Here is a 72089-nt window from a genome sequence, read left to right as displayed (position 1 = left end):
ATGTAGAAAATAGTCCAAATAAAGAAAAACCCTGGAATGAGTAACTTTGTCCAAACTTTTGACTGGTACTGTTTATATATATATATACAAATGTGTCTGTTTTGTCTATTTAAGTGTTGACAGACAGAAGACACCACGTTTATGCTGGAAAAGGCAACGCATTTAAATTGATAATGTTCTGAAATGGAAGATGTTTTCTGTTGGTTGTGAGCAAACTTGTCCAATAAAAATATAGGATATATTTGTGGTCTTAAGGGGGAAGGTGTTACAGGCTTTAGTTTTTTCATGTATATTCCAAGGTTGTACGTTAGCACGTGGGGCGCACCACTTGTTGTCACCTCTTTAGTCAGTATGGGTTACACCTGTGCTGGCTTGTCATCTATTTAGTCAGAATGTGTTTCACCTTTAGTTGGCTCTCCCTATTTGATTTCTAGACAAACAATCCTTATTCTATTTTCGATTTTGCTCCACTTATTGGTTTACTTTCTGTCTTTAAGTTTGGTGTGGGTTTTAATTCTGTTTGCCTGTTCTTGGGTAAATTTAGTGGGGGCTCATGGTGGGTGTATTTTAGGCCCCAGTTGTTTTTGCTAGTCAACTTTCAGTGGACACTCCTACGAGTGTCTTCCAGAACCCCTCCTAAAACCCCATCTGTTTCGTTTTGGTTACTGACTCTTTGTTAGTTTCCCCTTCTCTTCGAGTGACATTATTAGTTTTTCTTGCTTGGGAACATAACATTAGTCTAAAGTTATTATCAGGCTAGTCTAAAGGTAGTCTCAGGTTAGTCAGACGTTAGTTTTAAGCTATCATCAGGTTAGTCTCATGTTAGTCTCAGGTTAGTCTCATGTTAGTAAAAAGTTAGTCTAAAGTTAGTCTAACATTAGTCTCAGGTTAGTCTCAAGTCATTATCAGGTCAGTCTCAGTTTAGTCGAATGTTAGTCTCAAGTTAGTCCCAGGTTAGTCTCATGTTAGTCCCAGGTTAGTCTCAAGTTAGTCCAAAGTTAATCTAAGGTTAGTCTCAGGTTAGTCTAAAGTTATCAGGTTAGTCAAAAGTTATTATCAGGTTAGTCTCAGGTTAGTCTAAAGTTAATATCAGGTTAGTCTCAGGTTAGTCTAAAGTTATTATCAGGTTAGTCTCAGGTTAGTTTAAAGTTGTTAGCAGGTAAGTCTAAAGTTAAGGATGTAATAGAATGAGAAATAAGAGTGATATCTCACAGTGAGAGGATGTTGGTGAGGATCAATCTGTGAGAAGTAGCATGTAACCTTTAGCCTCGCAAGCAGCCTGATTTTGCGAGCTTACATGAATGTTCGCTGAATGGATAATGGGAATCAGTCGGGTAATTATGAGGCTACGTCACCTTAGGCAACATATTGAGATGTAGCTGGGTGGCTAGTTTCTTAGAACTCTGTTTAATTGTGTGCAATGGTGCTGCTCCCTAGTGGTATAAACAGTCACATACCGTTAATGCTTATAGTAGGGCAACTGTTCATAAAAGATCAGCATAAATTATTCGTCTGTGGTTTGTCATCAATCATTCTTACTCTTTTTATATCCAATCTCTCTTGTGGATTTTAACTTTTTATGGTTCGTTTTTTGTGGTTATGAAGGGGTATGTGCCATCTTCCAGAATTGCAAAATAGTTTAGCAGGAGAAGTAACTTGAATGTTTATGCAATGTCTAGGTTCTTGTTTTTCAAGAAATGAGGGCAAACTCAGCACTTCCTGATAGTAAAAATAAAAGGTTTACTTCTCCGAAATTGTTATATATGAAAGAATATTTTGGGTAGGTATGCATGGAAAACATACCCTTTACCATGAGTGGCTATGGAGTCAAAGAAATGTATAGTAGCCTACCTGATAGAATGACTTTGCAGGGAATATATGATACTACAACAACTAACTATTATGAACTGGTATCAGGAATTCATAGAAGGTAGGAAATGAATTTGAACCTTTTTATTTGATTACATACTTACAGTACATTTCCATGTATTGGTAAAATGTTCTTACACTCAAGTCAAGACCAAAAATACAGTAATTGTTTTGTTACATTATTACAAGCACTTTTAATAGGGAAAATATGTTGCTACAATTCATAATAATATACCTACAGTACCAGTCACAAGGTTGGACACACCTACTTATTCAAGGGTTTTTCTTTATTTTTACTATTTTCTACATTGTAGAATAATAGTGAAGACATCAAAACTATGAAATAACACACATGGAATCATGTAGTAACCAAAAAAGTGTTAAACAAATCAAGTTTTTGAAATGTTCCTGATTGACTGACCTTCATGTCTTAAAGTAATGATGGACTGTCATTTCTCTTTGCTTATTTGAGCTGTTCTTGACATAATATGGACTTGGTCTTTTACAAAATAGGGCTATCTTCTGTGTACCACCCCTACCTTTTCACAACACAACTGATTGGCTCAAACAAACAAAAAAAGAAATTCCACAAATTAACTTTTAACAAGGCACACTTGGTTGAGAGAATGCCAAGATTGTGCAAAGCTGTCACCAAGGCAAAGTTTGGCTACTTTGAAGAATCTGAAATATAAACACTTTTTTGGTTACTACATGATTCCATATGTGTTATTTCATAGTTTTGATGTCATCACTATTATTCTACAATGTAGAAAATAGTACAAATAAAGAAAAACCCTTGAATGAGTAGGTGTGTCCAAACTTTTGACTCTCATCCCCTTGGAACGAGCCCAACCAAAACGAATCTCCAAAACAGCAAAACGTGCTCAAAATAAATTGTGAGCCAAGGCTACACACTGGCTAAACACAAAACACAAAAGTTATTGACTGCCCACCATAAAATAAAAACGTTTTCGCAGTAACTATGTCTTGTGTTACTTAGGCATATTGAAACGTTGATCTCAGTTCAGTAAAACTGGTGTTGAGAACTTTGTGAGTATTGGAAACAAATGAAACTGCATATGTAAGTGGCTCCATTCTCCAATCATTTTTAAAGAGATGCATTAAGCAGTGGCTCACGAAGCAGTATTCATGGCAGGCTTCACCAAAAAACTTACCAAGAAAAAAACATAAAATCATTTCCTTTCATCTGTTTCATCATTTTCTTTCAAGTCGCAAGAGGCTGAATGTGTCCCTCCAGAGAAAGCATCCGAGTGAGCCAAACAGCGCCCCTCTGCCTCTGTATGTGTAGCCCATCTATCTGATGCTGTCTGGTGAAAAAGAGTATGACATTGTTGCCGCCCGTAGCATTGAATGCAAGGGAATACAGCAAGCATTTGGCCTCCCTTGATAAAAATTCAAATGAAATAATAACCAATCGGCGGTGAGCTAAACTGAGTGAGCTCAACTGTGAATGGTCCTGGCGCACCAAAGAAAAAGTGTCAAGGGAAGCCAGCTTGGATTTGCTTCACACAAATAACATCCTCAAAAGCAAAACGTCATTGACAGAAACAACTTGAATTGTTGCATCACATTGAGTCATTGTTAGGCTAGCGAGCAAACATTTTAGCCAGGTAGCCTAGGACAACTAAAACTAAAAGCGTGTACTGTATGACAGAGTCATAGACCGTTTCCTCAACATGGAAGAGAGGAGGATGGCGTTGGCGTTTCTCTACAAGTAGGGTGAGACATGTTTTTTTCTAGTTGCACAAACAGAGGACAGCGGTTGCTCTCTGGTTTTGTGATGAAAAAAAGGTGTGGTTGAAATAATTCTTCCACTGTATCTTCTTATTGTCTCGGCCTTAGACCTATATATCACGGTGTCAAGGCATATGAACTAACAGGTTATAGAGCAAATAATGCAATTATCACAACACATAGGTTGTAATATGGCTTTTTTTCCCCTGACTCGGGTTCCCTAGGGATTTTACCCACGCATCGCTACTGGCATTAAGTTGTCACAGTCCGATCAGAGTTTGTAAAATATCTTGATCTGTGTAAATATAAAAGTTAAATGCGTAGAATAATGTCTGGGTTTATGGTCATTTTCTGTACATAAAATGTTGAAGGCATACACGCTTACTTCCTTTTAAAACTGTTGTTGCTTACTGGAACTTGACTTTGTACTTCGTAAAAAAGGTACTATATGACACTAAAACCATGTTCTCTACAATGAGAGTCAAGACATTTGGATAATTTGGTGTGTCTAGTGCATCCAACTCTTGGCTATGACTGGCAGACAGTCACCTATGAATGTATAGTAATGGAGGATGGCCTGATGTGCTCTCAGCAGAACTGGTAGTTGTTATTCCTCATCAGGGGCTTTTCCTCTTCTTCATGGTTCAGTGTCTGATCACAATCCTCACTAATCTTAGTTTGGTCACTCTGCTCTCCTGCCTCCTGCTGTGGCGTCTTGTCCTGCACATTCCTGTAGGTCTGGCAGAAGAAAGGATACTTTCTGTCAAATTAAAAATGTTGATGTCCCCAAACCATTTTATCCACCAAATTATATTATTCTTACTGTAAATACATTTTAGGAGTACAGAAAATCCTGATTTAGGAAATAATAAGAAGTTAGCAGAATGCTAAGAGAGAGACTGTAAATGTAAAATGTAAAAAGACTACAGTGGGTCACTTGAGTCCATCTGACCTGGTCTGGCTGGTCAGGCAGTAGACTCTGGATAAGCTGGCCAATGGTACTGAAGGTTGGACGCACTGTTGGTTCCATGTTCCAACACATCTTCATGATGGTGTATCTGAGGAGAACTCTCAGTTTCAGATACTGCTGCAGCTTGTCAGGTTACATCATCTCTTTTCGCCGATCTTGAAGTATAATACTCACATCTCTGGAGGGGCAAAGTCCGGCTGTGACATGTGGCATCCATCTTTGATCATCTTGTAAAACCGGGTGTCCACCACAATATTAGGGTATGGGCTCTTACCTAGAAATAACAACAAAACATTTATTAAAAAAAATATATATATATTTTATCAGATACTTTGATTCGACATAAGACATTATTTTTGTCATCACGTGCCAGAGTGACCTAGCCTGATCCCAGATCTGTTTGTGCTTTTGCCGACTTCAATTTCATTGGCAAGCGAACAGACAGACTGGCACCCATGCTAAGTGTCAGAGTGACCCACCCAGAGAGAAGACCTCCCACAGCAGTATCCCATAGGACCAGACATCACTCTGCACTGTGTACACACAGTCAAAGATGCTCTCGGGGGCCATCCACTTCACTGGCAGACGGGCCTGGGAAGGAACATAGTTCACAATCATTGGAGAATCCGAGCTTCCTAAACTAAAGTGATTTCTTTATTCCTTTATATTGTTTTATTAACTCACATTTCCTTTCACCACATAGTTGGAGTCATTCTCGATGTCTCGAGCGAGCCCAAAGTCGCAGATCTTAGCCACGTGGCCATCGGTCAACAGGACGTTCCTAGCGGCCACGTCCCTGTGAATGCACTGCAAAGACAACATTGGTTTCACTCATATAATCATGTGTCAATCTGCATGTTACACTACATGAGTTGACTTTAAATTACAATTACATTTTTCTGTTACATTTTTGGATGCAAGGAAGTCCATTCCCTGAGCCACCTGATAGGAGACCCTCAACAAGTCTTCTATGTCCAGCGACCAGGTGTCTGTCTCTGGATCCTCACATAAAGAACCTATGACGAAGAGAGAGACTATATGAGACTTAACAGTGTATATTACCACCCTTCAATCCATAACCTAGCAGAGAGATAGAGAGAAAGATCGAGGAAGAGTGTATAACGCCCTTCCACTCCACAACCCTCTCTGTGTTACTGCAGTGTGTAGACGGATGTTAATTACCCATAGGGCCGTATTTGGGCCTCTGCGCTGGATGCATGGCCTGGTAGTTGTCTGAGCTGGAGCAGGAGATCCCACTGTCACTGCAGACACATAAAGGACTGAGAGGTTACACTACGGTCTACACTGGACAGGTACACTGAGTGGACAAAACATTAAGAACACCTGCTCTTACCATGACATAGACTGACCAGGTGAATCCAGGTGAAAGCTATGATCCCTTAGTGATGTCACTTCTTAAATATACTTACATCAGTGTAGATGAAGGGGAGGAGACAGGTTAAAGAAGGATTTTTAAGCCTTGAGACATTGCCATTGACATTGTGTATGTGTGCCATTCAGGCGATGAAGTGCCTTTGAACAATGTGTGGTAATAGGTGCCAGGTGCACCGGTTTGTGTCAAGAACTGCAACGCTGCTGTGTTTTTCACACTCAACAGTTTCCGATGTGAATCAAGAATGATCCACCACCCGAAGGACATCCAGTCAACTTAACACAACTGTGAGAAGCATTGGAGTCAACATGGACCAGCATCCCTGTGGAACGCTTTCAACACATTGTAGAGTCCATGCCCTGACAAATTGAGGCTGTTCTGGTGTTTCTAATGTTTTGTACACTCAGTGTATTCTGTGTAGAAATGAAAATGTACGGTCAGTGATAACGTAGAGACCATGACGTGCGTCAAGAGGCATGAATGCCTTGTTAGTATAGAATGTAGATTTTGATACGGCACCACAGAGAGCAATGCATAAAATGAGGGCAGAGGAGGTCCCTGGCTAGAAGAATGCATAGCTTTGTCACCTGGTTGACGGTATATAAAACATGTGTGGAGACTGAAACTTGTGCCTCACATCTATTTCTCATTTCTCGTTTTGGTGCACTTTCACTAACCCAGAAACCATGTCTCTGGTGGGAGAATGGAGAAAGGAGAGTGAGTTGAGACGAGAGGCATGCTAGTGATCGTTCAGCCCACCTCCTGACACGAGACTCCTGGCTAGATGTGTTCTTGTAGTGATCACTATCCCCTGGAACCTCTGGAACCCCTGGTCCACTCAGGATGGAGTCCAGGAACAGCTTGGCCTTGCTACGCAGGAAGTTCAGCAGGTCGCCATGGCTACAGTACTCTGTGATCATCAGCATTGGGCCTGTGGTCGAACACAACAATGAGATGACCGATTTGGTTAACCAATGAAACTCACCCTACAAGTCATGTTACCTTCTTCTATGGAAATGCAAGTACAGAAAAGAGTTTGTCCCACCTCCTTGAGTACACGCCCCCAACAGGTTAACAATGTTGTCATGACATCCCAGGTGACTGAGGATCTTCAGTTCTGACATCAGAGCTTCTCTCTCCTCTGAGTGGGCGCTTGCTGCTGAGGAGGAGGAGGAGGAGTAACTCTTTCATTATTGCATATACTGAGATAGTGCTTCATCTATGATGGGAACTACTTTCATGCCAGCATGTATCCAATAGCAGTTATGTATTGTACAATCATTTTGACTTCCTTCTGTAAATGAAAAGCAATGCTGTAGGGTTAAAGATGTTTAGGGACAGTATGAGGATGCTAACTCACGCTTGAGCATCTTTACTGCCACACGGGTGGTCCTGTTGTCATCGGTCCCCAGACCATAGGCAGTGGCCTCCACAACTTTCCCAAAAGCCCCTGCTCCCAGAATCTGGCCTGGAACACAGAGTATTCAGTCAGTCATTACTGTTTCATGACCTGATCTCTGTTTTAACCCCCAAAACGACAATAAATCATACCAAGCCTCAGCTTATCACGAGGGAACTCCCACTTCTTGTTATACGGAAGTTGTGTAGGGTCAATAAAGGTGTAGTTATTCCCATCATTGGCCTCGATGATCTTCCACCGGACTTCATATTTGGGTTTCTATGAGAGAAAACATATGTTGTGTAATGGTCTAACTGCAAATGTATTTGGGCAGTGAAAGCCAATGAACGAGTCAGTAAATGCAGCTCACCTGCTTGTATTTGTACAGAACGATGACAAGCAGTAGGAACAGAAGGGCTGCTGTGCTGGTGGCTCCAATGAGAGTGGGGGTGAACAGCTCGGACATTACAAATGTTGGAGTGGCAGCAAGAACATCTAAAACATAGCAAACAACACAGTACATTTGGATGCCCTTGAAGTCAGCTCATGACATTATTCAATACTGAACAGGGAAATGAGAAATAACACTACCGGTGGCTGTTTCAGTACTAGTCATAGTAAGAGCCCACCGGTGCCATGTGAGAATCTCACTAAACGTTTGTTTGTGCAGTATACTATATAGCTGTAATGGTCGTCTTACGCGATACGAAGGTGACCCGATTTTTGCCAGCAAAGTTAAAGGTGACACACTCCACTGTGACCTCCTCAGTTGAGGGACTGAGGGTCAGCTCACTCTGCACCTCCATGGTGCTGGTGAAGAGAGGGTGCACCTCCACGGTGTCATTGTCCGCATCACACCTGACAACAGAGGAACGTCAAGATGAGCACAGACAGTAGGCCTGTTTCATTTCAGAGTGAAACAGCTCTCTGCATATTTTGCTGTGCAAAGCTCTTGGCTGAATGTTATCCAGTTAGAGAACCTACAATCAATCAAATTGAGTATATAAAGCCCTTTTCTACAGCATCAGTTTTTACACCTACGTGCTTTGTATTCCTGGGCACTGGTACCAGAGGATTGTGGGAGCTGGGTATCCAGAGGAGGTGCAGGTCAGGGTGGTAGAATTCTTCAGTCTGAGCATGGCACTGGGTTTCTCTACTCAGTCAGAGAGGACAGACAGCATCACACTGTGTAAGTCATCATCACGTCACTCTCACGGTACACGGCACAGTTTTGCTCCATATTTTCTCGCTAGTTTGATAGTCGGTGTGACCGGTCACATTGGAATAAGATATCTTACGGTAGACTTGGATATTGAAGGTGATGGAGCTGTTGAGGCGCGTGCTCCTGGTGTGGAGGGTGTACTGGCCCCTCTCCTCAGACCTGACTCTGTGTAGCAGCAGGCTGCTCTCGTACCTACAGGATGACAGGACAGGATCAAATAACAGCACCGGATCCTGTATTTATTCAGCATCTTTTACAAATGATGTGGTATACACATTCAGAAGCAGGGTAATTATTGGGAAAATAATGACCTGTAATTGTCTTGGGCGGTCCATGTGTCGCCATGAGTGGAGATGTTGTGACTGTGAGACATGGGCACGTCCCACCAATGCTCCTTGATTTGGGGATAGGCCTCGATCAGAATGCTTATCTCAAGGTTCTCCCCTTCTTTCACATTGACTAAGGAGCCATTTTGGTATAGATTGGGTGACAGGCGGGGTATGAACCTAATGTAAGGCTCGTCTGAAGAAGGGAGAAAGACAGAGAGAGAACATTTAAAGATAACATTATTTTGATCACAAACTTCAACAAAACTTAACATTTTAAATTATCACACCACAATTTCCTTTGAGGATGCTAAGCTGAGTTTCACTTTTAAAACAGGTTTCCATGTTTGGTGTTTGTGGAGATCAACACTATCTTTGTACTATCATCCTGATCTCGCGGGCTTACGTAAATATGATCCCATGTAGCGAAACATATTAGATGTTAGCCAAACATATTAATTGTTAGCCAAACATATTAAATGTTAGCCAAACATATTAGATGTTAGCCAAACATATTAGATGTTAGCCAAACATATTAGATGCTAGCCAAACATATTAGATGCTAGCCAAACATATTAGATGCTAGCCAAACATATTAGATGCTAGTCAAACATATTAGATGCTAGTCAAACATATTAGATGTTAGCCAAACATATTAATTGTTAGCCAAACATATTAATTGTTAGCCAAACATATTAAATGTTAGCCAAACATATTAGATGTTAGCCAAACATATTAAATGTTAGCCAAACATACTAGATGTTAGCCAAACATATTAGATGCTAGCCAAACATATTAGATGCTAGCCAAACATATTAGATGCTAGCCAAACATATTAGATGCTAGCCAAACATATTAGATGCTAGCCAAACATATTAGATGCTAGTCAAACATATTAGATGTTAGCCAAACATATTAATTGTTAGCCAAACATATTAAATGTTAGCCAAACATATTAGATGTTAGCCAAACATATTAAATGTTAGCCAAACATACTAGATGTTAGCCAAACATATTAGATGTTAGCCAAACATATTAGATGCTAGCCAAACATATTAGATGCTAGCCAAACATATTAGATGCTAGCCAAACATATTAGATGCTAGCCAAACATATTAGATGGTAGCCAAACATATTAGATGGTAGCCAAACATATTAGATGGTAGCCAAACATATTAGATGGTAGATCAACACTCCCTTTCCCTAATGCTTACCTACGACCTGCAGGTAGGTGGTGGATGTGTTGGCCCCAGCCTCATTCATGGCTGTACAGGTGAAGTTTCCTGTGTCAGACATGGTCACAGCCGGGATAGTCACAGTACTGGTGATGTGGACCTGCTTGTCCTGCATTACTTTTTGTAAGAAGTTCAATGCCTGTATATATATAAACAACACCAACATATCAGTTCAGATCTTCAGACCGATACTGGATCATACAAGCTAATAGGAAACATATATGATTTAATGATAGAAATTGAGGACAGGTTACTGTTTAACTTACTTTGAGGGAGGAGTGTTTCCAGGTGATGTTGTAGAAGTGGTTAGGGTTACTGGTGATGCAGGGGATGAGGAGCTCCTCTCCAACAATACTAACATACCCATCTACCTCAATTAACACAGACGGTGGCCAACGCAACCCTGGAACATACACATAGAAGTAGATGTGTTTAGATGCTTTGGGACTAATAACCTCAATGCAATGTCCAACAAATACAAAATGCACAGACATCTACTTCATCTTACTTTGAACGACATTGATGTTGATGTCTTTGGAGCGTGTTGTGACCCCATTGATCTTTGCGCTGCAGATGTAGTTTGCACTGTGGCTGGTCAGAAGGTGTCTGATGAGGATCCCTCTCCTGGGATTGACAGTGTAGTTCATGTCGGGGGGTGTTGGGTCTCCGTTGGCCATACGGAGGGACAGGTCTGTGGCACTGGGGTCTGTCAGCTGACAGAGGAGAAGATCCCCGCCCTCCTTAACATCTCTCATGTTGCGGGGGGTTACCAGAACATTAATGGGATCTATAAGGAACATAACAGGTTGAGCAATGTTGACTTAACTTGTGACATATTAGCTGATAAACATACAATGTTGTGTGTGGCTTTGGCAGCTGGACAGATAATAATAATGATAACTTAACATTTCTAGAGCGCATTTCCCACTCTCAACGTCCATAAAAGATGTCATGTCATGAAAACACTTACCTTTCACATAGATGTGGACCTCTGAGAACAGGTCTGGTTGGTTGTCATACACACACTTGTATGTGCCAGTGTAGTCTGCTGTAAGGTGCCTGGTGGAAATCATACTCCCCTGTTTAGTGTTCCTCTTTTTGAACGCTGTGGTAGACCAGGTGGCTGTGCTGTCCCCCTCACAGGTCAAGGTGAACGACGTTCCTAAATGCAAAGTCTTCTCAGCCTCCCACAGCAACACAGAGTTCAGCTTGATCACTGGAGGACTTCGCTCTGTCAACAAACCAATCACAGAACCAGGAATAAACTATCAAGATTAACAATCCCTCACATGTCCATCACATGTCCCTCACATGTCCATCAAATGTTCCTCACATGTCCATCACATGTCCCTCACATGTCTATCACATGTCCCTCACATGTTTCCTCACATGCCCATCACATGTCCTTCACATGTTTCCTTACATGTTTCCTCACATGTCCCTCACATGTTTCATGGAATATAGACATAGACTACGGTAATAATAGATTTCAATGAATTATCACATTTGTAACTCTAAAACCTATCTTCTCAGGGATGAACATGTTCAAGTGGATGCCCCACTGATTTGTATTTATTCCGTTTATATATTTGATCTTCAACTTCAATCATTACATGTTTTAAATATGTGAACATTTGTTCAGAGATCTCTCCATTTGACACATTTGTAGGGAGATTGAATGCGCCGTGGACAGCTTGTTGTACAGATTGTTGTTTTTCAGGGTGGTGGTTGAAAATGTTTTGAACATTTTAAAGACCTCCATTGAAAAATATAACACTGATCCATCTTTGCATCAGGAGTAATAGTCAGATGGAATTGAGTCATCAGCAGTAAATGCAGAGCCGGACAGATAGAACAGGATCTACCTTGGACAGAAGAGGAAGAACAATTTAAAGCTACAATATTTAACTGTTTGGGGCGACCCCACCAAATTCATAAAGAAATATGAGTTATAGATCTCTCATTCCTATTAAAGGCCAGCATAAGAAACATTATATCATTTCTAGGTGCTCTATTTCTATGCCTCCCATTCTTAAGTTTAGTTTTTACGTCTTTTACTTTCTCGTTTGTACACCATCTTCAAACCGCTGAAATTACAATATTTTTGGTTATTGAAAAGATATTTCACTGCATTTTGGATTGTACCAAGATTCTCTACATTGTTTGTTTTGTCACATTAACTGAAATTAGGCAAATTATTAGAATTTTAGCAACCAGGAAATGGCGGCGCATCACAAGGAAGACTTGTAAAATAAATGTTATTTTGAATCTGTTTATTTGGTTTTTAAGCGATTCAGACAGTGATGCTATACATTGGTAATCAATCATTTATGTTATAATCCAAAACAGTAGAAAATAAACAAATCAGATAATGTGATTTAGTACTGGGATATCAGACTGTGATTGGTTCATAAGTTAATTGTTAAATCCATACAAGCAAATTGACTTTATCAATGCATTCTCTATTGTATGCCTTATTGAACAAATTTGGTTTAGTAGCAGGTTATTGCCCACAATCTGAAACTGGATTGAACTGCTGCTTAGTTTGTTATGAAGCTTATTCATCCTGATTGGACAGCCTGTCTCATGCATGTTAAGATCTGAGCATCTCATTGGCTGGCAGCGTTGGGTTTCTTGGCCAGGTCCTGGAGGTGGGTGGAGATGCGGGACACCTGCAGCAGCAGAGCCTGGTGGTTCTCCACCAGAAGACTCTGGTGTCTGCCCAGGTTCTGCAGGTTATTCAGGTGCTGAGCTCCCTGGTCCTTCATGGCTTTCAGCAGGTTGATGACCTCCCTCTGGCCGCTGGACACCTCTCGGTGCTCCTGGACCAGCTGAGACAGCGCCTTGACCACCTCTCCTTTCCAGCTAGCAGCTTCTTGCTGGTCCTGGGTATGTTGGGAGAGTAACTGTTTCAGCCCATCCACTCCACAGCAGAGAGACGTAGGGGCTACCACCGTGTCTGGGGGAGCCTGACTGAACTCTGGGTTGGCTGGGAGGAAGACTGGTTTAAGGTCCCCCATGGTCATGCCAACTGGTTCGCTGGCAGGGGGTACTTTGTCACCTGAAAGAGGGTGAAAACACATTGTCTCATTGTTGAGTGATGAGTGAAGAATTCCCATTTTAATACAAAGCAACAAACCTGCAAGAAAAATACATTTTAATTGACTGTACAACACAGTATTTCACTTGTATTGTATTAAATACTAAAATGGACATCAAATAATCCACTTACTTTGAATCAGTGAAGCGCATCGTCTTGAATTTCTCCTCTGTCAGGCATGATGCCAATACTTCAGTACCAAAGTTATGTCATTTGCTGTTACTGACATATAATTTTATCATATGGTGAATTATGAGTTATTTCAATTTCAATGCCTTAGGTATCATCCATAGAAAGGTGGTAATAAAAATAATTTTCTTGGTATACATCAATGTCACCAGAGATAATTATTTTTGCAATAAAAGCTTTTCTGTCTATTTCATATTTGAGTGTTTTTTTCAGGGAGAAAGGGGAAATGAGAGTGTTCCTGAGAAGGGTTTAAGCATGTGTCTTTTTGTGTGTGGATTTTTTTAAACGAAACCCCCGATAGCGTCTAGCTCCAGGAAACACATTGTGCTCGGGACTTGCTGGACGGATCCAGGTCTCGGGGGGCCTGTTTCCCAATCCCACTCTCACTTCTGCTTTTTCTGGGGAGGCGGCGGAGTGGGGGGAACCACCAGGAGCTGGACATGTTCTGTTAGCTCTGTGTCTACCCCCCACCCCCTGTGACCCCCCTGTCCCCCCTGCTCTCAGATGCCAGAAGCCACAAAGCTAAACACCTGCTCTCACTGCAACAGTCTTCACTATGACATTTTATCCATTTGAATCCAAATTCTGTTACATCCATGGTTACATTTTTTGGAGAAAAAAAAAGATGAATTGTCATAAAAATGTAATTAAGATTAAATCGCATGTATCTAATGTGTTAAATATTTTAGACAAATGTATTTGACTGTTATGATGGCAATTCTATCCATGCAAAATACAAAAAAAGTTGGTCCTTTTTTTAAACAAAACAACTCATGAACATAATATGATACATTTGTCTGAATATTTACAGCACCATGAGATTTAAATGAGGTCTCGTTGGTTTAAAAAAATCATGACACATCCTCTGAACAATATTCAGAGAACAAAGGAGCTGATTTTAAACCACTTCCTACAGTCTCACATTGATTAATGTGCTTACCTTGGGCTGTGCAGAGCATGATGCCCAGGAAAAGGGCTAGGAAGAGCATATTCTGTCCCTCTCACTGTCTGTTGGTCTCTGTCTATATGTCTGTCCTCTGGGTAGTCTGTCTGCTCTACTCAAGGGTTGTTAAGGAACTGGTTGACTGGGGTGGCTTGTCAGTCCTGATATCATTACAACTTCCCCTAACTCACCTCCCACAGTGCTTACAGCCAGTACATATTAAAGTAGTTTGGGTGTTCTGAATTCTTTTGATGGATGAGTCGTTGTCTATTAGTAAAGTATATCAATGTTTATACAACGTATTTACAGACGGCCAGTTAAATTAGACATGAGTGGAAATAAGAGTACCGGTAAACATTTTTATGACATGTATTTTAAATAGAAAAAAGCAAAATTCCACTAAAACACCTTGCAGTAAGTACATTTGCTGTGTAGCAATGTAGGCATCTCAATTAATTTATGGAGTTAATTAAAAATAGATATGTGTACTTTTTTTTTTCTTCCCCCATCTAAGAAGCTTAGATATCGACAGCATTCTTCAGCTTATTCAGAATCATCCCTCTACTGCGTGTCATTCCATTTTACTATTACGTAGGATACCGAGCGGAACAGGGAAAACAACGGGTTGCCCGGTTACAGTATTGCCAAGTGCATATATACCTTTGTTATGTAGGTACAGTACAAACGATATACGATTTATACAATACAGAGAGCACAAATTGAAAGAGGACACAATTCTGAACAACAAAGGCACTTCATTTGATATTAAAAGACATATGAAAACTCATTTAAACATCATGAAAACTATGTCATTTAATACATCTCAAGAAATTGCATGTGAAGTATCAAATGCCCTTTTAATGTGTTTGAGTTGACACTCAAGGACACTAGCCATAGACCTTTCAGTACAGAGCTGAAAGTTCAAAAGTATTCTGTACAAGACAATGCTCTAGCCAGGCAAACAGATTAGGCACAACAAAGATATATTGTACTATTTATGAAACAAATGAATGCTGACATTTACAATCAGTGTGTTTAGTATGCTACTGAAACCTGATGGAACAGCCCTGACCAACAAATAGCATGAGAACCTTTGGATTGGGTAGACCTGCTTCTAGTTTTGTTGCACCTTGTGGAATGTGTGGAATGATCTAGAATACACTTTCAAATGGGAGGAACTGGTGCCTCTAGGTTGTTAGGGGACCTTTTCACTGAAGAATGTGTCTGTTTATGATTGTGTTTGCTTCACGTGTATTGTTGTGTATAATAACGTCTATTTTAATGTGTATATGAATGTGACGTTTAAGGTGCATATTGTATTTTGATGTGTATTGTTGTGCTGAACAGGGCTCATCTGTTAAATAGACCTTGGTCTCAGCATCGACTCCCTGTCAAAATAAACGTTAAATAAAAATGTAGTGCTTAATGTTTTTAATCAATTATTCAAAACTTAATTTAGATTTAAATTGGTAAGGCATTTGATAAGAATGTGAGGGGCAAATATAAGAGGCACATTACTGCAAACTTACAGATGTAGGATCTTAATTTGACCCAGTTTGCTTCAGCAGGAAAATAATCCTGCAGTAACAGGAAATGTGAATTATTATGTGGATTATAATTAATGTACATTTTTGTAAGGGTTGATACATTTTTGTATGGGAAAATCAAGTCTGAAATTTGAAGTGGAAAATAAATAAAATAATACATAAAAATAAAATAAACCTCAAATACACTACAAGTTCTCCTGCAACAGGGTGATCAAATTAAGATCCTACATCTGTACATTCTATATAAATTTCTATTCTCTCTTCAAATATACTTTTCTTTACAATTTGACAACTTCAATAAGATAAAAATTGCATATAATATGACAATTTCCATTGACATTCATCAAACTGCTGATGCTGTTTTTGTAAATCATAAAATGAAAAGGGAAAAAAGTATCTTTTTACATTTTTTTTTATTTTACCCTTATTTTACCAGGTAATTTGACTGACACATTCTCATTTACAGCAATGACCTGGGGAATAGTTACTGAGGAAAGCAGGTATATATCACTAATATACAAAAATAATGACGAGAAGAAATAATAACCAGATCATGTTTCCTAAAAGGGCCTGCAACATTTGTGTTTAACTAACACACATTGTCATGTGCAACATTGTTCTGTATAATAGACTCCTCTAACATCAGCTCCCTAATGAGGCTACAGGAAATTCTCCTCCACTTAAGGGATGCATGGAGACTGGGGGAGCTCGTCTTCTTGTGTGAGGGCAGATACTGTCACGTTCCTGACCTTACTTCCTTTGTTTAGTCTTTGTTTAGTTGGTCAGGACGTGAGCTGGGTGGGCATTCTATGTTTTGTGTTTCTATGTTGGGTTTGTTGTTTGGCCTAATATGGTTCTCAATCAGAGGCAGGTGTTTGTCATTGTCTCTGATTGGGAACCATATTAAGGTAGCCTGTTTGCACTGTTGGTTTGTGGGTGATTGTTTCTGTTTTTGTGTTCTGCACCAGATAGGACTGTTTTCGGTTTTCACATTTATTGTTTTGTAGCTTGTAGTGTTCACGTTATTATTCTTTATTAAACATGTTGAACACCAGCCGCGCTGTGTTTTGGTCCTCTCCTTCATCCCAGGAAGAAAGCCGTTACAGATACAGCTGAAGACGGAAGTTTACATACACCTTAGCCAAATACATTTAAACTCAGTTTTTCACAATTCCTGACATTTAATCCAAGTAAAAATTCCCTGTATTAGGTCAGTTAGGATCACCACTTTATTTTAAGAATGTGAAATGTCAGAATAATAGTAGAGAGAATGATTTATTTCAGCTTTTATTTCTTTCATCACATTCCCAGTGGGTCAGAAGTTTACATACACTCAATTCGTTTTTGGTAGCATTGCCTTTAAATTGTTTAACTTGGGTCAAACGTTTCAGGTAACCTTCCACAAGCTTCCCACAATAAATTGGGTGAATTTTGCCCCATTCCTCCTGACAGAGCTGGTGTAACTGAGTCAGGTTTGTAGGCCTTCTTGCTCGCACATGCTTTTTCAGATCTTCTTATACATTTTCCATAGGATTGAGATCAGGGCTTTGTGATGGCCATTCCATTACCTTGACTTTGTTGTTCTTAAGCCATTTTACCACAACTTTGGAAGTATGCTTGGGGTCATTGTCCATTTGAAAGACCCATTTGCGACCAAGCTTTAACTTCCTGACTGATGCCTTGAGATGTTGCTTCAATATATCCACAATTGTCCTCCCTCATGATGCCATCTATTTTGTGAAGTGCACCAGGCCCTCCTGCAGCAAAGCACCCCCGCAACATGATGCTGCCACCACCGTGCTTCACGGTTGGGATGGTGTTCTTCGGCTTGCAAGCATCCCCCTTTTTCCTCCAAACATAACGATGGTCATTATGGCCAAACAGTTCTATTTTTGTTTCATCAGACCAGAAGACATTTTTCCAAAAAGTACGATCTTTGTCCCCATGTGCAGTTGCAAACCTTAGTCTGTTTTTTTTGGGCGGTTTAGAGCAGTGGCTTCTCCCTTGCTGAGCGGCCTTTCAGGTTATGTCAATATAGGACTCGTTTTACTGTGGATATAGATGCTTTTGTACCTGTTTCCTCCAGCATCTTCACAAGGTCCTTTGCTGTTGTTCTGTGACTGATTTGCGCTTTTCGCACCAAAGTACATTAATCTCTAGGAGACAGAACGCGTCTCCTTTCTGAGCAGTATGACGGCTGCGTGGTCTCATGGTGTTTATACTTGCGTACTGTTGTTTGAACGTGGTACCTTCAGGTGTTTGGAAACTGCTCCCAAGGATGAACCAGACTTGTGGAGGTCTACAATTTTTTTTCTGAGGTCTTAGCTGATTTCTTTTGATTTTCCCATGACGTCAAGCAAAGAGGCACTGAGTTTGAAGGTAGGCCTTGAAATACATCCACAAATTATGTCAATTTGCCCATCAGAAGCTTCTAAAGCCATGCCATCATTTTCTGGAATTTTCCAAGCTGTTTAAAGGCACAGTCAACTTAGTGTATGTAAACTTCAGACCCACTGGAATTGTGATACAGTGAATTATAAGTGAAATAATCTGTCTGTAAATGTCACAGCCGTTTAAAGGAGTGGACCAAGGTGCAGCGCGATTGGAATACATCTTTTAATTCAACGACGAACACTTAACAAACTAACAAAATAACAAACTAACAAACGAAACGTGAAGCCAACATAGTGCTCACAGGCAACTAAACATGGACAACTACCCACACAGACAGGTGGGAAAAAGGCAACCTAAGTATGGTTCTCAATCAGAGGCAACGATAGACAGCTGTCCCTGATTGAGAACCACACCCGGCCCAACACATAGAAATGCAAAATCATAGAACATACAACATAGAATGCCCACCCAAATCACACCCTAACCAAACCAAAATAGAGACATAAAAAGCTCTCTACTGTCAGGGCGTGACAGTAAACAATTATTGGAAAAATTACTTGTGTCATGCACAAAGTAGATGTCCTAACCGACTTGTCAAAACTATAGTTTGTTAACAAGTAATTTGTGGTGTGGTTGAAAAACGAGTTTTAATGACTCAAACCTATGTGTATGTAAACTTCTGACTTAAACTGTACCTCTTCCTCTGTGCAGCCTACTGGCTCTTCTAGGAAGGTTTCTGGCTCAACTAGGGAGGCTGTATCAGTATTATTATGGTCAGTCATGCTAATAATGGAAGGTATAAAAAAACAGTGGTTTTACTTTATTACGGCTTTATTACTGTCAGAGGAAAATAATAAAACGGTGTTATTGTAAGCCTGAGTGTCACTGACCAATTATTGATAACAATAAGCAAGAAACAAAAACCCAACATCCAAAAAGCTTTGAAGGAAAGCTGCCATGACATGAGGCAGTGCAGAATTGGGCAATCGTCAAATGCTGCCCCTGACTCACACAGTCACACTTCCTGTGGAAAACTGGCAGCCACAGGGTTTACAGATTAGACACACACTCTGTGGAGAGAACGTCCTATGTTACCTTGATGTACTCTGTGTGGCGGTGTCCAGCACCTCACCTCCTCCTGCTTCTGCCTCTATGACTACATGGATATCTGGGATGTCGATGATGTATTCAGTCTGGGAGGGGCCAGCCTCCTCCCAGGTCTCTCCTGTCTTCTGCCCTCCTAGATCCCCTGAGGAGACTGGTTCCCTGCTGGTCTAGGTTTGGTTTTGACTACAGCTGGGTGGTCGCTCTTCGGGAAAGCTCTCATTCACCTGGGTGTATTTCTGGGACGGTTTGGAAATTATTTGTATTTACTAATTGTAGATATACATGAGAAATCAACATATTAAATCACCATAGTATTGAGGATGATCTATCATGGTTGTCTTTACCTTTCTGTAAGTATTAGTCAGTAGGTTTCCCATTGAATGAGCTAGAGAGGAGAACTGTGGCCTCTTCTCCAATTTCTCATCATCACTTGCACATGACATCATAGCTGAAAGAAACAAAATCAAACTCAGAGTTAATGTCACCTTGTCCTATGTTTTACTTACAACCACAAACATTCCTACAGACAAAGAGAGACGGATGAGGCCTCAGATCTTGTCTGTAGCATGAGTGGGGTTGGGCATCCTATAGCCTCTCTTCAATGCAGTGTAGAACTGTTGATTCACGGGAATGCCAGGATAGGGCGTTCCTCCTGAAGTTAGGCAAAAACAGGGCACATACCTAATATCAAGACATGTATTCATAAATGATCTCTAGTTGCAATAAATAAACAATTAAAATACATCCGTAATATGCAGAGAATATTCTATTTACCTAGGGTAAAGGGGGTCGCCCTCAGGTAATAAGGGTAGGTAACAACACATCTGCCACACTGATCCTCAACACAGGTGCCCCTCAGGGGTGCGTGCTCAGTCCCCTCCTGTACTCCCTGTTCACTCATGACTGCACGGACAGGCACTACTCCAACACCATCATTAAGTTTGCCGATGACACAACAGTGGTAGGCCTGATCACCGACAATGACGAGATAGCCTATAGGGAGGAGGTCAGAGACCTGGCCGTGTGGTGCCAGGACAACAACCTCTCCCTCAACGTGATCAAGACAAAGGAGATGATTGTGGACTACAGGAAAAAGAGGACAGAGCACGCCCCCATTCTCATCGACGGGGATGTAGTGGAGCAGGTTGAGAGCTTCAAGTTCTTTGGTGTCCACATCACCAACAAACTAACATGGTCAAAGCATACCAAGACAGTCGTGAAGAGGGTACATCAAAACCTATGCCCCCTCAGGAGACTGCAAAGATTTGGCATGGGTCCTCAGATCCTCAAAAGGTTTGACAGCTGCACCATCGAGAGCATCCTGACTGGTTGCATCGCTGCCTGGTATGGCAACTGCTCGGGCCTCCGACCGCAAGGCACTACAGAGAGTAGTGCATACGACCCAGTAAATCACTGGGGCAAAGCCCCAGTATTGAGCTACAGAGGACATTAGGTAACCTATTGAGCTACAGAGGACATTAGGTAACCTATTGAGCTACAGAGGACATTAGGTAACCTATTGAGCTACATAGGACATTAGGTAACCTATTGAGCTACAGAGGACATTAGGTAACTATTGAGCTACAGAGGACATCAGGTAACTATTGAGCTACAGAGGACATTAGGTAACCTATTGAGCTACAGAGGACATTGGGTAACTATTGAGCTACAGAGGACATTGGGTAACCTATTGAGCTACAGAGGACATTAGGTAACTGTTGAGCTACAGAGGACATTAGGTAACTGTTGAGCTACAGAGGACATTAGGTAACTATTGAGCTACAGAGGACATTAGGTAACCTATTGAGCTACAGAGGACATTAGGTAACTATTGAGCTACAGAGGACATTAGGTAACCTATTGAGCTACAGAGGACATTAGGTAACCTATTGAGCTACAGAGGACATTAGGTAACTATTGAGCTACAGAGGACATTAGGTAACTATTGAGCTATAGAGGACATTAGGTAACTATTGAGCTACAGAGGACATTAGGTAACTATTGAGCTACAGAGGACATTAGGTAACTATTGAGCTACAGAGGACATTAGGTAACTATTGAGCTACAGAGGACATTAGGTAACTATTGAGCTACAGAGGACATTAGGTAACTATTGAGCTACAGAGGACATTTGGTAACTATTGAGCTACAGAGGACACCAGGTAACTATGAGCTACAGAGGACATTAGGCAACCTATTGAGCTATAGAGGACATTAGGTAACCTATTGAGCTACAGAGGACATTAGGTAACCTATTGAGCTACAGAGGACATTAGGTAACTATTGAGCTACAGAGGACATTTGGTAACTATTGCGCTACAGAGGACACCAGGTAACTATTGAGCTACAGAGGACATTAGGCAACCTATTGAGCTTTAGAGGACATTAGGTAACCTATTGAGCTCCAGAGGACATTAGGTAACTATTGAGCTATAGAGGACATTGGGTAACCTATTGAGCTACAGAGGACATTGGGTAACCTATTGAGCTACAGAGGACATTGGGTAACCTATTGAGCTATAGAGGACATTGGGTAACTATTGAGCTATAGAGGACATTGGGTAACTATTGAGCTACAGAGGACATTAGGTAACCTATTGAGCTACAGAGGACATTAGGTAACTATTGAGCTACAGAGGACATTAGGTAACCTATTGAGCTACAGAGGACATTAGGTAACTATTGACCTACAGAGGATATTAGGTAACCTATTGAGCTACAGAGGACATTGGGTAACCTATTGAGCTGCAGAGGACATTAGGTAACTATTGAGCTACAGAAGACATTAGGTAACTATTGAGCTACAGAGGACATTAGGTAACTATTGACCTACAAAAGACATTAGGTAACTATTGAGCTACAGAGGACATTAGGTAACTATTGAGCTACAGTGGACATTAGGTAACTATTGAGCTACAGAGGACATTAGGTAACCTATTGTTCTACAGAGGACATTAGGTAACCTATTGAGCTACAGAGGACATTAGGTAACTATTGAGCTACAGAGGACATTAGGTAACTATTGAGCTACAGAGGACATTAGGTAACCTATTGAGCTACAGAGGACATTAGGTAACCTATTGAGCTACAGAGGACATTAGGTAACTATTGAGCTACAGAGGACAATGGGTAACTATTGAGCTATAGAGGACGTTAGGTAACTATTGAGCTACAGAGGACATTAGGTAACTATTGAGCTACAGAGGACATTAGGTAACTATTGAGCTACAGAGGACATTAGGTAACTATTGAGCTACAGAGGACATTAGGTAACCTATTGTTCTACAGAGGACATTAGGTAACCTATTGAGCTACAGAGGACATATGGTAACTATTGAGCTACAGAGGACATTAGGTAACCTATTGAGCTACAGAGGACACCAGGTAACTATGAGCTACAGAGGACATTAGGCAACCTATTGAGCTATAGAGGACATTAGGTAACCTATTGAGCTACAGAGGACATTAGGTAACTATTGAGCTACAGAGGACATTGGGTAACCTATTGAGCTACAGAGGACATTAGGTAACTATTGAGCTACAGAGGACATTTGGTAACTATTGCGCTACAGAGGACACCAGGTAACTATTGAGCTACAGAGGACATTAGGCAACCTATTGAGCTATAGAGGACATTAGGTAACCTATTGAGCTACAGAGGACATTAGGGAACTATTGAGCTATAGAGGACATTGGGTAACCTATTGAGCTACAGAGGACATTGGGTAACCTATTGAGCTACAGAGGACATTGGGTAACCTATTGAGCTATAGAGGACATTGGGTAACCTATTGAGCTATAGAGGACATTGGGTAACTATTGAGCTACAGAGGACATTAGGTAACCTATTGAGCTACAGAGGACATTAGGTAACTATTGAGCTACAGAGGACATTAGGTAACCTATTGAACTACAGAAGACATTAGGTAACTATTGAGCTACAGAGGACATTAGGTAACTATTGACCTACAGAAGACATTTGGTAACTATTGAGCTACAGTGGACATTAGGTAACTATTGAGCTACAGAAGACATTAGGTAACTATTGAGCTACAGAGGACATTAGGTAACTACTGACCTACAGAAGACAATAGGTAACCTATTGAGCTACAGAGGACATTAGGTAACTATTGACCTACAGAGGACATTAGGTAACCTATGGAGCTATAGAGGACATCGGGTAACCTATTGAGCTGCAGAGGACATTAGGTAACTATTGAGCTACAGAAGACATTAGGTAACTATTGAGCTACAGAGGACATTAGGTAACTATTGACCTACAGAAGACATTAGGTAACTATTGAGCTACAGAGGACATTAGGTAACTATTGAGCTACAGTGGACATTAGGTAACTATTGAGCTACAGAGGACATTAGGTAACCTATTGTTCTACAGAGGACATTAGGTAACCTATTGAGCTACAGAGGACATTAGGTAACTATTGAGCTACAGAGGACATTAGGTAACTATTGAGCTACAGAGGACATTTGGTAACTATTGAGCTACAGAGGACACCAGGTAACTATGAGCTACAGAGGACATTAGGCAACCTATTGAGCTATAGAGGACATTAGGTAACCTATTGAGCTATAGAGGACATTTGGTAACTATTGCGCTACAGAGGACACCAGGTACTATTGAGCTACAGAGGACGTTAGGCAACCTATTGAGCTATAGAGGACATTGGGTAACCTATTGAGCTACAGAGGACATTAGTTAACTATTGAGCTATAGAGGACATTGGGTAACCTATTGAGCTACAGAGGACATTGGGTAACCTATTGAGCTATAGAGGACATTGGGTAACCTATTGAGCTATAGAGGACATTGGGTAACTATTGAGCTACAGACTACATTAGGTAACCTATTGAGCTACAGAGGACATTAGGTAACTATTGAGCTACAGAGGACATTAGGTAACCTATTGAGCTATAGAGGACATTTGGTAACTATTGCGCTACAGAGGACACCAGGTACTATTGAGCTACAGAGGACGTTAGGCAACCTATTGAGCTATAGAGGACATTAGGTAACCTATTGAGCTACAGAGGACATTAGTTAACTATTGAGCTATAGAGGACATTGGGTAACCTATTGAGCTACAGAGGACATTGGGTAACCTATTGAGCTATAGAGGACATTGGGTAACCTATTGAGCTATAGAGGACATTGGGTAACTATTGAGCTACAGACTACATTAGGTAACCTATTGAGCTACAGAGGACATTAGGTAACTATTGAGCTACAGAGGACATTAGGTAACCTATTGAACTACAGAAGACATTAGGTAACTATTGAGCTACAGAGGACATTAGGTAACTATTGACCTACAGAAGACATTAGGTAACTATTGAGCTACAGTGGACATTAGGTAACTATTGAGCTACAGAAGACATTAGGTAACTATTGAGCTACAGAGGACATTAGGTAACTATTGACCTACAGAAGACATTAGGTAACCTATTGAGCTACAGAGGACATTAGGTAACTATTGACCTACAGAGGACATTAGGTAACCTATTGAGCTATAGAGGACATTGGGTAACCTATTGAGCTGCAGAGGACATTAGGTAACTATTGAGCTACAGAAGACATTAAGTAACTATTGAGCTACAGAGGACATTAGGTAACTATTGACCTACAGAAGACATTAGGTAACTATTGAGCTACAGAGGACATTAGGTAACTATTGAGCTACAGTGGACATTAGGTAACTATTGAGCTACAGAGGACATTAGGTAACCTATTGAGCTATAGAGGACATTAGGCAACCTATTGTTCTACAGAGGACATTTGGTAACTATTGAGCTACAGAGGACATTAGGTAACCTATTGAGCTACAGAGGACATTAGGTAACTATTGAGCTACAGAGGACATTAGGTAACTATTGACCTACAGAGGACATTAGGTAACCTATTGAGCTATAGAGGACATTGGGTAACTATTGAGCTACAGAGGACATTAGGTAACTATTGAGCTACAGTGGACATTAGGTAACTATTGAACTACAGAAGACATTAGGTAACTATTGAGCTACAGAGGACATTAGGGAACTATTGACCTACAGACGACATTAGGTAACCTATTGAGCTACAGAGGACATTAGGTAACTATTGACCTACAGAGGACATTAGGTAACCTATTGAGCTATAGAGGACATTGGGTAACCTATTGAACTGCAGAGGACATTAGGTAACTATTGAGCTACAGAAGACATTAGGTAACTATTGAGCTACAGAGGACATTAGGTAACTATTGAGCTACAGAAGACATTAGGTAACTATTGAGCTACAGAGGACATTAGGTAACTATTGAGCTACAGAGGACATTAGGTAACTATTGAGCTACAGAGGACATTAGGTAACTATTGAGCTACAGAGGACATTAGGTAACCTATTGTTCTACAGAGGACATTAGGTAACTATTGAGCTACAGAGGACATTAGGTAACCTATTGTTCTACAGAGGACATTAGGTAACTATTGAGCTACAGAGGACATTAGGTAACCTATTGAGCTACAGAGGACATTAGGTAACTATTGAGCTACAGAGGACATTAGGTAACTATTGAGCTACAGAGGACATTAGGTAACTATTGAGCTACAGAGGACATTAGGTAACCTATTGTTCTACAGAGGACATTAGGTAACTATTGAGCTACAGAGGACATTAGGTAACCTATTGAGCTACAGAGGACATTAGGTAACTATTGAGCTACAGAGGACATTAGGTAACTATTGAGTTACAGAGGACATTAGGTAACTATTGACCTACAGAAGACATTAGGTAACTATTGAGCTACAGAGGACAATAGGTAACTATTGAGCTACAGTGGACATTAGGTAACTATTGAGCTACAGAGGACATTAGGTAACTATTGAGCTACAGAGGACATTAGGTAACTATTGAGCTACAGAGGACATTAGGTAACTATTGAGCTACAGAGGACATTAGGTAACTATTGACCTACAGAGGACATTAGGTAACTATTGAGCTACAGAGGACATTAGGTAACTATTGAGCTACAGAGGACATTAGGTAACTATTGAGCTACAGAGGACATTAGGTAACCTATTGAGCTACAGAGGACATTAGGTAACTATTGAGCTACAGAGGACATTAGGTAACTATTGAGCTACAGAGGACATTTGGTAACTATTGAGCTACAGAGGACACCAGGTAACTATGAGCTACAGAGGACATTAGGCAACCTATTGAGCTATAGAGGACATTAGGTAACCTATTGAGCTACAGAGGACATTAGGTAACTATTGAGCTACAGAGGACATTGGGTAACCTATTGAGCTACAGAGGACATTAGGTAACTATTGAGCTACAGAGGACATTTGGTAACTATTGCGCTACAGAGGACACCAGGTAACTATTGAGCTACAGAGGACGTTAGGCAACCTATTGAGCTACAGAGGACATTAGGTAACCTATTGAGCTACAGAGGACATTAGTTAACTATTGAGCTATAGAGGACATTGGGTAACCTATTGAGCTACAGAGGACATTGGGTAACCTATTGAGCTACAGAGGACAGTGGGTAACCTATTGAGCTATAGAGGACATTGGGTAACCTATTGAGCTATAGAGGACATTGGGTAACTATTGAGCTACAGACTACATTAGGTAACCTATTGAGCTACAGAGGACATTAGGTAACTATTGAGCTACAGAGGACATTAGGTAACCTATTGAACTACAGAAGACATTAGGTAACTATTGAGCTACAGAGGACATTAGGTAACTATTGACCTACAGAAGACATTAGGTAACTATTGAGCTACAGTGGACATTAGGTAACTATTGAGCTACAGAAGACATTAGGTAACTATTGAGCTACAGAGGACATTAGGTAACTATTGACCTACAGAAGACATTAGGTAACCTATTGAGCTACAGAGAACATTAGGTAACTATTGACCTACAGAGGACATTAGGTAACCTATTGAGCTATAGAGGACATTGGGTAACCTATTGAGCTGCAGAGGACATTAGGTAACTATTGAGCTACAGAAGACATTAGGTAACTATTGAGCTACAGAGGACATTAGGTAACTATTGACCTACAGAAGACATTAGGTAACTATTGAGCTACAGAGGACATTAGGTAACTATTGAGCTACAGTGGACATTAGGTAACTATTGAGCTACAGAGGACATTAGGTAACCTATTGAGCTATAGAGGACATTAGGCAACCTATTGTTCTACAGAGGACATTTGGTAACTATTGAGCTACAGAGGACATTAGGTAACCTATTGAGCTACAGAGGACATTAGGTAACTATTGAGCTACAGAGGACATTAGGTAACTATTGACCTACAGAGGACATTAGGTAACCTATTGAGCTATAGAGGACATTGGGTAACTATTGAGCTACAGAGGACATTAGGTAACTATTGAGCTACAGTGGACATTAGGTAACTATTGAACTACAGAAGACATTAGGTAACTATTGAGCTACAGAGGACATTAGGGAACTATTGACCTACAGACGACATTAGGTAACCTATTGAACTACAGAAGACATTAGGTAACTATTGAGCTACAGAGGACATTAGGGAACTATTGACCTACAGACGACATTAGGTAACCTATTGAGCTACAGAGGACATTAGGTAACGATTGACCTACAGAGGACATTAGGTAACCTATTGAGCTATAGAGGACATTGGGTAACCTATTGAACTGCAGAGGACATTAGGTAACTATTGAGCTACAGAAGACATTAGGTAACTATTGAGCTACAGAGGACATTAGGTAACTATTGAGCTACAGAAGACATTAGGTAACTATTGAGCTACAGAGGACATTAGGTAACTATTGAGCTACAGAGGACATTAGGTAACTATTGAGCTACAGAGGACATTAGGTAACTATTGAGCTACAGAGGACATTAGGTAACCTATTGTTCTACAGAGGACATTAGGTAACCTATTGTTCTACAGAGGACATTAGGTAACTATTGAGCTACAGAGGACATTAGGTAACCTATTGTTCTACAGAGGACATTAGGTAACTATTGAGCTACAGAGGACATTAGGTAACCTATTGAGCTACAGAGGACATTAGGTAACTATTGAGCTACAGAGGACATTAGGTAACTATTGAGCTACAGAGGACATTAGGTAACTATTGAGCTACAGAGGACATTAGGTAACCTATTGAGCTACAGAGGACATTAGGTAACTATTGAGCTACAGCGGACATTAGGTAACTATTGAGCTACAGAGGACATTAGGTAACTATTGACCTACAGAAGACATTAGGTAACTATTGAGCTACAGAGGACATTAGGTAACTATTGAGCTACAGTGGACATTAGGTAACTATTGAGCTACAGAGGACATTAGGTAACTATTGTTCTACAGAGGACATTAGGTAACTATTGAGCTACAGAGGACATTAGGTAACCTATTGTTCTACAGAGGACATTAGGTAACTATTGAGCTACAGAGGACATTAGGTAACCTATTGAGCTACAGAGGACATTAGGTAACTATTGAGCTACAGAGGACATTAGGTAACTATTGAGCTACAGAGGACATTAGGTAACTATTGAGCTACAGAGGACATTAGGTAACCTATTGTTCTACAGAGGACATTAGGTAACTATTGAGCTACAGAGGACATTAGGTAACCTATTGAGCTACAGAGGACATTAGGTAACTATTGAGCTACAGAGGACATTAGGTAACTATTGAGCTACAGAGGACATTAGGTAACTATTGACCTACAGAAGACATTAGGTAACTATTGAGCTCCAGAGGACATTAGGTAACTATTGAGCTACAGTGGACATCAGGTAACTATTGAGCTACAGAGGACATTAGGTAACTATTGAGCTACAGAGGACATTAGGTAACTATTGAGCTACAGAGGACATTAGGTAACTATTGAGCTACAGAGGACATTAGGTAACTATTGACCTACAGAGGACATTAGGTAACTATTGAGCTACAGAGGACATTAGGTAACTATTGAGCTACAGAGGACATTAGGTAACTATTGAGCTACAGAGGACATTAGGTAACCTATTGAGCTACAGAGGACATTAGGTAACTATTGAGCTACAGAGGACATTAGGTAACTATTGAGCTACAGAGGACATTTGGTAACTATTGAGCTACAGAGGACACCAGGTAACTATGAGCTACAGAGGACATTAGGCAACCTATAGAGCTATAGAGGACATTAGGTAACCTATTGAGCTACAGAGGACATTAGGTAACTATTGAGCTACAGAGGACATTGGGTAACCTATTGAGCTACAGAGGACATTAGGTAACTATTGAGCTACAGAGGACATTTGGTAACTATTGCGCTACAGAGGACACCAGGTAACTATTGAGCTACAGAGGACGTTAGGCAACCTATTGAGCTATAGAGGACATTAGGTAACCTATTGAGCTACAGAGGACATTAGTTAACTATTGAGCTATAGAGGACATTGGGTAACCTATTGAGCTACAGAGGACATTGGGTAACCTATTGAGCTACAGAGGACATTAGGTAACCTATTGAGCTACAGAGGACATTAGGTAACGATTGACCTACAGAGGACATTAGGTAACCTATTGAGCTATAGAGGACATTGGGTAACCTATTGAACTGCAGAGGACGTTAGGTAACTATTGAGCTACAGAAGACATTAGGTAACTATTGAGCTACAGAGGACATTAGGTAACTATTGAGCTACAGAAGACATTAGGTAACTATTGAGCTACAGAGGACATTAGGTAACTATTGAGCTACAGAGGACATTAGGTAACTATTGAGCTACAGAGGACATTAGGTAACTATTGAGCTACAGAGGACATTAGGTAACCTATTGTTCTACAGAGGACATTAGGTAACTATTGAGCTACAGAGGACATTAGGTAACCTATTGTTCTACAGAGGACATTAGGTAACTATTGAGCTACAGAGGACATTAGGTAACCTATTGAGCTACAGAGGACATTAGGTAACTATTGAGCTACAGAGGACATTAGGTAACTATTGAGCTACAGAGGACATTAGGTAACCTATTGTTCTACAGAGGACATTAGGTAACTATTGAGCTACAGAGGACATTAGGTAACCTATTGAGCTACAGAGGACATTAGGTAACTATTGAGCTACAGAGGACATTAGGTAACTATTGAGCTACAGAGGACATTAGGTAACTATTGAGCTACAGAGGACATTAGGTAACTATTGACCTACAGAAGACATTAGGTAACTATTGAGCTACAGAGGACATTAGGTAACTATTGAGCTACAGTGGACATTAGGTAACTATTGAGCTACAGAGGACATTAGGTAACTATTGTTCTACAGAGGACATTAGGTAACTATTGAGCTACAGAGGACATTAGGTAACCTATTGTTCTACAGAGGACATTAGGTAACTATTGAGCTACAGAGGACATTAGGTAACCTATTGAGCTACAGAGGACATTAGGTAACTATTGAGCTACAGAGGACATTAGGTAACTATTGAGCTACAGAGGACATTAGGTAACTATTGAGCTACAGAGGACATTAGGTAACCTATTGTTCTACAGAGGACATTAGGTAACTATTGAGCTACAGAGGACATTAGGTAACCTATTGAGCTACAGAGGACATTAGGTAACCTATTGAGCTACAGAGGACATTAGGTAACTATTGAGCTACAGAGGACATTAGGTAACTATTGAGCTACAGAGGACATTAGGTAACTATTGACCTACAGAGGACATTAGGTAACTATTGAGCTACAGAGGACATTAGGTAACTATTGACCTACAGAAGACATTAGGTAACTATTGAGCTCCAGAGGACATTAGGTAACTATTGAGCTACAGAGGACATTAGGTAACTATTGAGCTACAGAGGACATTAGGTAACTATTGAGCTACAGAGGACATTAGGTAACTATTGAGCTACAGAGGACATTAGGTAACTATTGAGCTACAGAGGACATTAGGTAACTATTGAGCTACAGAGGAAATTAGGTAACTATTGAGCTACAGAGGACATTAGGTAACCTATTGAGCTACAGAGGACATTAGGTAACTATTGAGCTACAGAGGACATTAGGTAACTATTGAGCTACAGAGGACATTTGGTAACTATTGAGCTACAGAGGACACCAGGTAACTATGAGCTACAGAGGACATTAGGCAACCTATTGAGCTATAGAGGACATTAGGTAACCTATTGAGCTACAGAGGACATTAGGTAACTATTGAGCTACAGAGGACATTGGGTAACCTATTGAGCTACAGAGGACATTAGGTAACTATTGAGCTACAGAGGACATTTGGTAACTATTGCGCTACAGAGGACACCAGGTAACTATTGAGCTACAGAGGACGTTAGGCAACCTATTGAGCTATAGAGGACATTAGGTAACCTATTGAGCTACAGAGGACATTAGTTAACTATTGAGCTATAGAGGACATTGGGTAACCTATTGAGCTACAGAGGACATTGGGTAACCTATTGAGCTACAGAGGACATTGGGTAACCTATTGAGCTATAGAGGACATTGGGTAACCTATTGAGCTATAGAGGACATTGGGTAACTATTGAGCTACAGACTACATTAGGTAACCTATTGAGCTACAGAGGACATTAGGTAACTATTGAGCTACAGAGGACATTAGGTAACCTATTGAACTACAGAAGACATTAGGTAACTTATTGAGCTACAGAGGACATTAGGTAACTATTGACCTACAGAAGACATTAGGTAACTATTGAGCTACAGTGGACATTAGGTAACTATTGAGCTACAGAAGACATTAGGTAACTATTGAGCTACAGAGGACATTAGGTAACTATTGACCTACAGAAGACATTAGGTAACCTATTGAGCTACAGAGGACATTAGGTAACTATTGACCTACAGAGGACATTAGGTAACCTATTGAGCTACAGAGGACATTAGGTAACTATTGAGCTACAGAGGACATTAGGTAACTATTGAGCTACAGAGGACATTAGGTAACTATTGAGCTACAGAGGACATTAGGTAACTATTGAGCTACAGAGGACATTAGGTAACTATTGAGCTACAGAGGACATTAGGTAACTATTGACCTACAGAAGACATTAGGTAACTATTGAGCTACAGAGGACATTAGGTAACTATTGAGCTACAGTGGACATTAGGTAACTATTGAGCTACAGAGGACATTAGGTAACTATTGAGCTACAGAGGACATTAGGTAACTATTGAGCTACAGAGGACATTAGGTAACTATTGAGCTACAGAGGACATTAGGTAACTATTGACCTACAGAGGACATTAGGTAACTATTGAGCTACAGAGGACATTAGGTAACTATTGAGCTACAGAGGACATTAGGTAACTATTGAGCTACAGAGGACATTAGGTAACCTATTGAGCTACAGAGGACATTAGGTAACTATTGAGCTACAGAGGACATTAGGTAACTATTGAGCTACAGAGGACATTTGGTAACTATTGAGCTACAGAGGACACCAGGTAACTATGAGCTACAGAGGACATTAGGCAACCTATTGAGCTATAGAGGACATTAGGTAACCTATTGAGCTACAGAGGACATTAGGTAACTATTGAGCTACAGAGGACATTGGGTAACCTATTGAGCTACAGAGGACATTAGGTAACTATTGAGCTACAGAGGACATTTGGTAACTATTGCGCTACAGAGGACACCAGGTAACTATTGAGCTACAGAGGACGTTAGGCAACCTATTGAGCTATAGAGGACATTAGGTAACCTATTGAGCTACAGAGGACATTAGTTAACTATTGAGCTATAGAGGACATTGGGTAACCTATTGAGCTACAGAGGACATTGGGTAACCTATTGAGCTACAGAGGACATTGGGTAACCTATTGAGCTATAGAGGACATTGGGTAACCTATTGAGCTATAGAGGACATTGGGTAACTATTGAGCTACAGACTACATTAGGTAACCTATTGAGCTACAGAGGACATTAGGTAACTATTGAGCTACAGAGGACATTAGGTAACCTATTGAACTACAGAAGACATTAGGTAACTATTGAGCTACAGAGGACATTAGGTAACTATTGACCTACAGAAGACATTAGGTAACTATTGAGCTACAGTGGACATTAGGTAACTATTGAGCTACAGAAGACATTAGGTAACTATTGAGCTACAGAGGACATTAGGTAACTATTGACCTACAGAAGACATTAGGTAACCTATTGAGCTACAGAGGACATTAGGTAAGTATTGACCTACAGAGGACATTAGGTAACCTATTGAGCTATAGAGGACATTGGGTAACCTATTGAGCTGCAGAGGACATTAGGTAACTATTGAGCTACAGAAGACATTAGGTAACTATTGAGCTACAGAGGACATTAGGTAACTATTGACCTACAGAAGACATTAGGTAACTATTGAGCTACAGAGGACATTAGGTAACTATTGAGCTACAGTGGACATTAGGTAACTATTGAGCTACAGAGGACATTAGGTAACCTATTGAGCTATAGAGGACATTGGGTAACCTATTGAGCTGCATAGGACATTAGGTAACTATTGAGCTACAGAAGACATTAGGTAACTATTGAGCTACAGAGGACATTAGGTAACTATTGACCTACAGAAGACATTAGGTAACTATTGAGCTACAGAGGACATTAGGTAACTATTGAGCTACAGTGGACATTAGGTAACTATTGAGCTACAGAGGACATTAGGTAACCTATTGAGCTATAGAGGACATTAGGCAACCTATTGTTCTACAGAGGACATTTGGTAACTATTGAGCTACAGAGGACATTAGGTAACCTATTGAGCTACAGAGGACATTAGGTAACTATTGAGCTACAGAGGACATTAGGTAACTATTGACCTACAGAGGACATTAGGTAACCTATTGAGCTATAGAGGACATTGGGTAACTATTGAGCTACAGAGGACATTAGGTAACTATTGAGCTACAGTGGACATTAGGTAACTATTGAACTACAGAAGACATTAGGTAACTATTGAGCTACAGAGGACATTAGGGAACTATTGACCTACAGACGACATTAGGTAACCTATTGAGCTACAGAGGACATTAGGTAACGATTGACCTACAGAGGACATTAGGTAACCTATTGAGCTATAGAGGACATTGGGTAACCTATTGAGCTACAGAGGACATTAGGTAACTATTGAGCTACAGAGGACATTAGGTAACCTATTGTTCTACAGAGGACATTAGGTAACTATTGAGCTACAGAGGACATTAGGTAACCTATTGTTCTACAGAGGACATTAGGTAACTATTGAGCTACAGAGGACATTAGGTAACCTATTGAGCTACAGAGGACATTAGGTAACTATTGAGCTACAGAGAACATTAGGTAACTATTGAGCTACAGAGGACATTAGGTAACTATTGAGCTACAGAGGACATTAGGTAACCTATTGTTCTACAGAGGACATTAGGTAACTATTGAGCTACAGAGGACATTAGGTAACCTATTGAGCTACAGAGGACATTAGGTAACTATTGAGCTACAGAGGACATTAGGTAACTATTGAGCTACAGAGGACATTAGGTAACTATTGACCTACAGAAGACATTAGGTAACTATTGAGCTACAGAGGACATTAGGTAACTATTGAGCTACAGTGGACATTAGGTAACTATTGAGCTACAGAGGACATTAGGTAACTATTGAGCTACAGAGGACATTAGGTAACTATTGAGCTACAGAGGACATTAGGTAACTATTGAGCTACAGAGGACATTAGGTAACTATTGACCTACAGAGGACATTAGGTAACTATTGAGCTACAGAGGACATTAGGTAACTATTGAGCTACAGAGGACATTAGGTAACTATTGAGCTACAGAGGACATTAGGTAACCTATTGAGCTACAGAGGACATTAGGTAACTATTGAGCTACAGAGGACATTAGGTAACTATTGACCTACAGAGGACATTAGGTAACCTATTGAGCTACAGAGGACATTAGGTAACCTATTGAGCTACAGAGGACATTAGGTAACCTATTGAGCTACAGAGGACATTAGGTAACTATTGACCTACAGAGGACATTAGGTAACCTATTGAGCTACAGATGACATTAGGTAACCTATTGAGCTATAGAGGACATTAGGCAACCTATTGTTCTACAGAGGACATTTGGTAACTATTGAGCTACAGAGGACACCAGGTAACTATTGAGCTACAGAGGACATTAGGTAACCCAATTTAGGCCAAGACAGGTGTAATATAGAATTACAGATGTATTCTTGGCAAATGGCCTTCTGTTTGTGGTACAGTGATGCAAATGGACATTGTTTTGTTAGTCTGACCAAAGTCCTGTACCGTCTATACCATAAAGACTCTGGGAAAGCTGTTTCACATCCTCTCCTGATCTTCCGCCAACAAAAAAAAAGCCAACAAAAAAACCTCAGTTGAAAAGAGTCCGCAGCCCAGATATCCCATAACTCAAACACATTCTGGCAACAACAACTTCAATCCAGTGGGAAGTTTAAGTGTTTAAAAACCCTCAGAACATTTTCGATGCCAGCTTTTTTACCTAAAACATATTTTACATTCAGGATGTACAGAATTAACCAACAAGACAGCAGAGTCTGTAAAAAAAATTGTTTGCGCAAAGTATGTGACATTAACCCACTTCTGGAAGTTCCTTAAAAAACTGTGTTTCAGTTTCAATCACTTTCACCTCAGAACATAATGGCTGTTTGATGGTTTCTTCCCCTCCATTACTTAGTACAGACCAGGGGCACAACTTTGGTTTTAGAAGTGGGGGGGGGGGACGACGACATAACATATACAGTACATGTAACGAATGTTGTCGGGAGAAGGAGAAGAGGACCAAGGTGCAGCATGGTAAGTGTCCATATTACTTTTAATAAATACGAACAAAAACCAACAAAACGACAAAACTAACAGTTCTGCAAGGTATACACACAAAACAGAAAACAACTACCCACAAACACAGGTGGGAACAGTCTACCTAAGTATGGTTCTCAATCAGAGACAACGATAGACAGCTGCCTATGGTTGGGAACCATACCGGGCCAAACACATAGAAATACAAAACATAGAACAACAGACATAGAATGCTCACCCAAACTCACGCCCTGACCAACCAAAATAGAGACATAAAAAGGATCTCTAAGGTCAGGGCGTGACAGTACCCCCCCAAAGGTGCGGACTCCGGCCGCAAAACATGAACCTATAGGGGAGGGTCTGGGTGGGCATTTCACCGCGGTGGCGGCTCTGGTGCGGGACGTGGACCCCGCTCCACCTTAGTCTTGGCCCACTTAGGTGGCGCCTCTGGAGTGGGGACCCTCGCCGCCGACCCCAGACCGGGGACCCTCGCAGCTGGCTCCGGACAGGAGGGAGACTCTGGCTGCTCCGGACAGGAGGGAGACTCTGGCTGCTCCGGACAGGAGGGAGACTCTGGCTGCTCCGGACAGGAGGGAGACTCTGACTGCTCCGGACAGACGGCCTTCGTTGGAGGCCTCGTGCCATAACTCCTCACTGGAGGCTTCGTGCCATGGATAATCACTGGAGGCTTCGTGCCATGGATAATCACTGGAGGCTTCGTGCCATGGATCATTACTGGAGGCTTCTTGCCATGGATCATCACTGGAGGTTTCATGCCATGGATCCTCACTGGAGGCTTCGTGCCATGGATCCTCACTGGAGGCTTCGTGCCATGGATCCTCATAGGAGGCTTCGTGCCATGGAACATCACTGGAGGCTTTTTGCCATGGATCATCACTGGAGGCTTCGTGCCATGGATCACCACTGGAGGCTTCGTGCCATGGATCATCACTGGAGGCTTCGTGCCATGGATCATCACTGGAGGCTTCTTGCCATGGATCATCACTGGAGGCTTCGTGCCATGGATCACCACTGGAGGCTTCGTGCCATGGATCACCACTGGAGGCTTCGTGCCATGGATCATCACTGGAGTGGAGAGACACACAGGAGGCCTGGCTCTGGGAGAAGGCACAGGACTCACCAGGCTGGGGAGACATGCAGGGGGCCTTGTCCTTGGCCGAGGCATCGGATGCACTGGGCCGTGGAGACGCACTGGAGGCCAGATGCGCTGAGCCGGCATCATCCCTCCTGGCTCGATGCCCACTCTAGCCCGGCCGATTCGAGGAGCTGCGATGTAGCGCACCGGGCTATGCGTGCGCACTGGGGACATCGTACGCTTCACTGCATAACACAGTCACTCTCTCGCCACGGTAAGCACGGGGAGTTGGCTCAGGTCTCCTACCTGACTCCGCCAATCTCCTCGTGTACCCCCTCCCCCCTAAATTCTGGGGCTGCCTCTCGTGCACGTTACATCGAGCCAATTCCTCGTAGTGTCGCCACTCCGCTATAGCTGCCTCCAGCTCCTCTTTCGGACGGTGATACTCTCCCGGCTGTGCCCAGGGTCCCTTGCCATCCAATATTTCCTCCCATGTCCAGGAGTCCATCCTTCCACGCTGCTTGGTCCTTTGGTGGTGGGTAGTTCTGTAGCGAACGTCGTCGGGAGAAGGAGAAGAGGACCAAGGTGCAGCGTGGTAAGTGTCCATATTACTTTTAATATATACAAAACACTTGAACAAAAACCAACAAAACGAACAGTTCTGCAAGGTATACACACAAAACAGAAAACAACTACCCACAAACACAGGTGGGAACAGGCTACCTAAGTATGGTTCTCAATCAGAGACAACGATAGACAGCTGCCTCTGATTGAGAACCATACCAGGCCAAAAATACAAAACATAGAACAACATAGAACAACAGACATAGAATGCCCACCCAAACTCACGCCCTGACCAACCAAAATAGAGACATAAAAAGGATCTCTAAGGTCAGGGCGTGACAGTACAAGTCAAAAGTTTGGACAGATATACTCATTCAAGGGTTTTTCTTAATTTGTACTAAGTGCCAAGAATCTGCTAAGTTGTCATCAAGGCAAAGGGTGGCTACTTTAAATAATATCAAATATCAAATATATTTAGATTTGTTTAACACTTTTTTGGTTACTACATGATTCCATATGTGTTATTTCATAGTTTTGATGTCTTCGCTGTTATTCTAGAATGTAGAAAATAGTAAAAATAAAGAAAAACCCTTGAATAAGTAGGTGTGTCTTCTTTAAATGGCCTGTACACAAATACACTACAATAAAAGCTAAAAAAATGAAGTCAACCTACCTTGTGGCCTACAGAAGCTGGTCTGATGGGAATTCTGCAGTCTCCGACACACGTCTACACTGTTGCCATAGGTTCAAATCCAGCCTACTGCCCTTCGACACAACATCTTTCCTCACTCTCATCCTCTCTATCTTTGTTCAATAAAGTAAAATACCTTATATATATATATATATATTTATATATTAAAGTACTCACACTGCCTTTGGCTATGTAGTTGGAGTTGTTCATGACGTCACGGGCCAAGCCAAAGTCACAGATCTTAACCAGCTTTCCTTCACAGACCAGAGCGTTTCTGGCAGCCAGGTCACGGTGAACACACTGTGAGGACAGGGACAACAGTTCAAGCTGTTATTGAAGTGTCTTGTGGGTTCACTAAGATCATTTCCACGTGGCATCAGTAATGAATGAATGTTTGATGTGACATGGCATGAAATGTCATTACATGATCCGGTATTAATAAGAATGGATTGTGAATCAATCTGTTAAAGCGGATATAAGCCAGCTATAATGAGTCATATGTTCTTGGATGACAGGAAGTCCATGCCCTTAGCCACCTGGTAACTGAACCCCACTAGATCAGTGTATCTCAGAATAGGGGAGTCACTGATAGATAACGCCATGTCTGCTCTCTCTTGGCCTGAGCAGCATAACAGAGAACAAACAATAGTCACAAACTCTGAGACAAGCTGATGGTTTTGATCAAAGTACTGTTTAAAGGCAATGTCTGGTTACACAAGAGGTTGAAACATTAACAATCCTTTTATGGAAGCCGCTTGCATGTCAAAAATCAAGGTGGAGTGAGAGGCTTCCCTATTTTGGTCTCTTCAGCAGCATTTCAACATCAGACACAATGTCTACCCACCATCTGTCTGACAGGGAAGTTTAAATGTTTCCAACACTATATCAGGCTGAAGGTTAGTATGGTCCACACTATATCAGGCTGAGGGTTAGTATGGTCCACACTATATCAGGCTGGGGGTTAGTATGGTCCACACTATATCAGGCTGGGGGTTAGTATGGTCCACACTATATCAGGCTGGGGGTTAGTATGGTCCACACTATATCAGGCTGAGGGTTAGTCTGTTTCCATTATAACAGGCTGGGGGTTAGTATGGTCCACACTATATCAGGCTGAGGGTTAGTCTGTTTCCATTATAACAGGCTGGGGGTTAGTATGGTCCACACTATATCAGGCTGAGGGTTAGTCTGTTTCCATTATATCAGGCTGAAGGTTAGTATGGTCCACACTATATCAGGCTGAGGGTTAGTCTGTTTCCATTATAACAGGCTGGGGGTTAGTCTGTTTCCATTATATCAGGCTGAAGGTTAGTATGGTCCACACTATATCAGGCTGGGGGTTAGTATGGTCCACACTATATCAGGCTGAGGGTTAGTATGGTCCACACTATATCAGGCTGAGGGTTAGTCTGTTTCCATTATAACAGGCTGGGGGTTAGTATGGTCCACACTATATCAGGCTGGGGTTAGTATGGTCCACACTATATCAGGCTGAGGGTTAGTCTGTTTCCATTATAACAGGCTGGGGTTAGTATGGTCCACACTATATCAGGCTGAGGGTTAGTCTGTTTCCATTATAACAGGCTGGGGGTTAGTCTGTTTCCATTATAACAGGCTGAAGGTTAGTATGGTCCACACTATATCAGGCTGAGGGTTAGTCTGGTCCACACTATATCAGGCTGAGGGTTAGTATGGTCCACACTATATCAGGCTGAGGGTTAGTATGGTCCACACTATATCAGGCTGAGGGTTAGTATGGTTCACACTATATCAGGCTGAGGGTTAGTACGGTCCACACTATATCAGGCTGAGGGTTAGTATGGTCCACACTATATCAGGCTGGGGGTTAGTATGGTCCACACTATATCAGGCTGAGGGTTAGTATGGTCCACACTATATCAGGCTGGGGGTTAGTATGGTCCACACTATATCAGGCTGAAGGTTAGTATGGTCCACACTATATCAGGCTGGGGGTTAGTATGGTCCACACTATATCAGGCTGAGGGTTAGTCTGTTTCCATTATAACAGGCTGGGGGTTAGTATGTTCCACACTATATCAGGCTGAGGGTTAGTATGGTCCACACTATATCAGGCTGGGGGTTAGTATGGTCCACACTATATCAGGCTGAGGGTTAGTCTGTTTCCATTATAACAGGCTGGGGGTTAGTATGGTCCACACTCTATCAGGCTGAGGGTTAGTCTGTTTCCATTATATCAGGCTGAAGGTTAGTATGGTCCACACTATATCAGGCTGAGGGTTAGTCTGTTTCCATTATAACAGGCTGGGGGTTAGTATGGTCCACACTATATCAGGCTGAGGGTTAGTCTGTTTCCATTATATCAGGCTGAAGGTTAGTATGGTCCACACTATATCAGGCTGAGGGTTAGTCTGTTTCCATTATAACAGGCTGGGGGCTAGTATGTTCCACACTATATCAGGCTGAGGGTTAGTATGGTCCACACTATATCAGGCTGGGGGTTAGTATGGTCCACACTATATCAGGCTGAGGGTTAGTCTGTTTCCATTATAACAGGCTGGGGGTTAGTATGGTCCACACTCTATCAGGTTGAGGGTTAGTCTGTTTCCATTATATCAGGCTGAAGGTTAGTATGGTCCACACTATATCAGGCTGAGGGTTAGTCTGTTTCCATTATAACAGGCTGGGGGTTAGTATGGTCCACACTATATCAGGCTGAGGGTTAGTCTGTTTCCATTATATCAGGCTGAAGGTTAGTATGGTCCACACTATATCAGGCTGAGGGTTAGTCTGTTTCCATTATAACAGGCTGGGGGTTAGTATGGTCCACACTATATCAGGCTGAGGGTTAGTCTGTTTCCATTATATCAGGCTGAAGGTTAGTATGGTCCACACTATATCAGGCTGAGGGTTAGTCTGTTTCCATTATAACAGGCTGGGGGTTAGTATGGTCCACACTATATCAGGCTGAGGGTTAGTCTGTTTCCATTATAACAGGCTGGGGGTTAGTCTGTTTCCACTGTTTCCTCAGGCTGAGGGTTAGTATGGTCCACACTATATCAGGCTGAGGGACGGCCTCCTTGCCTCCTAGGGATGGCATGGAAGAGCACCAGTACGCCAGTGACTCAGCCCTCGTAATAGGATTAGAGGCAGAGAATCCCAGTGGAGAGAGGGGAACCGGCCAGGCAGAGACAGCAAGGGTGGTTTGTTGCTCCAGTGCCTTTCCATTCACCTTCACACCCCTGGGCCAGACTACACTCAATCATAGGACCTACTGAAGAGATGAGTCTTCAATAAGGACTTAAAGGTTGAGACAGAGTCTGCGTCTCTCACATGGATAGGCAGGCCCTTCCATAAAAATTGATCTCTATAGGAGAAACCCCTGCCTCCAGCTGTTTGATTAGAAATTCTAGGGACAGTAAGGAGGCCTGTGTCTTGTGACCGTAGCGTACGTGTAGGTATGTACGGCAGGACCAAATCGGAAAGATAGGTAGGAGCAAGCCCTTGCCTTAATAGGAAGCCAGTGTAGAGGCTAGCACTGGAGTAATGTGATCAAACATTTTTTTGTATGGTTCACGTTATTTCAGGCTGAGGGTTAGTGTTGTTTCCACTATATCAGGCTGAGGGTTAGTATGTTTTCCAATATATCTGTCACGCCCTGACCTTTTTATGGTCTCTATTTTGGTTTGGTCAGGGCGTGAGTTGGGGTGGGCATTCTATGTTTTGTGTTTCTATGATTTTCTATTTCTATGTTTTGGCCGGGTATGGTTCTCAATCAGGGACAGCTGTCTATCGTTGTCTCTGATTGGGAAGCATACTTAAGTAGCTATTTTTCCCACCTGTCTTTGTGGGAAGTGGACTTTGTTTAGGGCACATAGCCTTTGAGCTTCACGGTTTGTTTTGTATTGTTTATTGTTTTGTCGGCGTCATTTCAAATAAAAAAGAAAATGTACGCTCACCACGCTGCACCTTGGTCCACTTCATTTAACAGCCGTGACAATATCAGGCTGAGGTTTAGCATGGTTTCCACTATATCAGGCTGAGGGTTAGTATGGCCCACACTATAAAAGGCTGAGGGTTAGCATTGTTTCCACCATCTATACCTTGTCCTTGGTTGTTGTCCTGATGGTAGGTTGTCTCATAGACTGATAGCTCATTGTCTGCATACTTGATGTTATCTCTCAGCTCTTGCATGGGGACATAATTGAAAGAATCCTCCTTATTCATGTCCATGTAACCCCCATCGCTCTCTCTGCCAAACAGGAAGGGGCACAACATTAAGCGCCAGTATGTCTTTGATTGTGAAGTCAGTAGAGTGTATTTTGGTGGGCAGCAGTCTTGCCTTTTTCTTTGTATTTGGACTGCGCTTTCTGCTCTGTTGCTGCACATATCAGCATCCCTGCATTTTATAACTGTGTAGTACTGCAAGAAGGTGTGCCTTTTGCGGTGGCGGTAGTCAACCAAGTTGCCATAGCAACAGCACTCAGTTATTAGGTCAATAGGACCTTCAGGACAGAGAAGAAAGGGGCAGTTGTTAATACACACACGTTGACTGACATATGGTAATTATGTTAAGGCCTAGATTCAAACCTGAACTGCGGAAGATCTGCATTATGGTGCAATTGATTGACATTTAAATAACATTTCCATTTGAGCTGACATATGCAGCGTTTATCATGAATAACCAACACAAAAACATTGCCTGTAAAAGGTGCACAGACAAATAAAGGCAGTTGGATTGAATCTAACCCGAAGTGGTTAAAGTAGTGGTATGCTTCCCAGCTCCCACCTCATTTGGTACAGGTCCCAAGTAGGTTCACAATGTTTACATGGGGCCCAAGGTGACTCATTATTTTCAGCTCAGATATCAGAGGCTGAGTCTCACTTCTTCTTGCTGTGGCTGTCCGTCAAAGGCAATAGGAGAACACACAGAGTTGCAATATTATTCCGTGGTAGAGAAAGAGGACATAGGTCTGTGGTTTGCGTGTAAAATTGAGGATTTTTTGTTGTTTTGAAGTTGTTTGTGAAGCATAAAGCACTTACACTTGAGCATCTTCACAGCCACTTTGGTGGAGGACTGGGTGTGACCGAACGCGTGACCTAGTGTAACAGAAAATGAGGTGCACGTTAGCTTAGCCAACGCCAAATCTATCAATAAAGTATGATTTATACAGTATATAGGCTACGCTATTCACACAATTATGCTAAAACATATTCACTGATTTACTGAGTTGTAATATTCCCTCACCCAGGACCATGCTGTCTCGGGGCACCTCCCACTCACAGTCATAGGGCAGGTGCACAGGGTCGATGTAGGTACACTCATGGCCGTCTGAGCTTACTGATTCCATCATCTTCCATCAAATCTCAAAGCGGGGCTTCTGAATGCAGAGACAAAAGCCTGTCAGAGTTTTATAAATTATATATATGATATACTTAACTGTCCCCGACGGGAGATATGTCTTGGACAATTAAAGAGTGCTGTTGATTCCACGTAAATACATAGAATCAGATTGATTCAACGTACATAGAATAACATGGCCATCCTACACCCACACACATGTTTGTTGTAACATCAAGGCTGTGACTTAGGTGGCAGTTCAGTTCCACATGAAGGCTATTTAGACCTACTAGCCAGGCCCCAGTCCATTATCGTCATCATCCCTAATGTTACAGTCTCATCTTCAACAGTAGCATCACTATCAAGACAAATGTGATGGGAAGTGACTTTGGGTCCTTGAAAAGCACTATATACGGTAGGGCCCATATGTTAGTATTAGGAGTTGGAGATAGGTTTCTGTGTGGGCGTCACCTTTCTCCAGAGGGCAAAGAGGAAGATGACAGTGATGACTACAAGGGCTAACACTGCAGCCAGCACAGCCACCTGGGAGAAAATAGCTGCAGACACACACACAGAGATAGAAGGAACTCATACAACAGGTGGTCCTCTGTAGCTGAGTTGGTAAAACATGGCTCTTGCAATACCAGGGTAGTAGGTTTTGATTCCCAGCACCACCGATACGTAAAATAGGTATTTGGATAAAAGCATCTGCTAAATGGCATGTTGTGTACTCTGTTAGTCACAGAGTATTTTCATCAGTTAATCAAAAGTTATTTGACATCAGTTGTTGATTGTTACTGTAAATACTTATTTTCCTTGTGTCATAGTCCTTGACTTCAACCCATGCTGAGTCAATGCTTACAGTTGGAGACGAGTTTGATGTCCCAGGCCCTGCGACCTCTGTCGTTGCGGGCTTCACAGCATACTGACATAACACTCTTCATGGTCTGAAAGGTACACAGGCTGCGGACCTGGTAGACTCCTGAGGTCTCAATGTATCTCACGTTTATCTGGGTGCTGACGTTGTCCGGATCAGCCAGAAGAGTGCTTCCATGCTGTGGTCTTACGACTGTATCTGGTTGCTGACGTTGTCCGGATCAGCCAGAAGAGTGCTTCCATGCTGTGGTCTTACGACTGTATCTGGGTGATGACGTTGTCCGGATCAGCCAGAAGAGTGCTTCCATGCTGTGGTCTTACGACTGTATCTGGGTGATGACGTTGTCCGGATCAGCCAGAAGAGTGCTTCCATGGTGTGGTCTTACGACTGTATCTGGGTGCTGACGTTGTCCGGATCAGCCAGAAGAGTGCTTCCATGCTGTGGTCTTACGACTGTATCTGGGTGCTGACGTTGTCCGGATCAGCCAGAAGAGTGCTTCCATGCTGTGATCTTACCACTGTATCTGGGTGCTGACGTTGTCCGGATCAGCCAGAAGAGTGCTTCCATGCTGTGGTCTTACGACTGTATCTGGGTGCTGACGTTGTCCGGATCAGCCAGAAGAGTGCTTCCATGCTGTGGTCTTACGACTGTATCTGGGTGCTGACGTTGTCCGGATCAGCCAGAAGAGTGCTTCCATGCTGTGGTCTTACGACTGTATCTGGGTGCTGACGTTGTCCGGATCAGCCAGAAGAGTGCTTCCATGCTGTGGTCTTACGACTGTATCTGGGTGCTGACGTTGTCCGGATCAGCCAGAAGAGTGCTTCCATGCTGTGGTCTTACGACTGTATCTGGGTGATGAGGTCATAATTGTGGATTATCTTGGTGATGATAGAAAAATATCAGAGTTGGGGTCAATTCCATTTAAATTCCAGTAAATTCAGAAAGCAGACCAAATTCCAATTCTTCTTCATTGAAGAGAATTGGATTTTACTTCTTGAATCGACTGGAACTGAAATGTTATTGACCCCAACCCTAGAAAATATGCTTGTTCAGTTCATGAGACATTCTATCTCAGTGAAATATTGGGTGACTGAAAAAACAACTATAGACTATTTGAGTGTCTAAAATAAGCAACAGGTCTAACAATTATGACTAATAATGTGGCCCTAGTGCTGCACTACCCTCTACAGTTTGAGAGGAGAAAGCCGCAACACAACTGAAGAGGCTGAATATGCTTCATTGTGTTGGTCAGTATTTATTTCCAGGGTTTTTCCCCCACACTTTCCCATGGTTTCACAGCTGTACCAGTGAACAGTGGGCGTGGGGACACCCTCTGTGACACAGAGCACACCGTGGCCCTGGTCCATGTGCTGGTCAGACAGATCTACTATCTTCGGGGGAGCTGCAGGGAGAGGAAATATCCCACGAGAATGTGACAAGTAAGTATGGAAACAAAGATAGGCCATTGTTCTATCACTAGCAAGAAACTACTCAACATCCTTTATATTCCAATGTGATAACTCAATAAAGGAAAATGTATGACTGATCCCGTCTGTAATGTAGACACGTCTAATGCGCCAGAGCGGATAATTATATCTCAGCTGTGTATTTATGTATCTTACCCTTGACCTACAGGTCAAAGGTTATCTCTTTGACGCCATCTCCATTGGCCACCTGGACGGTGTAGAGACCCATCTGTTCCATCCTGACCTTTACCAAGATCAGAGTACTGAGGTAACTGGAAGTCAAAGGTCAAAAGGAAAATAACACAATCAATATCAATACAACTTTATTGTCCATGTTAGTGAACAACAGAAATGTGTCTGCTTCTAGGTATTTATCATGGGGCTTATGCATTGATTGTCATGATAATCAAATATTTGGGGCTTATGCATTGGGGCTTATGGGGCTTATGCATTGATTGTCATGATAATCAAATATTTTTTTCTGTTGGGATGTCAATGACATGTATGATGGGTACCTGGTCTTATGCACATGTTTGGTGTCAAGGATACCGTGTCCCCAGCGAGGGTGGTGTGGTCTCTGGTCCATACCACGTGAGGTTTGGGATACGCTTCGATCTGCACTGTGAGCTCAATGCTCTCGTTCCTTCGTCGCTGAAACATTGGTGCTGACGGAAGGTTCCAAATTCACTAAGCCATGTTCTGTAACATGGCATTGGAATAGAAGAATACTGCCTTATAGGTGAATGGCAAGAACTGCAATCAGTTAGTGACTTTCCAAAGCGGAAGCACACAAAGCCCATTGAGCCCCCATTGCAATGTGCTTAGTATTTCCACTTTTTCAGTTGATGAATTAAAAAGTGTTACTAGGCCAATGTTGTGAGTTTGGAAAAGTTTTGATGGCGTTTGCTCACCCAGAACAGTGACAGTGAGATTAACCATGGCTGAGTGTCCTGACAAAGTGTCCTGCACCCAGCAGGTGTACTGGCCCGAGTCCTCCAGAGTAACCCTGGAGATGTTCAAGAAGGAGCGAATTCTGAGCTCCCGGTTCCCTGGTAGAAAGTCTGTCAATGCCTCAATTATCTTCAGATGGAAACAAAATATAACAGACGTAAGAACAGCTTTTAACAACAGCATAATTGTCAAAAAAAGAGTTGATTATGCTTTGTAATATGTGTCACATATAATCAGGGGCACAACTTTGGTTTTAGAAGTAAAAAAAAAAATCCAGTCGGATAAACACTCTTAACAGCTTAACAGCCTACCCGACTGCTAGGAGAAGTCCATTCCAATGATAAAACTGGGGGGGACAAAAATGCAATTTCAGAATGTGGGGTGAAAGGTCCACAGTGAAAGTTGCGCCCCTGCATATAATCCTTCAGCCATTAGTTCACTCACCTCTTTACGAGGAAACTCCGATGTGAAGTAAACTATCTCTGCTTTTCTACAGTACAATTAACCATCAAGTCCTCGCCTTGTTTCAGCACCGTCTTTAAGAGAGTCATAAAGGTGTTCATGGACTTGGGGACTGGAAAAAATAAAACAGAAAGACAGAGGACATCATAACATAACCCAACATTCATGTGGGCTGGTCTTCAAAAGCATTTTACAGCATTTTACAGCTAGCTTTTTAAAGACCATTTTAAGACATCTGTTGAGACACTCTTCCTTTTGGTCGAAGTTTCACTTTGTGGGTTGTGTTGACACAGAGCCTAACCCACAATGCTGTAGACATAATACACCTGGGACGCCTTCTCCTCTCCGTTCATGGCACCTCGGCAGATGTAGGAGCTGTCTTTCCCTTTACTGGGATGATATGTTCCTTCCAAATGGGCCTGGCTGCCCTGCTCTTACAGTGTCACGTTAACGCCGGGGTCAAACACCACGCAGGGAATGGTACCTTCCTCTCCCTCCTTCATCACTACTCCTGGCCCCAGGGGAACAAACCATTCGTCCGGGTCTGAGGGGGAGGACAGAGATCAGGTACATGTCCATCACGTGTTAGACTTTGAAGAAGGGAAGTCAATTCTGAAACCAGAACTGATTTGTATTAACTTTGAAATGTCACAGTTTGTCCCTCCATAGTCCTCCTATAATAGAAGAGATTGATGGCCTAGGATTGCCTAGGATGGTCTAGGATGGCCTAGGATGGCCTAGGATTGCCTAGGATGGTCTATGATGGTCTAGGATGGCCTAGGATTGCCTAGGATGGTCTATGATGGCCTAGGATGGTCTAGGATTGCCTAAGATGGTCTAGGATGGCCTAGGATGGTCTAGGATTGCCTAGGATGGTCTAGGATTGCCTAAGATGGTCTAGGATGGTCTATGATGGCCTAGGATGGTCTAGGATTGCCTAAGATGGTCTAGGATGGCCTAGGATGGTCTAGGATGGCCTAGGATGGCCTAGGATTGCCTAGGATGGTCTATGATGGTCTAGGATGGCCTAGGATTGCCTAGGATGGTCTATGATGGCCTAGGATGGTCTAGGATTGCCTAAGATGGTCTAGGATGGCCTAGGATGGTCTAGGATTGCCTAAGATGGTCTAGGATGGCCTAGGATGGTCTAGGATGGCCTAGGATGGCCTAGGATGGTCTATGATAGTCTAGGATGGCCTAGGATTGCCTAGGATGGTCTATGATGGCCTAGGATGGTCTAGGATTGCCTAAGATGGTCTAGGATGGCCTAGGATGGTCTAGGATTGCCTAAGATGGTCTAGGATGGCCTAGGATGGTCTAGCTGTCTAAGCCGCTGCCTCTGGATCACATCTAATACATACTGCTATTTCAGAACACTCACTCCTCTCTACCTCTGTGCCATCCAATCAAAAATTAACAAAGACATGAGGAGTGGAACTGCCCCACTCCTTTAAAAAAATAGAAGGTTCATACAGGGTGTTAAGTCTTACTCGGTACAAACACTGCTATGTCCTTGGTCTCCTCTGTCGAGGGCTCCTCACAGACGTAGGTCCCAGAGTGTCTCCATGTGATGTTGTGGAGGACCAGCACACTGGTGGTTCCTTTGTCCTCCACAGGCACTCCCTCCAGGCTGGGCTCGTATGCAGACTTCCAGGTCACCTTGCTCCAACCAGAACGGACCACTGTGAAGGAGGAGTTGGTGCTCAGTGTGACCTCCTTTTCACTTGGGCTGAAGCTCCAGACTGAGGCTCTCTGGACAAAACTGCAGGAGCACTGGGAAATAATGAGAATAACAACACAGACAGTCTTGATTGATTACAATGTAACTATAGTGTAAAAACACATTTAGCTTTTTCTTACCTGCAAAGATGGCCACCAAAGATAGAGCCTTTGCCAAGCCCACCTCCATAGTGCCAGCTATATTGATGATACACTCTGTTATATAAAATACAAATGTGAAGGAGTCATGCTAAATAAAATACAAAAATGTGATGGGTTCATGTTAAATAAAATACAAATGTGATGGAGTCAGTAAAATTGTGTAGAGAGAGGCCTTTGAATAATGTGAGACTCACTATATTAGGTTTTTAAATGGTGGGGGATTGCCTAGTCACTTTATCTCTACCTATATGTACATATCTACCTCAATTACCTTGTACCCCTGCACATCGACTCTGTACTGTTAACCCGTGTATATAGGCAAGTTATCCTTACTCATTGTGTATTTATTATTATTTTTTCTCTCTTTGGATTGTTGGAAAGGACCCATAAGTAAGCGTTTCACGGTTAGTCTACACCTGTTCTTTACGAAGCATGTGACAAATAACATTTGATTTGATTTTGATTGTAAGTGTAGAGGCCTTGCCGTGGTCTGGTAACAATAAGTGTCACGATCGTGTGGCGGATTGACGGACCAAAATGCAGCAGTTGGAAAATAAGCCATCTTCTTTTATTGAACAACACGAAGATGAACACGAACAAAACACTTTAACAAAACAACAAAACGACCGTGAAGCTACAAACGTTGTGCACAAACATACAGGCTACAAACGTTCTTACATAGACAATTACCCACAACCAATGAGAGCCTATGGCTACCCTAAATAAGGCTCCCAATCAGAGACAACCGAAATCAGCTGTCTCTAATTGGGAACTCATTCAGGCCACCATAGACTCTCCTAGACAACTAAACATACATAGAAAACACTAGACACCTGTACTCCACACAAACCCATATACTATACAACAACCCATAACCCCTTTACCATATAAACACCCAACACCAACAAAACAAACATTCCCCATGTCACACCCTGACCTAACTAAAATAATCAAGAAAACAAAGAATACTAAGGCCAGGGCGTGACATAACCCCCCCCTTGAGGCGCGAACTCCGGGCGCACCATACACAGTCTAGGGGAAGGTCTGGGTGGGCTTCCCTCCACGGTGGCGGCTCCGGCTCTGGTCGTGGTCCCCACTTCACCACAGTCCCTAACCACCTCCTTAGTTTCTTCAAAATAACCCCTCTCCACATTAATCCCATTGCATTAAGGGGGAGTTCCGAATTAAGGGCCAGTACCAGGGTAAGGGGCAGTACCAGGATCAGGGGCAGTACCAGGGTAAGGGGCAGTACCAGGGTAAGAGGCAGCACCAGGGTAAGGGGCAGCACCAGGGTAAGGGGCAGCTCCAGGGTAAGGGGCAGCTCCGGACTGAGGAATGGCAGCTCCGGACTGAGGGACTGCAGCTCCGGACTGAGGGACTGCAGCTCCGGACTGAGGGACTGCAGCTCCGGACTGAGGGACTGCAGCTCCGGACTGAGGGACGGCCCATGGCTGGCTGACAGATCTGGCTGCTCATGGCTGGCTAACGGATCTGGCTGCTCATGGCTGGCTGACGGATCTGGCTGCTCATGGCTGGCTGACGGATCTGGCTGCTCATGGCTGGCTGACGGATCTGGCTGCTCATGGCTAGCTGACGGATCTGGCTGCTCATGGCTAGCTGACGGATCTGGCTGCTCATGGCTAGCTGACGGATCTGGCTGCTCATGGCTAGCTGACGGATCTGGCTGCTCATGGCTAGCTGACGGATCTGGCTGCTCATGGCTAGCTGACGGATCTGGCTGCTCATGGCTAGCTGACGGATCTGGCTGCTCATGGCTGGCTGACGGATCTGGCTGCTCATGGCTGGCTGACGGATCTGGCTGCTCATGGCTGGCTGACGGATCTGGCTGCTCATGGCTGGCTGACGGATCTGGCTGCTCATGGCTGGCTGACGGATCTGGCTGCTCATGGCTGGCTGACGGATCTGGCTGCTCATGGCTGGCTGACGGATCTGGCTGCTCATGGCTGGCTGACGGATCTGGCTGCTCATGGCTGGCTGACTGATTTGGCTGCTCCTGTCTGGTTGGCGGCTCTGGCAGATCCTGTCTGGTTGGCGGCTCTGGCAGATCCTGTCTGGTTGGCGGCTCTGGCAGATCCTGTCTGACGGACGGCTCTAGCGGCTCCTGTCTGGCTGGCGGCTCTAGCGGCTCCTGTCTGGCGGACGGCTCAGTGGGCTCATGGCAGACGGGCGGCTTTGCAGGCTCATGGCAGACGGGCGGCTTTGCAGGCTCATGGCAGACGGGCGGCTTTGCAGGCTCATGGCAGACGGATGGCTCAGATGGCGCTGGGGAGACGGATGGCTCAGATGGCGCTGGGGAGACGGATGGCTCAGATGGCGCTGGGGAGACGGGCAGTTCAGTCATTGCTGTGCAGACGGCAGACTCCTGCCGGCTGAGGCGCACTGTAGGCCTGGTGCGTGGTGCCGGGACTGGTGGCACCGGGCTGGGGACACGCATCTCAGGGCTAGTGCGGGGAGCAGGAACAGGGCATACTGGACCCTGGGGACGCACATTAGGCCTAGTGCATGGGGCCGGAACTGGTGGTACCGGACTGGGGACACGCATCTCAGGGCTAATGCGGGGAGCAGCAACAGGATGCACAGGACTCTGGAGACGCACAAGAGGCTTAGTGCGTGGTGCCGGAATTGGTGATACCGGGCTGGAGACACGCACCATAGGACGAGTGCGTGGAGGAGGAACAGGGCTCTGGAGACACACTGGAAGCCTGTTACTTGGTGTAGGCACTGGTGCCACTGAACTGGGGCGGGGAGGTGGCGCCGGAAATACCGGACCGTGCAGGCGTATTGGCTCCCTTGAGCATTGAGCCTGACCAACCTTACCTGGTTGAATGCTCCCCGTTGCCCGACCAGTGCGGGGAGGTGGAATAACCCGCACCGGGCTATGTAGGCGAACCGGGGACACCATGCGTAAGGCTGGTGCCATGTAAACCGGCCCGAGGAGAGCACTGGTGGCCAGATATGTAGGACCGGCTTCATGACATCCGGCTCAATACTCAATCTAGCCCTGCCAGTGCGGGGAGGTGGAATAACCCGCACCGGGCTATGCACACGTACAGGAGACACCGTGCGCTCTACTGCGTAACACGGTGTCTGCCCGTACTCTCGCTCTCCACGGTAATTACAGGGAGTAGGCGCAGGTTTCCTACCTGACTTCGCCACTCTCCCTTTAAGCCCCCCCCAAAGAAATTTTTTGGGTTTTCCCACAGGCTTCCTACCGCTTTGTCGTGCTGCCTCCATTCGCCGGTATCCCTCCTCGCACTGCGCCAGAGAATCCCAGGCGGGCTCCGGCACTCTCCCTGGGTTGATCGCCCACCTGTCGATCTCCTCCCACGTAGTGTAACCCAGATCCTTTGTAGGTTCCTTTTCCTGCCTCCGAGCTAGCTCCTCATATCGCCGCCTCTCTGCTTTCGCTGCCTCCAGCTCAGCTTTGGGGCGGTTATATTCTCCTGGTACCTCCCGGTCTAAAATTTCCTCCCATGTCCATAAATCCTTGTATTGCTCCTGTTGCCGCTGGTCATGCCGCTTGGTCCTATGGTGGGTAATTCTGTCACGATCGTGTGGCGGATTGACGGACCAAAATGCAGCAGTTGGAAAATAAGCCATCTTCTTTTATTGAACAACACGAAGATGAACACGAACAAAACACTTTAACAAAACGACCGTGAAGCTACAAACGTTGTGCACAAACATACAGGCTACAAACGTTCTTACATAGACAATTACCCACAACCAATGAGAGCCTATGGCTACCCTAAATAAGGCTCCCAATCAGAGACAACCGAAATCAGCTGTCTCTAATTGGGAACTCATTCAGGCCACCATAGACTCTCCTAGACAACTAAACATACATAGAAAACACTAGACACCTGTACTCCACACAAACCCATATACTATACAACAACCCATAACCCCTTTACCATATAAACACCCAACACCAACAAAACATAAACATTCCCCATGTCACACCCTGACCTAACTAAAATAATCAAGAAAACAAAGAATACTAAGGCCAGGGCGTGACAATAAGGCACAACGACGGAAACAGGGCCAGGAATGTGTGGGTTCACTGGGAGTGTACAGAGCGTGTCAACTCAAGTAAGGTCTGTGAAATGGAAGCTCACAGTCAAAATAGAGAAGTCACAGCTGGGGGTTCCCATACTGCTTCTAAGAATTCACTCCCCCAACCAACAAGTCTTTCCTCTGCTTTCTAAACATGTTTTTTTTCATGACCTTTTGAGAGCAATTCTGTTTGTCAGTAATGTTATGTAACGATTTATCTTTTCCATTCGTTCATAGGAACATTATGTTGTCATGGCCTTTTCTCTAAATCATTGATATTTGAAATATAGCATAGTTGGTGAAGGTATGTATGGGTTGTCTCAGGCTAATATAACTTAGGCTAATATAACTTAGTTGGTGAAGCTATGTATGTATGTATGGGTTGTCTCAGGCTAATATAACACAGGTTAATATAACTTAGTTGGTGAAGGTATGTATGGGTTGTCTCAGGCTAATATAACACAGGTTAATTTAACTTAGTTGGTGAAGGTATGTATGGGTTGTCTCAGGCTAATATAACACAGGTTAATATAACTTAGTTGGTGAAGGTATGTATGGGTTGTCTCAGGCTAATATAACACAGGTTAATTTAACTTAGTTGGTGAAGGTATGTATGGGTTGTCTCAGGCTAATTTAACTTAGTTGGTGAAGGTATGTATGGGTTGTCTCAGGCTAATATAACACAGGCTAATATAACTCAGTTGGTGAAGGTATGTATGGGTTGTCTCAGGCTAATATAACACAGGTTAATTTAACTTAGTTGGTGAAGGTATGTATGGGTTGTCTCAGGCTAATATAACACAGGTTAATTTAACTTAGTTGGTGAAGGTATGTATGGGTTGTCTCAGGCTAATATAACACAGGTTAATTTAACTTAGTTGGTGAAGGTATGTATGGGTTGTCTCAGGCTAATATAACACAGGCTAATTTAACTTAGTTGGTGAAGGTATGTATGGGTTGTCTCAGGCTAATTTAACTTAGTTGGTGAAGGTATGTATGGGTTGTCTCAGGCTAATATAACTTAGTTGGTGAAGATATGTATGGGTTGTCTCAGGCTAATATAACTTAGTTGGTGAAGGTATGTATGGGTTGTCTCAGGCTAATATAACTTAGTTGGTGAAGGTATGTATGTATGTATGTATGTATGTATGTATGTATGTATGTATGTATGTATGTATGTATGGGTTGTCTCAGGCCAATTTAACTTAGTTGGTGAAGGTATGTATGGGTTGTCTCAGGGCAATGCGGCTGCAGAACAAAAGAGCAGCAGGACACTGCTCTGCTGTCTGTCTGGTACCATGAATTCCTCTCTGCTACAAGACCATCCAGACAGAGAAGTTAATGTCCTTCCCAGCTACAGTATGTCTTTAAAGTGATTACAGATGAGGCATCGGTGGTCAGTCACAGGAAAGAGATGGGGCATCGGTGGTCAGTCACAGGAAAGTAATGGGGCATCGGTGGTCAGTAACAGGAAAGAGATGGGGCATCGGTGGTCAGTCACAGGAAAGAGATGGGGCATCGGTGGTCAGTCACAGGAAAGAGATGGGGCATCGGTGGTAAGTCACAGGAAAGAGATGGGGCATCGGTGGTCAGTCACAGGAAAGAGATGGGGCATCGGTGGTCAGTAACAGGAAAGAGATGGGGCATCGGTGGTAAGTCACAGGAAAGAGATGGGGCATCGGTGGTCAGTCACAGGAAAGAGACGGGGCATCGGTGGTAAGTCACAGGAAAGAGATGGGGCATCGGTGGTAAGTCACAGGAAAGAGACGGGGCATCGGTGGTAAGTCACAGGAAAGAGACGGGCATCGGTGGTCAGTCACAGGAAAGAGATGGGGCATCGGTGGTCAGTAACAGGAAAGAGATGGGGCATCGGTGGTAAGTCACAGGAAAGAGATGGGGCATCGGTGGTCAGTCACAGGAAAGAGACGGGGCATCGGTGGTAAGTCACAGGAAAGAGATGGGGCATCGGTGGTAAGTCACAGGAAAGAGACGGGGCATCGGTGGTAAGTCACAGGAAAGAGACGGGCATCGGTGGTCAGTCACAGGAAAGAGACGGGGCATCGGTGGTCAGTCACAGGAAAGAGACGGGGCATCGGTGGTAAGTCACAGGAAAGAGATGGGGCATCGGTGGTAAGTCACAGGAAAGAGACGGGGCATCGGTGGTAAGTCACAGAAAAGAGATGGGGCATCGGTGGTCAGTCACAGGAAAGAGATGCAGACAGACAGAATCTCACTGAGATGTGACTGGCGCATGACACTGTCTTGGGAGTCTCTCTCTCTCGGCCCCCCTCGCAAAATAAACCTGATAATATTAATAAAACAAAATAATCTAGTGCCATATGATAAAGGCTGTTTCCATGACCACACACACACTACCAGGGGAGGAAGCCACATAGAGGGAGATGTTGAAGAGACCCAAAGAGAGAGAGGAGGGGGGGTTTCACAGATAGCCAGACAGCCAATGAGATCAACATACCCCCTGTTGGGATAGGCAGCTCTTTTCTAATCAAGCATCCTCTGAGGACTCATTCTTTTAGAGGAATTCAAACAAAATAGATTAGTTGTCAGAAACCACAATCTGACTTTGCAAGTGTTAAAGCATCAATAGCTTCAAATCAAATCAAATCAAAATGTAATTGTCACATACACATGGTTAGCAGATGTTAACGCGAGTGTAGCAAAATGCTTGTGCTTCTAGTTCCGACCATGCAGTAATATCTAACAAGTAATCTAACCTAACAATTTCACAACAACTACCTTCTACACACAAGTGTAAATGGATGAATAAGAATATGTACATAACAATATATATGGATGAGCGATGGCCGTGCGGCATAGGCAAGATGCAATAGATGGTATAGAGTACACTATGTACATATGAGATGAGTAGTGTAGGCTATGTAAACATTATATAAAGTGGCATAGTTTAAAGTGACTAGTGATACATTTATTACATCCAAAATTGTATTATTAAAGTGGCTAGAGATGAGTCAGTATGTTGGCAGCAGCCACTCAATGTTGGTGATGGCTGTTTAACAGTCTGATGGCCTTGAGATAGAAGCTGTTTTTCAGTCTCTCGGTCCCAGCTTTGATGCACCTGTACTGACCTCGCCTTCTGGATGATAGCGGGGTGAACAAGCAGTGGCTCGGGTGGTTGTTGTCCTTGATGATTTTTTTGGCCTTCCTGTGACATCGGGTGGTGTAGGTGTCCTGGAGGGCAGGTAGTTTGCCCCCCGGTGATACGTTGTGCAGACCTCACTACCCTCTGGAGAGCCTTACGGTTGTGGGCGGAGCAGTTGCCGTACCAGGCGGTGATACAGCCCACAGGATGCTCTCGATTGTGCATTTGTAAAAGTGTGTGAGTGTTTTTGGTGACGAGCCGCATTTCTTCACCACGCTGTCTGTGTGGGTGGACCATTTCAGATTGTCCGTGATGTGTACGCCGAGGAACTCAAAACTTTCCACCTTCTCCACTACTGTCCCGTCGATGTGGATAGGGGGGTGCTCCCTCTGCTGTTTCCAGAAGTCCACGATCATCTCCTTTGTTTGGTTGGCGTTGAGTGTGAGGGTATTTTCCTGACACCACACTCCGAGGGCCCTCACTTCCTCCCTATAGGCCGTCTCGTCGTTGTTGGTAATCAAGCCTACCACTGTAGTGTTGTCTGCAAACTTGATGATTGAGTTGGAGGCGTGCATGGCCTCGCAGTCATGGGTGAACAGGGAGTACAGGAGAGGCGCTGAGAACGCACCCCTGTGGGGCCCCAGTGTTGAGGATCAGCAGGGTGGAGATGTTGTTACCTACCCTCACCACCTGGGGGGCGGCCCGTCAGGAAGTCCAGTACCCAGTTGCACAGGGCGGGGTCGAGACCCAGGGTCTTGAGCTTAATGACGAGTTTGGAGGATACTATGGTGTTAAATGCTTGTAAGCCTATTGGCTCAGGTCCTATAATGTTAGTTGCTAACTGCCTAGAGGTGCTGGCTGGGAGTCAACATTACTAATAAAACAAAAGAATCTGGCACCCTATGACCTCATAGATCAAATAAAGGCTGTTTCCATGAACATACACACACTACCTCCCTCACCAGGGTGGTACCACTGAGTACAGGTGTAGGATCTTAATTTGATCACTCTTTTGTTCCTGACAAATTTCCTGCACCACAGGAAATGAAGATGAACTTCTTGATTTACATACATTCACTGCAAACCCACACTACCACACGGTTTTATTAACAGTATTGCACTTTGCATGTAGCCTACTTTTAGCCAGCTAATGGTCTAACCACAGATTAAGCAACATTATGGACTAAATGTTAAAATCCTGTTGCTACATGATTATTTTGCTGTGACAGAATATGTCAAATTAAGATCCTACATCTGTAAATGAGAGATACTCTATCTATGGAAAGTCGGCATGAGAGTGAATTCCCAACAGGCCTGATCTGGGCATCGCCTCATAAGTTCCATCAGTAATGCTCTGGACCATGGTTGTATTTATGAAACCCTCTGGGCTGAGCTAAAAGACTCCCAGCTGTTTTCTTATAATTGTGAGGGAGGCAGAGCTCGAGCCTGGCTATCACAGGCTCTCTGTGATGAGGAACACTGGCCTCCCTTGTGTGGCGGTGAGGGATTGACACACCAGATGTAACCAGCCAACAGACGCTGAGCCTGTGGCACCCTACCCACTAATGTTATTCCTATTGGAGAGGCTGCAAAAGAAACTGAACCTCTGTTTCATATGGCTTACCCTCACGTATCCAATCTAGCACCGCAATGACTCCATTACTGGGACATTTCCAGTCCATGTACGTTTTGCTTTGCTGAGGTTAGGAATATGCTGTTTCAACAGCAGTCTGCAAACCTTCTCATGGGGTGTGGCACATTGCCCACAGGCTAAATAGAATTGAAGAAGGCTATTTACGGGACAACATTCCATGGCTCACATTTACTGGCAGTTTCATCAGCATACAGTCCTCACAACATTCCCATGAATACTTCAGAACAGTATATATTTTTTTATTTATTTGAATTTTAAATGTACTTGATGTGACATAAACTGTCCTGCAGCTGTGTATTGAGGGCGGGGTTTGGTAGGTTACTTTCTAAATGTAATCCGTTACAGTTACTAGTTACCTTTCCAAAATTGATATCAGTAAGGTCATTTTTGGATTACCCAACCTCAGTAACGTAAGCTCACGCGTAAACACAGTTTACGTTCATAGCAGCCACATTGTATTCCTTCTCGCATCTATGCACTCTCCTCCTCTCACCTCTTCCCTTCGCTTGTGGACTTCAATGCACAACACATCAGCTGTATGTGACCAGGCAAAAAAATCTTTCCAAGCCAAACCGCTACACACAGCCTACACCCTTTCTGAATTTAAAAGTACTTTTTTTCAATCAGATTACATGTAATCAGTTACTCCCCAACTCTGATTGAGAGGCACATTTGTAGTTTTCAGTATTGAGCATGTGTTAATCTGTTCCAGTGTTGTGTTGGAAAGTCATAGCCAGCTAGCTAACATAGCATCCCTCTGTTTGAGCTGTGTGTTTGAGTAACTGAACTAGCCAGCTGCATTTGCTAGCTAAATAAGTGAAAGTGAAAAAATGACGAAATCTATTTCTCTCTTGCTTCTCTTTAATTTTAGAAGAAATTAATTTGTTCTACTCACCACATTTTATGCACTGCACTGTGTATAGCACTGCAGTGCTAGCTAGCTGTAGCTTATGCTTTCGGTACTAGATTAATTCTCTGTTCCTTTGATTGGGTGGACAACATGTCAGTTGCTGCAAGAGCTCTGATATGTTGGAGAATGTCCTCCGTCATAATTACTGTGTAAGTCGATGGAAGGGGGTGAGAACCATGAGTCTCCTAGGTTTTGTATTGAAGTCAATGTACCCAGAGGAGGACAGAAGCTAGCTGTCCTCTGGCTACACCATGGTTCTACCCCACAGAGTACTGTTGAGGCTACTGCAAAATAGTGTTTTAATTATTTGTGTTTCAATTATTTGATGACATGCTATTATATTTAGTATAGTTTTATCTAAAAATGATAACTTGTTTTACAATTTTATTTTTATGAAATTCACAGAGGAAGATGGTCCTCCCCTTCCTCGGAGGAGGAGCCTCCACTGTAGTCAATATATATAATGAGCTCTGTGTGGCTTATGGTGCATTGTGCAACAGTAGGGTAACGTACTGTATCTACGTTTTCTTTGACCATTGTGGCGTTGAAATTAAATCCAAGCATGTGTTATTGACCAGCCCCCATTGCAGGAGGGGAGTGATATGCATAGTGGGTCAGTAACTCTTTCAACAGATAGACGTTTGTGGTTGTCGTGGTTATCAACCCACTTTATGCTGTTTTCCTTTCATCCATCTTGGGAAAAAGGTTTGCTGTCTTGTCAATGTAACTGAAATAGTTTGAGTATTCTTACTCATGTCTGGAAAAAAACACTTGTCAAAATCCTCCTGTTATCATTTAGCTTCCTTGCCTGAGGCATAGAAATGCACAGCAGAGGAAACGTATCCCAGCTGCACTGAGACAAGTTATTAGAAAAAAAAATCAGAGTGTGACAATACCACAAGAGAGACGGATCAGGATGTGGATAGCATGTCACCCATCACCGGGTTGGGGATTTTGTAATGCTGAAAGCAGAGAAACCAGTACTGTCTCACAGACAAATGTGTGGCTTGGCAGTTGCAAACTGGTCTGGGCTGGTTTCAGACAGAGAGAAGCAGCCGTGAAACCTCCCTTGTTGTGTCGTGTGTTAGAACAAAAGAGAGACAAGAAATATGATAAGGACAATATGGCCGTCACTTATCTTGGGAGAGTGCCTGTCCACCTTTTTCAACACTGTGTCTTGTCTATTGACCAGTAGGATAGCTATCTGTGCTCCTGTATCCTCTCTGAGTTGGAGAGAAATCCTTGATGTTGATGTTGAGTGAGCTCCTTCAATCTGCAGTGAGATATGGGTAGAAACCTTCAGTCAGGAGTGTGCCTCAGGAGAGTGTATGGGAAGTAATCTCTTAAGCGTTCATAAAAACTCCCGCAATATCCAACAATCTTCTTGAAGCCGTTAGGGTCAACAGTTTCTCCTCGTCCTTGAATAGGACTGCGGTTCTGGCTAGAGTTGCTGTGTCCATTCTAGCAAAAAGAGGACAAGAAATACGTCAATAAAAAAAGGCAAAGCTTATCTATTGGCAGAAGTCTGATGTCACTTTGAAAGTCCATATTCTTCCATTCCCATAGAGTGTGGGAGAAGAGAAGGGCGATTGCTTTTCTTTGAGGGTCCAAGCTCTACTGGAAGGTACTCTCTGCATCTGTTTTCAATCTTGGCTTTTCTCCCCTTCTTTTTATTCTCCCTTGTCAGGATGTGAGTAGATGCCTAGAGAATGAATGGCTCTCGCCAGCACAGTTGAGCTTTCATTTTTATATGTGGGATTTTTTTTTGTAGTGGGCGAAGGGGATGCAGGGTCAGTGAAGGGATTTGCCTTGGACAGACAACGTCTAAATGTTCAGTGTGTGTGTGTGCGTGTGTGTGTGAGTGCGTGCGAGAGAGAGAGAGAGAAAGAGAGAGAATTAGGTTTGGGGCTAGGAGCCTGGGTTAGTTTTAGCGTTAGGGTTAAGGTTACGGTTACGGTTAGGGTTAGGGAAAATATGATTTTGAATGGGACTGAATTATGTGTCCCCACAAGGTTAGCTGTACAATACTGTGTGTGGCATGTGTGTGTGTGTACAGTACGTGTGTGCGTATGTGTCTTTTCCATCCTCCGTTAGTTAATATAACAGAAACCGTGACACTAAATTCAGTACTTCAATACTTATGACTTTTTGGAGATCCCACTTCAAACTAATTTACCTGTACTGTGTATGGGATCATATTCATATGGAATTTTCCCCATAGCGCTGCTGTAGAGAGATGTTAGTAGTGGTTAGTACGTTAGTATGTTCCTGCTGTCTCTGACAGAGCAGTGTTTGTCATGGCTCTGCTCTGTGGAGGACACAGAGACAGGAAATGAGGCAGACCCCGATTGCCGACCTGACCAGTTTTAGACCAGTGTGTGGGGGGTAACGGTCACCTCCCTACTCAGCATGCAGACTGAGGCCAACAGATTCTACTGCTGCCTTTATGGTGGGTATATGTTACATGTCATCAAGCATAAAGGTCCAAAGCAGACGTTTTTATCTCAAGATCAAATCATTGCTCGGTAACAATTAAGTACCTTACTGTGTTTTCTTTGGGAAAAAATAAACAAAAATTTGCTAAATCATTCTTAGCTATATGCAATTTGTTAAGCAATAATTTAGTTAGGACTGTCGGGAAGTCGTCTGAGGTACCTAATTGGAAGAGCCTATAATGGGAGGAATGTGTAACCTGTAAACGAGCTGTTATTGGCAGAGATGAGGGCAAACTCTCTGTTATTGGTGATGTCACCAGGCGGTCCACAAACCCCACCCCAAAACCCTCAAACAGCTCTTAAACAAAAAATGCATTATCATAATTTTCCAAATGTCACAGTGTTATTCCAATCTCATAGTATGGAAATATATATAAAACACAGGATAATCACGCTTATGACTGCACTAAATGATAGTGGTGACATTAGTCTTACTTTCGTTACCCTCCAGTTTAACCAGAGAAGAATGTATGACTTTAATAAGGAGTGGTAAAGATACATGTCATTTGGAGTGCTCAAAGCCTGAAAAGACATTGGAAGCCATTTGATGTGTCTAGTACCAGAGCATGTTGTAGTAACATTCAAAATCAAAGTGAAGCAACACAAACATAGAGGCAGACACATGCATACACACACACGATAACATATGCACTATACACACACGTACACATAGATTTTGTGTTGTAGATACAGTATGTGGTAATTGAGTACGGGCCTGAGGGCACACACTTAGTGTGTTCCAAAGGGAAGCTAACAGAAGCAAACAAAACAAAATTGGGAGTTAACTACCTACATTTGTCCAATACACTACATTTGTTGCTACGGTGCAAAACGTTTTGTTACGGTGTGTGTAATAAATACACCCCATTTAATGTGCACAATTTAATGGCTTGCTCCTCATTGATGCCACAGGGGGGAGACAGAGGGCAGTTCACATGATAAAACCTTCACATAGGGTCATAATGACCGCAGACTATTTTTATGACCACAACAATAAAATACTCCATCTACAACTGTGTGGATATAGTTATAAATTAAAATATTATTAAATGTGATGACATTATCATTTAAAATTGGGGGACCAAGCAATAGTTCATAAAAGATTAACGTAAAACTTTGACAGCAGAATGTTTGAAGTGTGGATAAAATAAATCACAATTGCCCTTGTTTGGAGAACACTGCTCTGAAAACAATTCTCACATAATTGATTTATATGAATAAATTGATGTCCTAGATTTAGTTACAAGCATAAGCAATAAATGAAGCTTAATAATAAAGTTGTCCTCTGATCGTGTGTCTTGAGTTAAAATAAATAATATACTGCAGTGCCATAAAATATACCATGTGAAAATGGAGTGTATCCCTCTTTATTGTATCCAAAGTATAGAAAATAACTACATGTCTGAAAACCTGAACATTAAATCTCGTGGAAATTAAATAGCCAAGCCACCTGCCTAATTAAACCAATACCATTGCACAAAACACTTTTGCACACAATTGAAAAATACAAATCTGAGTGATTATTGTAATTATAAACTGTTACTGGTCCCTAATAACAGTCTTGGACTCAAATTCATATTTTAAAACCATTTAATCTCTCTCTCTTGAGTTACATTTTATTTGGAATAGTCATGGAGTATGGCATTCAGAATGAATTAAATGTGGAAAAATGCCCAAATTATGAATTACAAAAATGATCCACTGTGAATTCTTCCACTGCTGGTGTTCTATTGAATTACATGTATATATTGGCTCTACACTTGTTCCTCCACCTGTTCCATTGTACTGAATCAGCAGAGCAGCCAGTCAGCCAGTGAGGCAGCCAGTCAGCAAGCCAGTCAGCCAGTCAGCCAGCCAGCCAGCCACCCAGTCAGTCAGTGTGTCAGTGAGTCAGTCAGCCAGTCAGTCACCCAGTCAGTCAGTCAGACAGTCAGCCAGTCACCCAGTCAGTCACCCAGTCAGTCAGCCAGTCACCCAGACAGTCAGCCAGTCAGTCACCCAGTCAGTCACCCAGACAGTCAGCCAGTCACCCAGCCAGCCAGCCTGTCACCCAGTCAGTCACCCAGTCAGTCAGCCAGTCACCCAGACAGTCAGCCAGTCAGTCTCCCAGTCAGCCAGTCAACCACCCAGTCAGCCAGGCAGTCACCCAAACAGTCAGCCAGTCAGTCAGTCAGCCAGGACTTCACTGTCTCCATGACACACAGGTCATTCCCCCTGACTGGCTTCATGACACTGTGATGTTGACCAGGAAGTGACACCTAGTTGTGAAGTGTGACCTAACACTTTCAAGTCCTACTTTGAACTTAATGTTTTACTTTATCTTACCTCTTCCAATTTCCATGATTCTTATTCATTTCTAATACATAAAAAATTACATCTAAATTCACAATTAAAACATTTCAGACAAGAAAAAGTATGAAACATACATCTAAATCAATACCATGTATTTAAATCAGTAATGTATTTCAGAAACAGAGAGGGAGGCAGGCAGACTGCTAGTTTGTGAGAAGCAGTGGGAGCATTGCAAAGATGGATGCATGTTTACCATGAGGGGCGGGAGAAAGGGGAGCATCTTCCTCAGGTCATTGTGCCCAACAAACACTGTGCCAGACAGACAACGGGCCTTGGGGCCCTCAGGGTCCAGGTCAGACAGAGGTCACCTCACAGCATAGCACAATCCTCCTTCTCACACAGCTCAGGTGAACACAGCACCAGTCCACACAGAACACAGTGCTCCCAGACGGCTACTCAGATGAAAAAGAGCAGAGAGAGAGAGAAGGGAACAGTAGACTGCTGCTGTGAGATACAGGGGAGCTCAAAGTCTCTGTAGCACTATACTATATATAATATACTGTAATATACTACACTATAATATACTATATTATGAAACACTATACTATAATATCCTGTACAATATATATAATATACTATAATATACTACACTACACTATAATATAATACACTATAATATAATGTACTATAATATGCTATACTATAATACATTATACTTTAATATACTATAATATATTAAACTATATATAATATACTACACTATAATATACTACATTATACTATATTATACTGTACTACAATATACTACACTATACTATGATCTGCCCCACCAATGCTTCATCAGAGTGTACAGTAGGCTCCCACTGTTCATATACAGATTATTGTCAGATTATTATCAGAACACTAACTGCTGCTGTGAGACACAGGGGAGCTCAAAGTCTCTGTAGCACTATACTATATATAATATATTACACTATAATGTACTATACTATAAAATACTATGTTATAATATACTGTACGATATATATAATAAACTATAATATACTACACTACACTATAATATACAATAATATACTATAATGTACTATAATATGCTATACTACATTGTACTTGTCACGGCAGCCTTCCTTCTCTTCACTAAAAGAGGGGGTGAAACAGGGATCGGACCAACACGCAGCGTAGCCAGTGCTCAACATGTTTAATTAAACAAAAACCAGTGAACACTTACAACGAAAAAAAAATAACAAAGTGTGGCAAACCGAAACAGTCCTATCTGGTGCAGAACACAAACACAGAGACAGGAAATAACCACCCACAATCCCCAACACAAAACAAGCCACCTATATATGATTCTCAATCAGGGACAACGATTGACAGCTGTATCTGATTGAGAACCATATTAGGCTGGACACAGAAACAGACAAACTAGACACACAACATAGAATTCCCACCCAGCTCACGTCCTGACCAACACTAAACAAGCAAAACACATAAGAACTATGGTCAGGACGCGACAGTACTATAATATACTATAATATACAATACCATATATAATATATTATAAAATACCACACTACACTATAATATACTATAATATACTACATTATACTATAATACAGTGTACTATAATATACTATACTATAATATACTACACTATAATGTACTACACTATACTACATTATACTATAATATACTATTCTATAATATACCTCACTATACTATAATTTAACATGCTATACTATTCTATACTATAATACTCTACACTATACTATAATTTAACATACAATACTATAATATACTACACTGCACTATACCATACTATGCTATACAATACTATACTATACTCTGCCCCACCAATGCTTCATCAGAGTGTACAGTAGGTTCCCACTGTTCATATACAGATTATTGTCAGATTATTATCAGAACACTAACTGGTCCAAACTGGTGAAACTGTTTCAAAATGACTAGTGCAGGATGTTAAACTGTTTCAAAATGACTAGTGCAGGATGTTAAACTGTTTCAAAATGACTAGTGCGGGATGTTAAACTGTTTCAAAATGACTAGTGCGGGATGTTAAACTGTTTCAAAATGACTAGTGCAGGATGTTAAACTGTTTCAAAATGACTAGTGCAGGATGTTAAACTGTTTCAAAATGACTAGTGCGGGATGTTAAACTGTTTCAAAATGACTAGTGCGGGATGTTAAACTGTTTCAAAATGACTAGTGCAGGATGTTAAACTGTTTCAAAATGACTAGTGCGGGATGTTAAACTGTTTCAAAATGACTAGTGCGGGATGTTAAACTGTTTCAAAATGACTAGTGCAGGATGTTAAACTGTTTCAAAATGACTAGTGCGGGATGTTAAACTGTTTCAAAATGACTAGTGCAGGATGTTAAACTGTTTCAAAATGACTAGTGCGGGATGTTAAACTGTTTCAAAATGACTAGTGCAGGATGTTAAACTGTTTCAAAATGACTAGTGCAGGATGTTAAACTGTTTCAAAATGACTAGTGCAGGATGTTAAACTGTTTCAAAATGACTAGTGCGGGATGTTAAACTGTTTCAAAATGACTAGTGCGGGATGTTAAACTGTTTCAAAATGACTAGTGCGGGATGTTAAACTGTTTCAAAATGACTAGTGCAGGATGTTAAACTGTTTCAAAATGACTAGTGCAGGATGTTAAACTGTTTCAAAATGACTAGTGCAGGATGTTAAACTGTTTCAAAATGACTAGTGCGGGATGTTAAACTGTTTCAAAATGACTAGTGCGGGATGTTAAACTGTTTCAAAATGACTAGTGCAGGATGTTAAACTGTTTCAAAATGACTAGTGCAGGATGTTAAACTGTTTCAAAATGACTAGTGCAGGATGTTAAACTGTTTCAAAATGACTAGTGCAGGATGTTAAACTGTTTCAAAATGACTAGTGCGGGATGTTAAACTGTTTCAAAATGACTAGTGCAGGATGTTAAACTGTTTCAAAATGACTAGTGCAGGATGTTAAACTGTTTCAAAATGACTAGTGCGGGATGTTAAACTGCCATAAAGTGTGATATAAATAGCCTACATTATATTAAATTGAATTAAATTAAAGGTAGGGAGGCCTACTTTTCGGTTGATACTGACAGAATGATAAAAACTGTCACCTGAACTGAAATACATATAATTAATTTATTATTACTATATTGTTAACGTTCTAATTATTTGATGATAGAATTATTTTGGTTTGTAATATTTATACCTGTTGAAGCTGTTTTTATACAAACCTGTTTTATGGTAGGATATAAATTAGTGACATATGACATAATACTTGAATCTCCTTCAATAATAATAAATTATGTTTTTTAATAAATAGCTATTTTCTAAATCGCTATAGTTATTTACATTTTTTGAATAATTTATCTAAAAACGTTATTATTTAAATACTTTATCTAAAGAAAAAAAAACATTTGATATTATATTTTGTAATATCAGACAACTCAACGAAATGGCCTATACAAACTTAACTCTAGATCTAAATAAATATTAGAAAATGTAAAAAAAAAACTTGAAATATTATATTCTATTTCGTTAGTAATTATTTTAACAACGTGAAAAGTAAGGTCTGAATCAATTACAATGACCCGCATGGACCATTTAATGTTCTCTTTAATTATTCGAAGTTTAGGCTACAAAATCAACTGTATGATTTGACTGTGGGAGTTGGCTATGAAGTCTTTTTTCGTTTTAAATTCAATGTATTTCAATGGTATCGAAATTTAGACACAAAGTCTATGTTAATTGTGTGACCCTCATTAAACCTTGCTAAAAACTTACAATGTTTCTTCATCAGACGGGTTCAATTCCGTTTCTAAAGCCCAAGAAAAGGATGACAAACAGCAGAGAGGCATAAACTGGGGGCATCGAGAGGGCAATGAGTTGCATTAACATTCGAAATATTCCACGAGCCACTTCCTCCTGGTTTAGAACCCCCAGCCAACACCCTCTCAGATTGGGGCCTTACAGAGAATGTCGTGAAAAGGTGGGCACGATACTAGACCGACATATCACCTCGGAGATCTGTTTGAAATTCCCTTCAATACAGCCGTGGAGCCGCGCTGTCTGTTTCAGCCCAGCACAGAAAAAAATAGGCCTAGATTACTTAACCCCAAAGAAGCAGGCCAATTCCAATTCCATCCAAACAAATAAGTTTGAATTTAAGGTCATCTGAAATATTTCTAACTGCAGTGGGAGAGTAAAATATAGGTCAACTCTTGAAATAAATAGACATTTATAGGCCTAATATTATAAAGATTATATCACACAAAACAAGTATAGGCATGAGGAATTTTGAAGAGGACAAAGACATAATGTATCTAATGAAATATAGTTATTTTAAAGAGGGTAGTATTACATTTAATAAGGATTTATTGGGGCACATGTATATGCACAGCACGATTTTATGCTATCTGTTCATTTGAAAAAGGCCATGGCCACTCCAGGGCTCTCTACCACGTTCCTCGACCCTTCCCCATTTTATTCCACAAGTTATGCGGACACGGCAGTAGCAGGTTCTCCCGTTGAGAAAATCAACATGAACTCATGTTAGTTTCTCCTGTGCGATTTGTAGCATTCTTCTAGACGCCCAGGACGGCTTTGATGCTGGTGCTCGGCTCCCTTTGAAATGCAGGGCCTTCTCTAATGCAAATCCATCCTGATGGGATAAGGCGAGGGAGGGAGATGAGGGCTATAAAATGTTGACGTCAGCGCGACAACTCCTAACTGGCAGCGTGTCTAGCAAACAATAAGTTAAAGAGTATAGGTGGACCAGCCAGGTGGAGGAGGCCTTTGGTTAAACAGAAACCCGGGGAAGAGGAGGCAAGAGTAACGCACTGGACGCACACTATGCGCAGGAGTTACCATTCGGAAATATGTACGTGAGTTATCTTTTGGAGAAGGACACCAGCATGTACCCAAATTCAGTGCGACATCCCAGCCTAAACTTGAACCATCAGAACTTTGTTCCCGCACCTCCGCAGTATTCGGATTTCAGCGGATACCCTCAAATTCCTGGGATTAACAATGACCCTCACCACAGCCAGACTGGGGCCTGGAACCCCGTTTACGCACCGCCGACCCGGGAAGACTGGTCGCCCTATGGGCCAGGGACAGGACCGTCCACATCTAATCCGGGAGCAATTGGCTATAGCCCCCCAGAGTTCTCTCCAGTCCCACAACCCGGGCTTCTTCTCCCGTCGTCTATCAACTCATCTGTAGGTCAGCTCTCTCCCATTTCTCAGCGCAGAAACCCTTATGATTGGATGAGGCGGAGCGCGCCACCGGCAAATTTAGGTGGGTTATTTCATACATTTTTGTAATCAAGGAGTGTATCATTTTGTTGTCCATAAGACCATAGAAAATACAGCGTAAATCATAAAATATGTATTAAATTAAACGTACCTGTAGCAAAGCACACACTTATATGAAATTTTATGTGTCAAATTCAGTGTCTTTGGTCCATTTGTTCTGAAACCACAGATATAGAAATACTGTTGTCTATACGCACAGTCTTGAGAGGACAAAGATCAACCAAAACAACTGCGCTTACAAATGCGTGCACCTGTTCACTGAATTCAGAGACGAATTCATGATTCAACTCAGAAAGAAGGAATACCAGGTTACCTGGCTGTCGCTTGGTTGTTCATAGCTGATGCATTCGTCAGTATGTATTTGTTCAATCCCATCAAAGTATTTGACATTGCATATTGTTTACTGACATAGACGTTATCTCGCGCGGCCATCAGCATAGTTGGTCCTCTCATGCGCATTATTATTTTGTGAACTCCTGAATCACACCTCACATGCGTCATAAATTAGTGGTATTATGACGCATGTGATAATACCACTAATAATACCACTAGTTTTATGGCTATAATATGGCCTATGTAATGTATTTACAAGTTGAGGGTAAACCAGGGTATGCATTTTAATTGCATTACAGTAAGTGCTCAATGATTATGCTTATGATTATAATTGCTTGTCATCGTGCAGTAGAAAGTAATAGGCTAGTATAGCCTATAACAGTCATAATATAGTCTAGGCTATATAAATTACTTTATTACCATGTTCATGATATTCTTCGAATTCATCTTTGATTTTGTCTGGTGTAGCTTATAGACTTCACAATTATGTTATGCTCCTCTTATTATGTGAGCAATCCCTCGTCCCCGGATACATTTCATAATGTTATAGGATTGTTTCATAATATCAATAAGAATTCTCTAGTCAGTTGAGACGGCTTAACCTGGAAGTGATCAGATGAAAGAAACCGTCTGGGGTTTTGAAGATCTTGTTATGCAAATTAGGCCGTTGGTTGTCTTCTTGTATGTCGTAGGGGTCTAGAATTGTTTGCTATGTTGTAATTCTTTGTTAGCCATTATGTCTCTTGGCAGGAGTTCTTGTTGTCGATTTACTTTGATGTCGCTTGCTTTGTTCACGCTTGTCCTCCACTAGACCTTCCTTATGCCTCCTAATGGCCAGCTGATATAATATGTCAGGCATTGACATCATATGACATGACATTTATGAAAAATGCATATTTTACTGAATTCAATTGAATGAGCATGGAAGCACATTGGTGTACTGTTCCTACACATTTATTAACTCACTTGCTGTATATGCCTGTATTTGAGCTTGATCCTCTACCGCCCTCAAACTCAACTCTGGGTCTCCAAGCCAGTTCCACTGCTCTAAGGCAGGGATGTCAAACTCATTCCACTGAGGGCCTAGTGTCAGCTGGTTTTAATTGGTTTCCTTTCAATTAAGATCTAGACAACCAGGTGAGGGGAGTCCCTTACTCATCAGTGACCTTATATCATCAATCAAGTACAAGGGAGGAGCAAAAACCCGCAGGCACTTGGCCCTCCGTGGAATGAGTTTGACACGTGCTCTAAGGCCTCTACCTGAGACCCTCAAAAGGCCTACACATGTCCCAGCATCTTGGTTTGATGGACATTTTGGACATAAGTATGTCATCAGTTCAAGCAGGCCTATTTCACAGGAGCCGACACACAAGCTCCTTCAGGTCTCACTGATGATCGCTAAATAACTGCTTCTGAATTTGCAAGCATGCAGTTTGAAGCCATGTGAATCCTAGACCAAACTGGCCATCCTAGTGCCAAAGAGTGAGATGGCTATACGGTGCAATCGAAAAGTATTCAGATCCCTTGACTTTTTCCACATTTTGTTAAGTTACAGCCTTATTCTAAAATGTATTAAATATTTTTTCCCCTCATCAATCAACACACAATACCCCATAATGTTAAAGCAAAAACAGGTTTTTAGAAATGTTTGCAAATGTATACATTTTGTTATTGTTGAAATATCACATTTACATAAGTATTCAGACCCTTTACTCTACTCTGTACATTGTTGAAGCACCTTTGGCAGCGATTACAGCCTTTAATATTATTGGGTAGGATACTACAAGCTTGGCACACCTGTATTTGGGGAGTTTCTCCCATTCTTCTCTGAAGATCCTCTCAAGCTCTGTCAGGTTGGATGGGGAGCGTCACTGCACAGCTATTTTCAGGTCTCTCCAGAGATGTTCGATTGGGTTCAAGTCCGGGCTCTGGCTGGGCCACTCAAGGACATTCAGAGACTTGTCCGGAAGACACACCTGCATTGTCTTGGCTGTGTGACCAGGGTCATTGTCCTTTTGGAATGTAAATCTTCTCCCTAGTCTGAGGACCTAAGCACTCTGGAGCAGGTTTCCATCAAGGATCTCTCTGTACTTTGCTCCGTTCATCTTTTCCTCGATCCTGACCCTGCCGCTGAAAAACATTCCCACAGCATGATGCTGCCACCACCATGCTTCACTGTAGGGATGGTGCCAGGTTTCCTCCAGACGTGACACTTGGCATTCAGGCCAAAGA

General features: G+C 42.4%; 2 protein-coding genes and 1 pseudogene across 5 annotated transcripts in view; 1 reads left to right on the top strand and 2 right to left on the bottom strand.

Moving 5' to 3' along the window:
- Positions 1-1938: 1938 nt before the first annotated feature.
- On the bottom strand, positions 1939-14566 carry LOC129863512 (macrophage colony-stimulating factor 1 receptor 1-like). Of its 4 annotated transcripts, none has more exons than XM_055935557.1 (21): positions 14399-14566; positions 11140-11400; positions 10678-10956; positions 10436-10572; positions 10149-10308; positions 8920-9130; positions 8685-8800; positions 8428-8539; positions 8087-8244; positions 7757-7881; positions 7539-7665; positions 7348-7455; positions 7033-7146; positions 6747-6918; positions 5777-5856; positions 5501-5610; positions 5279-5401; positions 5074-5185; positions 4769-4868; positions 4577-4682; positions 1939-4362 (listed from the first exon to the last, which is right to left on the bottom strand). In XM_055935557.1, exons 1-21 carry the CDS (start codon positions 14445-14447, stop codon positions 4213-4215), a joined length of 2910 nt encoding a protein of 969 aa, XP_055791532.1. In that variant the 5' UTR covers positions 14448-14566; the 3' UTR covers positions 1939-4212. The 4 variants fall into 4 exon arrangements, with proteins under 4 accessions (XP_055791532.1, XP_055791533.1, XP_055791535.1 ...); XM_055935558.1 differs by having other exon boundaries at positions 7033-7143; XM_055935560.1 differs by lacking the exons at positions 1939-4362; positions 4577-4682 and having other exon boundaries at positions 4765-4868; positions 7033-7143.
- A 4875-nt stretch (positions 14567-19441) lies between these two features.
- LOC129863517 (platelet-derived growth factor receptor beta-like) lies at positions 19442-45874 on the bottom strand (annotated as a pseudogene).
- A 23094-nt stretch (positions 45875-68968) lies between these two features.
- LOC129863514 (homeobox protein CDX-1-like) overlaps positions 68969-72089 on the top strand; it is a 6359-nt gene continuing 3238 nt past the window's right edge. Inside the window, exon 1 of the mRNA XM_055935563.1 lies at positions 68969-69507. Within this exon, the coding sequence (XP_055791538.1) occupies positions 69087-69507 (421 nt within the window). The 5' untranslated portion in view covers positions 68969-69086. The remainder of the gene's footprint in view (positions 69508-72089) is intronic.

The sequence above is a fragment of the Salvelinus fontinalis genome, chromosome 10 (assembly GCF_029448725.1).
Source record: "Salvelinus fontinalis isolate EN_2023a chromosome 10, ASM2944872v1, whole genome shotgun sequence".
Lineage (NCBI taxonomy): Eukaryota > Metazoa > Chordata > Actinopteri > Salmoniformes > Salmonidae > Salvelinus > Salvelinus fontinalis.
This window is presented reverse-complemented; position numbering and strand designations above follow the sequence as displayed.

Bases quoted from the DNA above. Each gene is read 5' to 3' on its own strand.
- LOC129863512 (XM_055935557.1), bottom strand. From the start codon at position 14,447: ATGCTCTTCCTAGCCCTTTTCCTGGGCATCATGCTCTGCACAGCCCAA. The intron at 11,401-14,398 runs GTAAGCACATTA...GTTTGTTGACAG, and splicing joins CATGCTCTGCACAGCCCAAG to AGCGAAGTCCTCCAGTGATC. The intron at 9,131-10,148 runs GTAAGCATTAGG...TCCCTTCTTCAG, and splicing joins CACCTACCTGCAGGTCGTAG to ACGAGCCTTACATTAGGTTC.